Source organism: Astatotilapia calliptera, unplaced genomic scaffold, assembly GCF_900246225.1.
Source record: "Astatotilapia calliptera unplaced genomic scaffold, fAstCal1.2 U_scaffold_5, whole genome shotgun sequence".
NCBI lineage: Eukaryota > Metazoa > Chordata > Actinopteri > Cichliformes > Cichlidae > Astatotilapia > Astatotilapia calliptera.
Genome location: NW_020535789.1, coordinates 217,188 through 278,282, shown reverse-complemented (window position 1 = coordinate 278,282; position 61,095 = coordinate 217,188). Strand labels below are relative to the sequence as shown.

The 61,095-nt window shown below is 38.3% G+C and overlaps 3 protein-coding genes and 1 long non-coding RNA gene across 4 annotated transcripts; 3 read left to right on the top strand and 1 right to left on the bottom strand.

Annotated features, from left to right (window-relative positions):
* The first annotated feature begins 6,268 nt into the window (after positions 1 to 6,268).
* On the top strand, positions 6,269 to 9,272 carry LOC113018209 (uncharacterized). The gene is made up of 6 exons (XM_026161277.1): positions 6,269 to 6,325; positions 6,433 to 6,792; positions 7,222 to 7,360; positions 7,482 to 7,539; positions 8,326 to 8,385; positions 9,111 to 9,272. The coding sequence occupies exons 1-5, from the start codon at positions 6,277 to 6,279 to the stop codon at positions 8,371 to 8,373; spliced, it is 654 nt and encodes a 217-aa protein (XP_026017062.1). The 5' UTR covers positions 6,269 to 6,276; the 3' UTR covers positions 8,374 to 8,385; positions 9,111 to 9,272.
* Positions 9,273 to 21,340: 12,068 nt separating this feature from the next.
* LOC113018200 (uncharacterized) lies at positions 21,341 to 24,118 on the bottom strand. Its single transcript, XM_026161262.1, has 4 exons — positions 23,830 to 24,118; positions 22,685 to 23,005; positions 21,887 to 22,152; positions 21,341 to 21,671 (listed from the first exon to the last, which is right to left on the bottom strand). The coding sequence occupies exons 1-4, from the start codon at positions 23,978 to 23,980 to the stop codon at positions 21,570 to 21,572; spliced, it is 840 nt and encodes a 279-aa protein (XP_026017047.1). The 5' UTR covers positions 23,981 to 24,118; the 3' UTR covers positions 21,341 to 21,569.
* Positions 24,119 to 25,602: 1,484 nt separating this feature from the next.
* Positions 25,603 to 29,437, top strand: LOC113018237 (uncharacterized). Its single transcript, XR_003271730.1, has 3 exons — positions 25,603 to 25,876; positions 27,811 to 27,966; positions 28,384 to 29,437. It is a non-coding gene; the product is annotated as an uncharacterized LOC113018237 (long non-coding RNA).
* Positions 29,438 to 55,295: 25,858 nt separating this feature from the next.
* LOC113018211 (uncharacterized) lies at positions 55,296 to 58,584 on the top strand. The gene is made up of 4 exons (XM_026161280.1): positions 55,296 to 55,335; positions 57,453 to 57,508; positions 57,616 to 57,975; positions 58,235 to 58,584. Exons 1-4 carry the CDS (start codon positions 55,307 to 55,309, stop codon positions 58,414 to 58,416), a joined length of 627 nt encoding a protein of 208 aa, XP_026017065.1. The 5' UTR covers positions 55,296 to 55,306; the 3' UTR covers positions 58,417 to 58,584.
* The last annotated feature ends 2,511 nt before the right edge of the window (positions 58,585 to 61,095 follow it).

Genomic DNA, 61,095 nt, shown 5'->3' with positions numbered 1-61,095 from the left:
ATATCTATGGGACTGATTTGTGCTAATAACGCCCATTGTATGGACTGATAACAGCCGAAGCGGGTGAATAAAGTCACCCAGTCTAGCTGTGCCATACATCACTTCCTCCATAAATGCAATAAACAATACAAAAGTAATAGCCTATAATTAATTTATCTGCTGTATCTGCTGTTTCTCAGGTAGTTGCTTATATTATATAATATATTGTGTTCAGTATACGTCACTACAATGTGATTTTTGTAAATATATAAATATACGGACAACAGGCTCTTCCGCGGAAATCTCTTGTCGTGAATAAACAACATTTAGGGAGCTCTATAGTATTCACTGAGAGGACCCACTACCTCGACGCGAGGGGGGTACCCTGCGTGTCGATAGGTGAAGCAGAGGGAGCCTGACCATGTGTCACACATTTGACGAGTTGGGAGTGAGGACGTGTTGGTCTATCTCTCACAAACATTCTCATATAGTAAGTGAAAAATAATCAGTAGTATATAGAATCATTCCGGCTTTTGATCAGCATCATGATGCATCTGACTGAGGTCGGGGATGGACAAATTTATCGAAGCTCATACTATGAACTCACACCGTCTTCTTCAGCGAGGCTGCAACAAAACAGACTGAGCATTTGCAGAAGTAACATAAAGAAAAGTGTAATGTCTCTAACAAAAAAGTAAAGCCCATTAAATACAGCTCCTCACACACTCACTGATGGCTCACTGTATAACAAGTGGTCCAGCTTCTACAGAGTGCCAGATAAACTACTTACCCACCAAAACTTTCAGGTTTACACCTGGAAACGTCACTGACAGCACTGGTCAAATCCAAAGTTTCTCACTTTCTATTGAAACTAATGAAAGTCTGCACAGTCATTTCTGTTCATGCTGCTTCTTTTCTCTTTATCAAAGACGGAAACCAGGACGGAGACAACTTCCCCTTTTGGTAAACATATTTGGGTTGCGGGTTCTAAGATTACAGAAACACTTGAGCTGCCATGTTAGTGAGTGTTGACTCCCAGGTTTGTCAACACTCACTAGCAGTTGTAAGGTTTCCTACAACTGCTTTGACTGCACAGACTAGTTTGCAAAAACACCTTTGTTTTGTTTTATGTTGTAAGCATTAATTAATGTTGAATTAATGGTGATAATCAAAGATGAGAATTGTTAAAGGTTATACATAGATAATACATCTATATGCATCAGATAATAATTTTACTGCTGGAAAGTTTGAGCTTCACAATAAACACTCTAAAGCTTCATGTGCAACAGTTAAAGCTGGCAAAGTGCAGAAGGTGGTGACCTTCGACTTTAAGGGAAGACATTTCATTTATCAAGAGCTCATGTCAGCTGAGCAGTCTAGGAATTGCTCTGCTCTACTTGTTCATCATCTGTTGATCAGCTTGCCTCTACTTATACTGAGAGCAAACCTTCAGTCTTCACCTGAGCATTGCATGAACTGCTGTACTGAAAACTTTGAGCTGAAAGTCTGCTTCTTTGTTTCTTTCTTCAATTCAAATCGAATCGAATTGTGAATCAGAATCGAATCGATTCTAGAAATCAGTGACAACACCCAGCCCTACAGTGAAAGGTTATGCTCAAGCTAAGGCTTTTCTGCAGGAACACTTTGGAAATTATTGCAGCTGCCTACAAGGAAAAGGCATTGTCATGGGCCCCAGTTAAATCAGAGATTGCCACTTCAGGATTACGGTTTATTTCTTAGAGGACGCTGTAACACTATGAATGAAGTGCAGTACTTATATGATTTGGATACACCAGCTAATATGTTACAATAATTAATAAGTCTTTGCTTAGGCTGCTGCCCCCGCGACCCGGCCTCGGATAAAGTTGATGAAGATGGATGGATGGATGGATGGATGGATGGATAATTAATAAGTTGCTATAAGGGACCAGTGGAGGACTACAACCAGTGAAATAGAGATATTCAATCAAACATTCAGAATCAGTGACAATGTTCAATTTGTAGAGAGACAAGAAAAGATTCTAGCAGATCATATATTTGGAAGTATCCATCCATCTTCAGTCTCAAATAATAGTGTAAAACTAGCTACTTTGAGGTCTAGAACAAAGCAGTTTTTTTGTCATGGTCTGGGTGTGTAGCTGCAAAATTCCACTGGATGTCTGAGCTTCCCTGGTATCTGCCCATGAGCAGGGCCTACAGCCTCCCTCACCTGGAGCTGATGAAGGCAATTTGGCTGGAGATTTAAGGTCCTCGCTGACACTGCTTCCTCGCCAGTTCATCAACAACCCTATTTGCTCCCAGATATTCCACCGCGCTGACAACTCATCCTGGAAATCTGGTTCAACTGCCTGCTTTTTGGAATTATTTCCTTGCCTCACCTGCCTGCCCTCCTGCCCTCACATTACCACAGAACCTTCAATGCTCAGGACAGCCGACACATGCTACCAAACCCACCTGAACCACACCACCTCTCCTTCAACGGTTCTATCTCCCACCTGCACAGTAAGACAAAGAAATTCATAGCCTCCACTCTCTCCAGAAAACCTCACTGACTACCATTTTAACACCGCTCTCCTCTCTTCTAGTGCGTGCTCCTGTTGCTTTCTTGGACCTGTCACTCTGCTTTTCCTACTCTCTACATGCCCCGTTTATCAAGCCTTAAGTCGAGTGCCATAGTAAATGTTATTCTTATCCTGATTAATAAAATGCTGTTAAAACCTTTCCTTAGCCTCTGCTTTGGGTTCTCTGCACGTGGGTTTTGTTTTGGTACTCTCACTATGACAGTGACAGTTTTGGTATTGATGTAACTGCTGTGTATTGGGCACATCAGCAAGGATTGTAGAAAATGTCTCTCATGCAAAGTGTGTCATTTGACACACTTGAAGCATTCATTTGTATGAATGCTTCATATTCATACAAAGGGGTGAAGAAACATAAATTAAGGGAAAAAATACTGTTCAGGAAATACTGTTCCTGAACGTAGTCATGATGAACAACTTGCTTTGGCCAGAGAAAACCAACATTTTATGAAGGTGGTCACAGATTCAATTGTAAAAAGTCACTATCAGGTTGCATTGCCACTGAACAGGAGTCAGCAAAATATGTGAAAGAATCAAAAGATTGTTGAGCAACGTACTCAAAACCTAAAGAGCAGGGTTAAGAAAGATCCTTTATTTCAACAACAGTACACAGACCTTATGAATGAGATAATTTCCAAAGCATTTGCAGAAGTGCCTTTAGAAGAACTCACACATAGTGATGGGAGATCAGGATTTACTCCACACTTTGATGTGTATCACCCTCAGAAGGGTAAGATTTGTGTTGTGTTTGACTGTGAAGCATGATACATAGAATCCTTTGAAAGAGATGATGGTACTTCGAATGGGATTGACAGCCATTACTATGGTAAATTGTGTGGATTACATTTGGAAACAGGAGTTGCATATGGAGTTTCTGGAGACCTGGCTCTCACGACTCTTACCTTCTACAACCTGAACAGGAATGGTACTACTGCCAAGGCAGGGGAGCATGGCAGTTGGGCCATACTGTCGACACCAGAAAACCTGCTCTCCTTACGGGACACAAGGGAGTGAGATTCCACTCCATCCTCCAACCAACAAATTTCATGTGTTCAGATGTTGTATTAACAGTGTCAAAACTATTATTCCTAAATTTTAAAAACCACATTTAAGATCTCACCATTCCCTTTGAAAATCATTAAAACCCATCTTCTAAAGCAGACGACATGTTTTAGGTGAGGAGACTTGCTACCAAGGAGGATCATGTAAGGAGAACAGGAGCTGTCTGATAACTCCTATGTCAAAAATGTGTTCATGATGAAGGGTGGAACATTGGAGATGATGACTTTCTTTGTAGGATTTCCCAGCGAGAGAACAGTAGTTGGAGTGCTCTTAGTCACTACTCACTGAGCTGATGCACCTTATGCTGTTTACAAAGATGTACTAGCATGGTTCACAAACATGCTGGTAGAGGTTAGTTAACCCCCACTTTTAACAGAAACCCTAATACCAAACAGAAAACAGTTTGAAACTATTCATTCATTCATCCACCACAAACGCTCAGACAGAGAGTTTGTGCAAATATTATTGGTCATCGTTGCTGTCATGAAACAGCTGGATGAAGAAAGTCAGTCATCTGCCAACTAAGTAAGAAGAGACAATAGCAGTTTGTATTTGATCTTTCTTATATTTTCTCCATTATAAAAATGGGCCATCCACAGAGTTAAAGTCAGCTCTAACATTTCAGACACAGTCTATGGTATTTGACTCTGTCTGAAAGTTGTTTGGTAAACACTTCTAGCTGCCTTGTCAGAGGACATGACCTATCTTCTCACTTGAATACCGAGAAAGCCCTGGCATGCCAGTGACTGGGACTTCCTGGAATCACTAAGAGGAGGGACGTGCCACAGAGAAGGTGACTGGGTTTCTACGAGTTTTGAATCAAAATGAAAACCCCTCCGTTTCTAGCCTGATGTCTGCCAGTTAAAAGAAGAAATAACAGCAGTAAGTATTTTAACTGTTTTTATGGCTTACTGCATGCATGTGTTGCTTTGCATTTTTAAGTAAACGGTAAATGGTCTGAGTGTTTTTCAAAATAAAATATATGGCTGAATTATCATTAGCTGTGATATTTTTATTTAATAATTGTACCAGATAATGTTAATGTTCAATCCAGACTGTTGGCTTTGTTTGATTTCAGAGAGATAGTCCTACTCCTTTTCTCTTGTCTTTTTACTGTTATTTTATACAAAGCTGAACAAGTGATTATGTCATTTCTGATTTCACTGTAATGTGAGAACTCAGAGGCACATTTTATGAGTTACACTTTATATTTTGCTGTCACCAATGGAGAAAACTTGTGTTTCCCTTTGTCAGTCTCTGCATCCCTGAAATGAAACTTCTGCAGCAGAAAAGTGGCATGAAAAAAAATTTTTTTTACTCCATTAACAAATCACAAGGTTATTATAACAACTGTACCGTCTGAAGACTTTGTTTACAATACAAAACACCAACACATTAGCATGAAGGAACTGACTGGGGAGCAGCACTCTGTTGAGTTGGTCACCATAAACTCTGTAAACACTCAGTGCCCAGAACTAAAAATCTAACTAAATACAAGTTAATGTCCGGTTATTCTTCAAAGACTGTTTTATTCATTGCTCTGTTTAATGATTTGTAAGAAACAAAGGGGTGTCATAGTTTATGGGATGATCTGACCAAGTCCTGATGTGGGGGACCCAAATGAAGACACTTGGAGACAGTTTTATGTTCTTGGAGATAATTTTAAGCATGAAATATACAAAGAACCACAAACAAAACTGTAAAAGGCACAAGAAGCTTTATAACACTGGGGACATGAGATGGAAAGAAAAAAGACAAAGCAACACTGGCACAATATTTACACAGGAGGGAGATTTAGGGGAGTGGAGACAGCTGGGAAACAGAGCATGAATCAATTAAACATGATGAGACAGGGGAAGGCAAACCAACCATATTCCATGAGACAAAGGGCTATCAAAATAAAACAGTAAGCTATTAACACAGAGAGTAAGTAATAGGCTAAACAGACATGGGCCCAAGACAGAGTGGGAAGAGAAAACGATGAAACAGATGAACATATTGACAGGAAGAGAGACAACACATAAACACATAGAGCAAGTAGTACAAACATATTAACTTCAATCAGACAGCCACAGAGACAAAATTCAGACAGACTGGACACGAAGGGAGCCAACATAAATAGAAAGGAACAAAGAACCATAAATAAAAAACTCAGGAAACAGACCATAAATCTTCTTATCATTTTACTTTTAAAGAAATATATAAACTCCAATGTCACGGGTTACATGTATCCCACCTAGTTAACTGTACATAAATGTATACTTCTTCCTCTTCCTCTCGCTATGTACAGAAGCCAGATACATATGCTGACTCTGACTATATGTCTATAGCTGGGAATGTGTCTTTTTATGTGTGTGTAGGCATGTGGATTTGGATGTGTTTGTGTGTGTGTTTCTGTTTGAAAAGAAAAGCCTTCAAACACATACAAAAACATCACTGTTTCCCTCTGGTGGACAAACTCTGTAACTACAACATGTTTCTAAAAGACTTCAAGCCTCCATTGATATTTTTGCAGTTCCTCATTATGTCTGTGCGTAGATGCTGTGATGAGCGAATGAAGTCAGACTGTAGATTTTCCTTCTTCTAGCTGTATTGACTGACCTTTGACCTCATGTGTTTATGACTCTTCACCTCTGTCTCCTCTCACATGGAGAAGATGATCTGCAGGATCCTGCTGCTCATCATCCTCACCTCATGTGTCTCTGGTTAGTTTACAGCTTCACTTTATGAACTCCAAATAAAGCTCAACAACAGATTTGTTCCAGTTCTCAGTGTGTCTGCTCCTCTCTTTCCCTCTCTGTCTCCTCAACAGGATCATTTGTAGTCAATGTGACACAGACCTGCTATCAGGCAGAGGAGAACCACAACATCACACTGGAGTGGACGTTCACCACCAAACCTGACAGATCCACCAACATGCTCAACATCTTTTGTGAACTCTTTATCAGTGATAAACTCTCAGTCCTGTATCATGTTCATGAAGGTGTTGAGGTGTCAGAGTCTCAGAATGAAAAGTTTTCAGGACGAGTCCAGAGTGACAAAGACGCCCTCAGAGAAGGACGAATCAGACTGCAGCTGTGCAGACTCAGGACTGATGACTCGGGTCTGTACCTGTGTGAGGTCAACACTGATTATGGCTTCAGTGTTGGAAGATGTCAACTCAACGTCACTGGTCAGTTATAGAATCCAGATTTTTTTAAGGTATTATTATCACTGTGAGTCTGACAAAATTTCATGGAGTTCAGATCCAGAGAAGGCCATTATTTTTCTGATGATCATTTTCTTTTTGTGTTAGAGAATGTTACAAAACATTTTCTCTGCAAACAATTCGCTTACAAAGTTGATTTACTGTTGTTCTTCCTTTTTGTTCCTGGCTCAAAATTAGTTCCCACGTTAGAGTGTTGTGGTCTCTTTTCTTAAGGTTTTGTTTAGTCTTCCTTCTCCGGCCTTTCACAGTTTATGACTGAAAGTTGTGTTGTATAGCCTGTTACACTATAGCAAGAGAGAGTTTGTGCTCAGAAACTGTTTTATATTTGTTAGTAGTTTAAAAAAAACATAAAGAAAAATGTAAAGTTCAGTTTGAGTTTTGGTCATTTTGCAGGAGCCAAAAATTCAAAGGAAAACTACTGGAAGACAGTTAAAACTGCTTTGGCAGGTGGACAGATTGCAGTTATAATACTTGCTGGTTTGATTGTCGGAATAGGTGAAATAGTTGACCCTAAATTCTTCATTAGCAAAGGGTAAGTTAGTGTTTCCTGTCATTTTTAAAAACAAACTACATTTTTAAAACCCTGTTTTCTGATTTTTGTCATTGTTTTATGTTTATTTTTTTGGTTTACTTTACTTTTGCTTACTCTACAGAGTAAGAGAAGAGACCGCATCAGATGCAGATGAAACAACAGTTCCTCCTCAACTATTGGTGTGAAGTATTTTCTTACACTTTACTGATTACACTGAATAAAACTTGCTGATACTTAAAATTCACTCAAGGAGATCTCCCTCACAATTAGATAACTTTTTCATGTTACTTGTCAAGGAAAATTGTTTTATTTTTATTAAAATGATAGCTTGGTAAAATCAACCAGACCAGTGCACCAATTATCATTCAAGTTCTTCAATCTGATTTTTAAAAGATTTATAAAAGTGTTAAAATAATTTTGGCTTACAGATATGCAAACAAACCATGCTACACATCATGTTTAGTGACTGAGAATGTGATAAGGATTTGTATGAGTTTGGCAAATTGTGTCAAAGTACATGAACAGTGTTAAAGAGTGCTTGATTCAAAAACTAAGTTAAAGACACAGAATTTGGCTTAAAAAACTGGAGTTTATTTTTTCAGCAATTTAGAAAAACTCTAACATCCACTCTTTCGAGTAGTAGACTCCTATACTAAATCCAGCTATATTCCACATGCACAGATCTAGAGGAGAGCTGCTGAAACAGGTGTGACTGGTAAGATAAGTTCTGCGAAGCTACTCAGGTCCCCTTGTATTTATCATGCAAAGACTGATCAAATGATCACTGACTTAGGTTAACTAATGTATATATATATATATATATATATATATATATATATATATATATATATATATATATATATATATATATATTATAATACTATAATAATATAATCAGGTATAATATATAATCAGGTTTTGGATCAGGTTACATTGAGTCTGTGACTTTTCTCTGTTGAAAACAGGCAAACGATGGCTCAGAGGGCTGTGAAGTTACACATTTAGAAGCATAAGGCCTGCTGATGGTGTGTAAAGCCTCTACTTACCTTCTACACTGTTTTGTTACTAATTTATTAATCGGTTTTACATTGTTTGCTGTTGTTTATCAGTGAACACAGATTACAGAGGAGCAAAGAGACACATGTTGCTTCATCGACTTACAGTTGTCACATAACTGTCATTTATATAGTGGTCTTGAACTCGTTAGACATTTTACACAATGATATTTGGCATTTTCATAATGAAATTCATTTATCAGCGTGGGACTGCTGTGTCACCTGAAAAACTCGTTTCATTCATCCTCTAAACCAGTTGTTCTTAACCTTTTTGGAGGTACCGAACCCCACCAGCTTTATATGCGCATTCACTGAACCCCTCTTTAGTGAAAAATAAAATGTGATTTTTTTACTGGTGCACAAAATGAGCCATGCATGTCATGGCGGAGGCTCTGCCGAACCCCTGAGACCGACTCGACCCCTAGGGTTCGATCGAACCCAGGTTAAGAACCACTGCTCTAAACAATGTTCATTTGCACAAATGTTTCAGGGAAACTGATTTCTCTATCAAGGATGAACTAGTATGTTTCCATAGGTTGCCTTTGTATAAATGTATAAATGAAGTGTTTATCATTTTTTGTTCCTTAAGTACAGTATATGATATTAAAGGCAGGTGCTTAACATTAGAAGAAGACAGGAAGTGTGTTTTCCCATGGTTTCTCCAAAGGTTGCTAATCTGTCATCTCCCCATGCAGTAGCCAGGATGTTCTGCAGCAAGAGGGTTTGTGTGTGAAAGAAAGCCGGTGAGGAGAATCTGGATTTACTAATGGATAAACTTCCCTTAAGGCTCTTTTTAAATAGAGGCAGTGAATCATCCCCTACTTGCAAAGCCTGTAAATACTTCTGAGGGCACTGTAAATAAACTCTCTAAACCTGCTTTACTGAGTCCAGCCTGCCTTTTGACCATGACAGATTTTGATCTCATAAGAAAAGAATACAGTCAATGTTTTTACTTTGCTGTTTCCACTTTTGCTCAGTTGTCATCTTAGTTAATTATATGTAAAAAAAAAAAAAAAACCAACAAAAAAAAAACTTCTTTTCAATCATACTTCTTTGCAAAAAAGACATCTGTAAATTCTACCTAAGAAATCTTGCATTAGTCAATTATTTTATTTTGTTATAATAAATTTAATTTAGATATAAACATGTATCCTTCATTCTGTTAGCACTTTAGCTGGGTATGGAAACAGGGTCATTACTCATTTGGTGTCCAGGTGCCAGAATAAATGAATGTCTCTGTCCACACTCTTTATCCTATGTATTAAAATAAAAAATGTCATGGTCAGTGCTGTGTGGCAGGTAGGGTGTAGGACCCAAACACAGAACACTCAGAGGAATAAACTCAAAACGTAGCTTTAATGCTCAACAAACTTTTCATAATAAAGTAAACTTCACGAAAAGCAAACCAAAAACTAAACCAGGACCACACAGAGAAACCAACAGCACAGTAAGAGTACTGCAGGAGATACAGCTAAGAAAACAAAGGGTTTATATGCACATGGGAGTGATCAGGGAAGGGGAGACAGGAGGGGAACACAGCTGGGATTAATTAGACATAACAAGACAAAGGAAGCAAATAGGAATAAGAACTTAAATAGGAAGTATAACACAGAGACCTGACTGACCGGGGAGACAGAGGGAACAAGGAGACAAGACATGCCACGACGAGGAACATGAGAATAAGCAAAATGAGAGACAGGAGAGTCAGTGTAACAAATTGATCAGTCGTCTTATTGTTTCATGTGATACAACGTACATCATCTTTATTGCACAAGGGTGTAACCATCGGTTTCCTTGCTTCTGTCCATTTTCAGTTATTTCACTTTGTGCAAATCAAGCCAACTCTTACAAGTTTATTTTTTATTTTGTCTGAGATCACGGGGTTGGCAGCCTTAGCAGAGAAACTCAGACCTTTAAAACAAAATAACTGATGAGACTCTGACACTCAAATAAAACTGTGCACAGTTTTGTCAGCTGATACAAGTTTTTCTGAGTGTTGGACGTTTACCTCAAAATTAAAAGTGAAAGAAAAAATGAACCATAAACAAAGAAAGACATGAATGAATCATCCTGTGTGCACAATATGTTATTGTGTTTTAAAACTGAAGCCAAACACAGCCGTCTGCTAGAGTCGACGTGTTAAAGAGGATAAAAAGCTACCAACTGAAAGAAGAACAGACAACAGCAGTGTGTATTTCTCTTAAAGAAATTTACTTGTTTTATGTGTAGTGTTTATTTGTGAAGCTGAGTGTGAATGGGACTAATGATTAAACACTTTGTATATTGTGTGAGTTATGAGTTAATGAGTCTTAACAGACATGTTGAACAGTGAGCTGGCGCTTTTTTTTCATTAAAAATATTCAGGCTGTTGTTTGTTCTTCCAGCTGATTATTAAATCAATCAGACAGTGACACAAAGCTTGCAGCTCTCTCTCCAACAAACAAGTAAGTAGACTTTAACCATCCTATATGACTCTTTGTGTTGCTGTACTGCAAAAGATGGAATTACAGAAATTACAAGCAGACACCTTTTACGTATTGCAAGGACTCTTTAAAAGCTGAGCGCCACTCAGCCAATAAAATCACTCTGCCTGTAACTTCATGACTGCAGAATGTCAGAGAAAAGATGAGGAAACAACTGTATCTTTAACTCTTTTTTTTTATGGACTCCTGCGTTCTACCTCTTTACTGTTATTGTCAAGTTACAAGATCTTGCAGCTAACTAAAATTTTCTTTGCATGATGATGTCATTTCTGATATGTTAGAACTCAGAGGCACATCTTATGAGTTACATTTTAGATTTTGCTGTCAGCTTTGAGAAACCTTGTGTTTCTTTCATCAGTCTCTGCATTCCAGATGAGAAGCTTCTTCAGCAGAAAAGCAGCATGACAAAAAAGACAATTTACTCCATAAAAACTAGTTCTTATCACAAGATTATTAAAATACTGGATACCTCAGCATCCTACTACTCCTTAGCATGAAAAAATGAGGTGTTCAGGTGCAGTGGGGCTGTTGGGGACCGTGAACTTTGCAAGAAGTCAGAACCCAGAAGTAAACATGATCATTTCTATGAGTCAAAGGACTATCAAAGAGTTATGTAAGTGTACGTTATCCGATTGTTCAGTCTGACGTCACTAGCCGTGTCTGGGTCTAAACTCCGCTGCACGTCCTTATATCAAACGATCACTATGGCATTTGCTGAGAGTTGAAAAACTGTCTAAAGTCTTTCATCTTTAATAAAATGATCAGCGTTCTGCTCTACCAGGTGTAACAATTGAGTTTAACATCCAGGCATCCATGAAAACGGAATTTATGACATTTAACGGAGTTAGAAGTTAGCAGGAAGTTAGCTCGCTAGCTTCTATCTAAATACAATATAGCATGTCCTGACTGCGGGGTTTTGGAAACAAAGTAAAACGTACAGCTCTGTTATCACTTCCAACATAAATGAAGACAGAAAACTAAACAGCAGTGACGTTTGTAGGGTTACTGAAGTTTGGCTAGCTGGTATATAATGATGTGCTACGTGACCGCTAGCGACACAGCTATGTGCATAATATAAACAAGCTAACTTTTTTTCCACTCGATAAAAGTTAACGTGAGTGTTCTCGGTGGTCAGGAACAAATGTAATCGCATGGCAGGATGCTGTAAAAGGACCAAACTTCAGTCAGGAGAACAACTGAGATAATCCATCCACAATACGAGGTTAGTCATTCATATACTGCTGCATGGGCTGGGCTGTAGTTGCATCCTAAGGTTTTAAAAACTGAGCTTAAATAAATGATTAGCGGTAATAAAAGCCAAGGGAGGTCAACAGTGATCACTGACTGTTTTAGGAGCTTTTTGAGATTAAATAGAAGAAAATACAAAACATTAAACATGTTAACAACACAAAAGCCATATTAAACGCAGACTACGTTAGGCCCGGAAGTAGGATTTGTCATGTCATCACTGAACAACCGGATTACATGAAGGGTTTAGGAGTTTCAGCTCCTTAACCTGTGCCACATTTTTTAGAGGGACCAAAGGCATTGCAAAATGTATTCAAAGGCTATTTCATGGGCAGGTGTGGCAGTCCCTTTTTTATGCCATTATCAATTAAGCAGATAAAAGGCTTGGAGTTGATTTGTGGTGTGGTGCTGGCATTTGGCATGTTTTGCTGTGAAAAGACAACATGGAGATGCAGAAGAAAAAGCCATCGTTAAGTTCTAAAAACAAATAAAACCCATCAAAGAAATTTCTTGATGCATTCTCAATCATCCAGGAAAGTAAATCTCCAAAAAGTTGATTCTGTACATCTGGACGTAGCGTTTTGTGGGAGAAACGTTTCGTCACTCATCCAAGTGACTTTATCAGTCTCAGCTGACTGCAGGTTTCCCCAATCTTATAAACAGAACATTGTACATGACTGAAACCAGCCCACTGAAGGAACAATAGGCTGGGAGGTCAGTTCCTTAATCTTAATTATGCAAATTCTCATGACCATTGATCATTAATTATGATACTGTGGAATAATCAGGTAACATCAAGTTGAACAGTATGGCAAAGCCATGAAGATCCACTTGGAAAAATAAATCTGTTGGACATTTTTCTTGGCCTTCAGACAGCAATTCTGATTGCTACAGTGTCGAAAGGGACAGGCAACCCCCCCCCCCCCCCCCCCCAAAAAAAAAACAAAAAAAAACTGAGATGCAAAACAGATTTTCAATAAGCTCATGAAAAATTGCAGTTTCATGCAAACTGAACTTTAAAAATAAGAAGCACAAAGTTGTTTTTTTTTTTCCAGAGATAGAATTATTAGGAAAGCTTTCTGTCTGTTATAAAATTTGTTCATCTTATCTTCACTTCCCTCTGGTGGTGAAGATGGTATGGTTAAAGAACTTTGATAATCCCCTCTTTTCACTAAATGTCACTGAGAAAGTCACACTGACAGCATGAATCAACAACACTCACTGAGACCTGCAACAACAGACAGAAAATAAGTGACACAAACTCACCTCCATGTTTGTGTCATTTTCAGTCCAAAGTTCCTCCTTGTCTTACTAATGTAGACGACCATGAGGAAAACAGCCATCAGCAAAACACCATCCAAGGACGCACGCACAACCAGAAGCCAGGAGGAGTCAGGACAATGTGTAGAGGACAATGCTTCCCTCTGTAGAGTGAAAGCAGGTGGGTTTGAAGACATTTGTGTTGCTGTTTGTAGTGGGGAGGCAGTTGTGTTTGAAGCTGTGAACAATAAACACAAAACATTTAATAATAAATCAATACTAATGCATCATAACAAGAGTACTGTTATACAGGTAAATACAAACATTTATTAAACACAAAATTCATAATTTTGTTCATAACATAAAATATAAAGCACACTAAAATTGTTTACACCTGCCTGCAGTCACAGTGAGTCTGTGTATCTTGTGGGGAAATGGTAGATGAAATCCATTTCAGCCATCATAATTGAAAAATAAATGCATTCAGAGAGGAGAAAGCACTTTTAAAACACACACTTGTATTGCTTTTTTAAATTTTTTTTGGCGGCGGCGGCGAGGGGGGGGGGGGGGGGTATATAATATGTGCAGTCATTAAAAGAAAACATTAATACATGACAACATCTTCATTTTTTTTAAATTAAAGCATCATAATACGGTTTTGCAGATGAACAGATGATTAAATTTACCTGCACAAAAACAAAATAATACTCTGAGATTGGTCATCCAACCTTTTTTTGAAATGTCAAACCTCTATTTCAATTTAGACAGTTTTAGGACAGTTTAATGATGTCTCAGCCAGTGTATCAGCTGATCTCGGGCAGTAACAACAATCTCACTGTGATTGTCTTTAATCTTATACTTATAGTTATAATTAGTTTACTTTATTTTTATTTTTGGTTCCTGTTTGAGTTGTGATCTTAATAATAATAATAATAATGTCTTTACTATTTTGAAAAGAAACTTACCATGAATAACAAGAACATTTAGACTGTAGTATGAATCTACAGTCTAAATGTAGACAGGGGGTTTCCATAACCACAGCTGTACTCTCCTGTGTCTGACTTGGTCAGCTGTGTGATGGTCACATACAGTCCAAATGTAGATACTGGTCTGTATTCAATGCTGTATCTGCTGCTCTCAGCTTTATCATTAGTTGTGTCATTGAGGATTTCCCCTTCATTCTTACACTCATTCTTACAAAAGAACTTCCTGTGTCCATACACAGTATTGGAACATCCCAATGTGATGTTTTCTCCCTCAGTTTGTGTGCGATAAAAACCAATGTTTCAATCAAGATCTGTGAAATAGAAGAACATTAATTAGTCTGAACTGAAACTGTAAGCTTTTATATCATAATTATATGTCCTGGTTCAAATAAACAAAGTTGTCATCAACTTATGAAAGTACAGTTGTTACATGCTGTATAAAATGTACACCTATATGGTGTATAATGTTAAAGTTACATTTATTAATTAATTAAACAGCTTGATCTAAACATGGTCTATAATGCTAAATTAGAGCTAGTGAGGGCTCTTCATATTTTTTTATTTCAGGGAATTTTCGTACAAACTCACCATTTGAAACTCTGACCTCAAAGTCATAGTATGTATCTGGAACAGAAGATCTTCCTAAAGCACACCTGTACATTCCTGAGTCAGACTTGATCATGTGTGTGAAGGTCGCAGACACAATTCCTCTTCCTGGAGATCCATCTTTATAATTAATGCTGTATCTCCCACTCTGAGCTGTGCTTCCATCTGTTTTAATGAGGATATCTTCTGCTCGCTCACATTTTTCCTTACAGAAGAACTTTGTGCTTCCAGACAAATATAAGCTGCAGTTAAGCGTGCCATTTAATCCTTCAACTGCAGACAAAATATTGTGTTTTGCCTTGACTAGCACAGCTACATCTGTCAGATGAAAAGAAATGATAGCAAAATTAAAAACACAAAAAAGATAGATATTCACAACATAAAATAATGTATGAAAATATGTGTATTTTATGAAATGATTCATAAAGATGACTTCCATTTCTTTTTATTAAAGAGAAACATTAAGATCATCAGTCCCCACCTGATAAGAAGCAGAAGAAAAGAAAATGGAGGATTTTCATTCTGACTTCGATCCTGATGCAGAAAAGTTGTTAAACTTCAGAAGAACAGTGTCTGACTCTTCACTCTGTCTGTGTCTGTCAGATCATCAGAAAACTGAAGTTACTCAGTAAGTTGTTTCCTTTTTATCACTTCCTTCAATTTTTTTAGATGCATTCATCACATGCTAATGAGGATGATGATGTGATAATGAAACGTATGTGTGTACAAAACATCGTATATCTAACATTATGAATCTGCCTTTTTGTAGATCAGTACTGTGAAGTTTCTCTGATGCTCTAAATGTGAATAAAAGAGTTTCAGACCAAGTCTGACTTGAAATCCTGATGGCAGGTGGTTCACATGAAACAGATTTTTCCTTTGTTTTGTAGCCATGTAACCATTTTATAATTAATACAATGTTCTTCTTGTCAGTGAGGGCAGCAGCCAATAGTATACCATAAAAATATAAAATTAAAAATATCTGATCAAATCATTTCATGCAGGAATCTTACAAATAAAATTCATAAGTAACAACAACAACCACTCACCAGCTTGGGAGATGGAAGAAATTACATTGAAGGTAAAAATAAATACTTCTGTTGTCTCCTTCCTGGTAGTTTGGGAGTTGTTTTGGACTTCTGTGAAATTTACCAGTTATTAAAGTAGGAACAAGCTGCCAGTTATGCTTGCTTTTAGACAGTTTGTCAACTCCAGAGAAGCATGCACAAAGCCTCTCTTTAGCCCATCATAGTTGGAGGAGGGAGTGGGTTTGTCTTACTGTCACTAACTCACTGTCAGACTTAGTTTACAGTATTGATATAATTAACCTGGTTAAACAGGCGACCCATATACTGAAGGTTTGAGTTCTCAATGCAGGACATAGATTTCCTGTGTGTCATTTCCCCTCTCACCCTCCCCACCCTCCTGTCTCCTATCTGTATGTACATAACTTAAAAACTTAGATCAAACAGATAAGAAACACTTTACTTGGATTGAGACTGTTTTGTGTGGTTTTTGTAGCTTTTACACATCCTCTGCATTTTTGAAATACTAAATATTCATAACAGTCTCATTTAGATAATCAACAGCAGAGCTAGTTCAAATTTACAATCTTGATTTTGTTATTTTTTATGATAAACCAAAGAAGTCTGTACAAGAAAAAGACACTGGACAGTTTCCACTGCCTAGAAAGCTCCATCCCTGAGAGTGATTTTGTAATTTTTAGTAAAACATAAAGCTGTTGTTTTCAGATTAAGAACTCGAATCTATCAGGACTTCACAGCATACCACATTTACTTCTAAACTACGTCAGAGAAATGATAAGATGCTAACAAGATAGTAATTTGCTCAAGACACCAAACATTTTGGGTTTCACTGACACGTAATCTATGATGTTGTGCAACCACGTATTGTATCTTCATACAAGCTACTTCGTTTACTTGGAAACAGTAAAGCACGGCTGTTAGAGGCTGTAAGAATAGTCTGGTGGAGAGAAAACAGTCAGTGTTTTGCGTCAGTCAGTATGATACAGGAAAAAGTAACCTGAAATGTTTCTTACTCAAAGGTGTGAGTGATGTATGAGTGTTGTGTGGTTAGTTGCTTGTAGTACAGTAATTTCAATCTCAAAGTGACAAAACAATTCTGAAAAAATAAAAAATATTTTACATTAAATTGCAGTTTTGTGTTTTCTGGATTATTCTGTTCTCTGAGGTAATGATGTGATACTAAGTTCTTCAAAATAACATGCTTTTTTTTAATGAACACAGAAGTAGGTTGTCAGATTTGTAACATTAGTTCCACTTTCTGTTTGAGGAATGCAAGAATTTTCCAATTTCTCATTAATACTATAAAACATCACAGTTTGTTTATTGTCAAGGTGCAAATTTATTGCGTGAGTTATCTGAGCTTTTGTTTACAACGTGCTCGTGTAAAATTAACTATTTAAAAGAGAAATATGCAGACTGCATTTCAATTCAGTTTAATTCAATTATATTTATATAGCGCCAAATAATAACAACAGTCACCCCCTTTATATTGTAAGCTAGACCCTACTATAATACATACAGAGAAAACCAGATAATCAAATGAGCCCCATGAGCCAAGATGGGCAGTAATGCGTTACAAGTAACACGTTAGTGTAATCCGATTACTATTTTCAAATAATGAGTAAAGTAAGGGATTACTATTGCAAAAAAGTTAATTACATTACTGTTACTTCCCCGTAAGCACGCTGTGTTACTGCGTTACGAAACTGTGATTTTGTTTGCGAGAGTGTCTGATGACAATGATGTAAGCGAGTGCGATGTACACTTCACATGAAGACCAAAATAGTTCCAAAGGCCAGATCTGAATGAGGGTGGGGGAGGTTCAATTTGCCATGTTGCAATGAGAGCTTAACTTCTGTCTTGCTAGCTTGTGCTGCGCTCAGTCGATCTGCGCTCAACAGTGCAGCCTACACGGAATAGTCGAACGCAGATCCACTGAGCTCTCAACACAGAGCACAGACAGCATCGTCAGAAGAAAAGTTGATAAAATAAATAAAAAATGTTGTATTGTTCAATACATATGCATACCGAACCGAAAGCACTGTATCGAATGGTTCAATATCGATACGAGTATCGTTGCAACGATACTCGTATCGATATTGAACCATTCAATATCGATACCCCTAATATATATATAGGGGTATATATACATTAGTATCGAGCAATACAACATTTTTTATTTATTTTATCAACTTTCCTTCTGACGATGCTGTCTGTGTTGAGCACTCAGTGGATCTGCGCTCGACAGTGCAGCCTAGGCAGAGTAGTCGAACGCAGATTCACTGAGTGCAGGGCAAGCTAGCGAGACAGAAGTTAAGTTCTCGTTGCAACATGGCAAATTGAACCTCCCCCACCCTCATTCAGATCTGGCATTTGGAACTATTTTGGTTTTCATGTGATGTATGACCCTGAAGGTAAGCGCGTCATGGACAAAAGTAAAACAGTATGTTGGATGTGCCACGCAATGCTCAATTACATGGGTGGGAACTACTGCGTTAGCGCAGTTTGCTCGTTAACGTGTTGGCCGTCCAGCCCCACGCACGGGGCGATCCGCGGTAGCTCGTTAACGGAGATTTGCTGTGTTGTGGCGTTAACGTCATTTCAACGAGATTAACGCTGACAGCACTAGTGGGAACACAACGAATATGACTGCACATTTACTCCGACATCATCCTAGTGCAAAGACAAGTGGAAGCAGACAAAAACAACAAGCATGCATGCTACAAACTTTACCCGAGTCATTTAGACAGCCGTTAGCACATGATTCTCCTTATGGGGACCTGATATGTTTAATATACTGCTGAGAATATAGCCCAGAAGAAGCGTATAGTATAGCTTTTATTTTGGAAAGAGCCATTTCTCTGTAATAAACTCTCTTTTCCAAAGATGAGTGATTCCTCAATCAGATATATTTACTTTTTTATTACTTTGTTGTTTCAGCAACATTAAATTTAAAAACTGTACTTTTGAGTTAAAATATATATTTATAATTTTAATAAATGACAAATTAAAAAGGCATGAACATTTTTGTTTGTATCGAAAAAATATCGAACTGTAACACCAAAGTATTGAGCCGAACTGAACCGTGAATTTTGTGTATCGTTGCACCCCTAATATATATATATATATAAAAGCATATATTACAGTAGTGAGCTTGAACTCTGGGTCAAAGATTCAAGTTGCAGTTATTTATATTGCCTATCAGCTTAAATCACTTAAAGACAAGTACCTTTGACAGTGTATATACAGATGTATTATACATGAGAGACAAATATTGTCCGTTTAATATGTTGGCATTACATTACATTTGGCTCAATACTCACATATACATGTAAAAACCAAATGTATGAGCAGTGAAAACTGTTTCTGATAGAATGAAGAGTAGACTGATATATGAAATATTCCTTTATTGGGTAATAAAATCAGACCATGTCATAACTGCTTTAAGTCATACAGAATAGATATCAGAGCCTTAAACAGGCTGACTTCTGCTAAATGGGTCAAACTGGGCAGAAAGTCTACAAACACATAACATCCTTATAGAATATGATGTAACACTATAGATCAACTTACCTCAGAATATATAAAGCATATAAACAATTACAGCAATATGATGCAACAAACACAGCAGTACTACTAATCCAAAATACTCAAAGCTTCATAGAACTGAAACAAACATTTATTTTTAGCTCCATTCTGCTGCTGATACATACTTTAGGTTTCTGAACATTAAACTTGTTGCTGCCTTTCATAGTGTGTAACCTGAAGGCCCTGAGTACTTTCTCCCACACTGAAAACACTGGAATGATACAATTATTTGAACATTACCTAATAAGACTGATTCAGGACAGACAGTTAGTGATTTTAAACTTTCCTAGCAGTCCTTCACAAACAGGGAACAGTCTGTCTATTCTCTCCATCTGTCAGCTGCTGCTGGCTCTTCCTCCTCCTCTTCCTCACACACTGCTGAGTTTGTCCTGGTGGATCATCAGGGGTGCAAAGCCTCACAGATGATGTGCAGCAGTGGGTCCCTCAGTCTGTCCTCACTCTGGAAACTTGCAGTTGTTACACATGGAAATCAAATGTGTGATAAGGTGCAGGATTCAAACACAAGTGTAACTTATAAATACATGTTCATACTTTTATTCCACAATCAGAGAGAAAGAAACAGAGAGAGAGAGCAGGACAGACAGACAGGTGACAGTCTCAGGTGTATACAGTGCTACACAACAGCACAGGAGAAGGAGGATTTAGTGTTTGTGTTATTACGAGTGCTAAACAAGAAGAGTTCCCAGATGGTACAGTGGACACATGTGTGACTCCTGTGATTAAAGCATCTTTCTTTCAGCTTAACGAGTGAACCATCAGCTCGTTCAAACACACGTTAAAGTCTGTTTGGCTCGACACCACCGAGCAGAGGCAGCAATATAATATAGTTAACATTAACGGTGCAGTGGATCCTGCTGGTGCCGTGATATTCAGGACTGCAAACCGACCAGCATCACTGACTTTCAGCTTGTTGTGTTTGTGGATATATGACTGACTTTAATTATCCATAAAATCATCACATTCTCTGTAAGATTAAAGTCAACTATTGAACAGCGTATATTTTACAGTAAAGGCTTTAAAACCAAGTTAGTACAAACATCACTAATGTCACATAACTTTGCCGACATGTGGCCAACAGCAATGTTTTAATGTTCTTCATTATTAAACATTCGCACATAAATAAGTGACATCATATTCACTACTTACTTTTGACAGTTCACTCTTCGGCCGCTCCCTTCTGCCATACTTTGTGGCAAAATTATCCACACCCACCGGTGCGCTATGGATTGTGGGATATATGGGACCACGAAGCGTGCACCGGACCACGCTTGATATTTGGGGAAATCGACTGTGCATTTGGAGTATGCATTTGAAGTACACTTCGAATTGGGACAGCCGACGTCGCGTGGCGGTGACGTAATCGCACTCAAAATACGTACTTCAAGTGTGCGGTCTCTGAATTGGGACACAGCCTCATTATTGTAGAGCACTCTGTATATTTCTAATTCATTTAAGGAAACATCACATTATTTTGCAGATGTTTATTTTTTTTGTATAAGTGATTAAAAGAAAACATGGCTGTGCAACTTAATACGTATGACAATATCTTCATTTTTCTTTGATTGTATATACCTTGTAAGAAAAGCTAGTAGTTTCAAACACATTGCATAAGTAAGCACATAAATTTCTAAATCACAGAGTACACAAATACATAAAGTAAAACCAAATGTGCACAACCTCTCCAAGTTAAAAGTTACAATGTTGCTTGATTACATGATTAGGCAGCCAAGCTTTGAACTTCCTCCAAAGTCTCCTTATTAATTATGCTGATACAGATATAGAACAACAGAACAACAATAAAACATAGTGAAGCAGATTGTATCATCAAATCTCAGAAACATGCTCAAAAACATCAAAACTAAACAGATATGAGAGAGAAGACAACCAAATTTTAAATCATGGGAATTTTTTACTTTTTAGATTTTGGTCTTTAATAATGCAGGTTTGGTCCCGCTGCGTTTGGGCTCTTTATGTTCTGAGGTTGGGTCCAAGCTGTCATGCGCAGCAAATAACTGAAACTAAAACAAACAAATAAAGCAAACAACATAAAACATGAGAAGTACAACAGATTTTCAACAACCATATTACCACATTACCATTTCATGGACATTGAAGTTTAAAAATAAGAAGCACAAAGTGGTTTTTTTTTTCAGAGACAGGAAAAAAAATGCTGCAACATTCAAAATATCAAAAGAAGTTCACCATATGAGTGACACAAGTGACACAAACTCACCTCCATGTTTGTGTCATTTTCTCTGGTGTTCAGTCCAAAGTTCCTCCTTGTCTTATTAATGTAGCAGAGCATGAGGAAAACAGCCATCAGCAAAACACCATCCAAGGACGCACGCACAACCAGAAGCCAGGAGGAGTCAGGACAATGTGTAGAGACTCTTGCAGTGACACTTTCACTCTGTGTTGCTTTCGTCTGTAGAGTGAAAGCAGGTGGGTTTGAAGCCATTTGTATTGCTGTTTGTAGTGGGGAGGCAGTTGTGTTTAAAGCTGTGAATGATATACAAAAACAATTAATAAAAAATCAATAGTAATACACACTAATACACCATAATAATAATACTGTCATACAGGTAAATACAAACATGTATCAAACACAAAAGAAAATGAATTTTGGAGATATGTGCAGTGATTAAAAGAAAACATGGCTGTGAAACTTAATACGTATGACAATATCTTCATTTTTTTTTAAATTAAAGCATCATAAGAGATATGGTTTTGCAGTTGAACAGATGATTAAATTTACCTGCACAAAAACAAAATAATACTCTGAGATTGGTCATCCAACCTTTTTTTAAATGTCAAACCTCTATTTCAATTTAGACAGTTTTAGGACAGTTTAATGATGTCTCAGCCAGTGTATCAGCTGATCTCGGGCAGTAACAACAATCTCACTGTGATTGTCTTTAATCTTATACTTATAGTTATAATTAGTTTACTTTGTTTTTGTTTTTGGTTCCTGTTTAAGTTGTGATCTTAATAATAATAATAATGTCTTTACTATTTTGAAAAAAAAACTTACCATGAATAACAAGAACATTTACACTGCTGTATGAATCTGGAGACAGAGGGTTTCCATAACCACAGCTGTACTCTCCTGTGTCTGACTTGGTCAGCTGTGTGATGGTCGCATACAGTCCAAATGTAGATACTGGTCTGTATTCAATGCTGTATCTGCCACTCACAGATTTATCATTGCTTGTGTCAATGAGGATCTCCCCTTCATTCTTACACTGATTCTTGCAAAAAAACTTCCTCTGTCCGTACACAGTATTAGAACATCCCAATGTGATGTTGTCTCCCTCAGTTTGTGTGCGATAAAAACCAACCCTTTTGCCCAGATCTGTGAAATACAAGAACATTCAGTTGGATTGGAGTAAGAACTGAAACTGTAAGCTATTATATCATAATTATATTTCCTGGTTAAAATAAACAAAGTTATCTTTTCATATTAGATCAGAAAACAACACATGCTTACCTGATCCTCTCAGAATCAACACTTTTTGTTGTACAGTATTTAATGAAGCCACGCAAAATGTTACCTTCATACTATGAAGTTGAAGGGCAGATATACGGACCCTTGAAGTTATTTTTTTCTTTCATTTGGCTTATTTTGTGAAGCATTTTTCAGGACTTGCAGCTAGAAGATCCTGGTATCAAAACTTATAATAAAAGGTGACTAACTTGTTTTTAGCATGAGACTTTTGGAAGATATTCATCTTTTTTGAGGTTTCTCAAATGACACAAAATTGGCTTCTGTTACTTATAAATAATACATTAATAGAATCTTTCTATTAAAATCATGATACAAGCCATCATACTTACACTCAAAATCAGTCAAATATGTGAACAAGAGACAGATTTGGCTTTAGACTGTGATAGTTTAATTTGTTGTAAAACTGTGTTGGTTTTAGCAGAGCTGAAATTTGACTCCAAAATCATTTTATATTGTTTTGGCTTTACACTGAGGTGCTAGAATTTCAATTCAACTGATGACACTACAGTTTTTACATGCTGTGTAAAATGTACACCTACATAGTATATCACATTAAAGTTACATTTATTGATTAATTAAACACCTTGATATAAACATGCTCTGTATTGCTAAATACGAGTTAGTGGGGTCCTTTACATTTTTTATTTCAGGGAATTTTTGTAAAAACTCACCATTTGAAACTCTGACCTCAAAGTCATAGTTTGTATCTGGAACAGAAGATCTTCCTAAAGAACACCTGTACAGTCCTGAGTCAGACTTGATCATGCGTGTGAAGGTCACAGACACAATTCCTCTTCCTGGAGATCCATCTATATACTTCATGCTGTATCTCCCACTCTGAGCTGTGCTTCCATCTGTTTTAATGAGGATATCTTCTGCTCGCTCACATTTTTCCTTACAGAAGAACTTTGTGCTTCCAGATAAAGTTAAGTAGCAGACAAATGATGCATTTCCTCCTTCAGCTGCAGACCAAATATTGTGTTTTGCCTCGACTTGCACAGCTGCACCTGTCAGATGAAAAAAAAACTATAAATATCACAAGATGAAAATATGTGTATTTTATGAAATGATTCATAAAGATGACTTCCATTTCTTTTTATTAAAGAGAAACATTAAGATCATCAGCCCTCACCTGATAAGAAGCAGAAGAAGAGAAAATGGAGGATTTTCATTCTGACTTTGATCCTGATGCAGAAAAATTGTTAAACTTCAGAAGAACAGCATCTGACACTTAACTCCGTCTGTGTTTGTCAGATCATCAGAAAACTGAAGTTTCTCAATAAGTTGTTTCCTTTTTATCACTTCCTTCAATTTTTTTAGATGCATTCATCACATGCTAATGAGGATGATGATGTGATAATGAAACGTATGTGTGTACAAAACATCGTATATCTAACATTATGAATCTGCCTGTTTGCAGATCAGTAGTGTGAAGCTTCTCTGATGTTCTAAATGTGAATAAAAGAGTTTCAGACTAAATTTGACTTTGAAATGCTGACGACAGGTGGTTCAGGCTCTTAGAGAAACACATGAAACAGATTTTTTCTTTGTTTTGCAGCCATGTAACCATTTTATAATTAATGCAATGTTCTTGTTGTGAACAGTAAAATGAAATGCAAAAAACATAGGAGTAAGGAAGAATATTAATGTATTTATTTATAAATCACCATGTTCTTTTGATTTTGCATTTTGAAATTATTCAATATCAAATAATTAAAATTAATGGCACAGTGCGCCAAATGGTGCCAAGTGTAAAATGAATTTAAAGAATTTCTTGAATGTGAATCAGTTTGTAATGTCTAACAAGGAAAACACATATCATGTGTGTCATTGTGTTGGGAAGGTTACTTTTAAAATGTATTCCACTACAGATTACAGAATACATGCCACAAAGTGTATTTTGTAACGTATTCCGTTATGTTACTCAATGAGAGTAACATATTTTACAACTACATGAATGTACTATTGCTGTGTGATTTATTACGTTTACTGGAGGTTATTCGCAATACCAATACCAACTAGATGGCTGCAGTGGTTATTATTATATTTGCATGCTTCTGTCTCCAATTTCTGGTTGGTGACAACTCGTACTTTTCGAATCTCCTTTCTCCCAGTCCATTCTCCCTGCAGCACGGACTACACTGTCCATGATGCTACATTCATTAGGGCTATGCCTGTAACTCTCTGCCTGTTGCTTTGATATTAAAAAAGTTTTTGAATAATAACTTTAAAAAATATTTCTTCACATCATTATGCGGCCGCAAGTAGGGGTGACATGGGGCGCAAGATTGAGACATAGACATTAGAGCCTCTTAATGCGTGTTTTGCTTGGGTTTCCACCGGCATGGAATTACCAAAAATAGAGAGGGCATAACCTAATATATGAAACAGGAAAAAAACAAAGTCTAATCCATTTATTTCAACCAAAGTACACTGAAAAAAATGCAATAGGGTGGTTGTTGAATTTGCATAGAATTACTTCATATATCCAGCATGACTAATTTAAATTTCACATCTAAACATATTTTTGTCTTTTAATTTTCACATATTCTTTAAGAATATTGATTCTTTTAGAACAAATCATGTTGAAAAGAAACAAGTTAGTCGTGTTTTATCCTCAAGCTCCGCCCCCTGGAAAGGAAAAATCGGCTGCGCTGTCCGCCATTTTTGTCTCTCGCTTTGGAAAATCTACTACCATCTGGAGTTTTACACTTGAAGGTAAATAAGATTTTAAAGCTAACACACCAGTGAGAACGAGTGTAGACCCTTTATATATGTGGACTTTTACTGGGTGTTGTTATTTTACAGGTATGTGGGCTGTTTATCGAAAACCATGAGAGGCCAATGTTAGCTAGCTCCAGTTAGCTAATGGTAACCGAAATTATGCGATAAGCAAATTAGTAATTAACATATATAATGTGAGTTAATATTGTTTCTATATTCTTTCAGTCTAAATTAACAGACTATTACAAACTTGCATCGGTGTCTGTAGTAAGTGGTGGTACCTGCAGTGTCTTAACCATTAAACAAGCTAATGTAGGGCCGGGATATGACTAGTTTGTTGAAACATGTCTGCTGCCAATTTGACTGCTCACACACGGTAACATTACCAGCACATAGCCACAGCCGCTATAAACATGCTGAAAGGTCAATCTAGCTTCTGTAGTCAGCAGCTGGAAGACTCAACACAGACCCAAGATTCAGTGTAACGGTTATCTAAATGTTGTGTGTCCTGTTTGTAAGCCCAGAAAAAGAAATTAAATAAAATGACGACCTTGAGCTTCAAGCTAATGTAAGCGTAATGCTATAGCATAAAGCGACTAATGCAATGATGAGGTTGTTAAATTAGTAAAAATACAGTAAATATATCCAACATGAATCATTTATATTTTTGGTCTAAACATAATTAAGTCTCACGCCTTTCACTTGTTTTAGAAGGATGTTCAGTCTTTTAAAACCAGTCATATCAAAATAACAGGAAATAGTTATGTTTTCTGTTGAAACTCCAACCCCCAGGGTGTGTTTTGCGAGGGAAAATTCACTGTGGCGGTCCGCCATTTTTTGTCTTCGCTTCGTTTACGTTTGGTGCTGAGCTTTACTTTGTCAAGGTAAACTGAAAACTACATGTTTGAGAGGAAACGAAGAGAACATCCATTAGATGGGGAAGTTTTTCTCATGAATTGCTGTTGAGCAACATAATGGAAAAAACAAGTCATTCCTTAAGTTAACTAACGATAATGCTAGCTTAAGCTGCGGGACAATATTATGTGCATTAGCTTTTTTTCAGTGTGTGCCCAGTCACATCCACTTGTTTTTTCTCAGTGAATACAGACTAACAAACTTGTGTCCATTTAGTTAACTGGTTGTACCTAAAATGTTTTAGTTATACAGTTAAATAAGCTAGTTTGCCATGGGGTGGGCTCTGTGTGTGTTGGGGGGGGGGGGGGGGGGGTGTCTTCACTAAAGTCGGTTTATTTAGGGCATGACACCTATGCAGTACTCATTAGGAGAGGAAGTGCATGACGTGGGGCTTTATTTCATGTTCTGGGGCAGTGAATGTAATCTACTGATAACATGTTAAAGACACACAAAAACCCAACAAATTATTTTAACTGATTTATAGAGAGACTGAGAGGAGGGCTTAAAGAGATAAAAATAATGACAGTATAAATATGTTAAATTTATTTTTTCTGTATCGATATATGGTGCTTATCCCTGCTGAAGGGCAGATTGGTGTTGCTTCAGAACAATTCTCTAGCGCTGTTATGTAGAGGTGTTACTGTTAAGGTTTTAATAACATTATTTTATTTACTAGTGAAGATTTGCATATGTTATCTCACATTCTGTAAGGTAAATTTTCTGGAAAGGTCAAATTAACTAATTTAACTAAGTATTAATGAAAGACCTTGATGTGTATATGACAATAATAGATGTAGTTTCTGGGTCATTTGGCAGAACTGCAAAATGGCCAGAAGGAGGCAACTGCTGTGGTTGCAAACAGGCTTTGGGTGGTTTGGAAGTAAGGGCAACTATGGAACTGCTCAGCAACATGGGACCCATAGCTAATAAATAGTAATATAACTTTGTGTGGATGTAACCTTGTGAGATTTGAGATTTTGACAGCATTTTTATGTGACAACTTCTCTTTTTAGATAAATGCAGAGTTTAAGCGCATTACCACCATGCCACTGCAGTCCAGATTACTCTCGCAGATAGATGTGCTATCTGACAAACTAATAAAGGTCTTCAAAAGGTGAGGAGGACAAATAGGAAGAAGACTTCAGAACATTCTGGAGCCCACGGCCCAGGTAAGAAAAAAATTAATTTGTGTATACACTTTAGGGAAAATAATAATTTTAACAAAATGCTGCTTGTCACTCTATGCCAGGAGTATGTTGAAAATCACCTGGGATTTTCACAATTTACCATGGGTGCGTTTTTTTTTCTTTTTCTTTTACCTGCATTTTTCTATGTGTGGAGTTGATAGTTGAACACCTCTCTGTGCTCTGACAGTATTCTGCTTCTTTGCATGGAGATTTCACTTCATTACCTTTTTAAGCATTCTGAGGACTCAAATCACATGCTGTAATGAATCCATTTTTGTTCACCTAATGTGTTAATGTTAACATTTTTTGGAATAGTGACACAGATTAAAATAAGATTTGGTATAATGTTCTTTGACCAGTGTTCTGTTTAATTAAATTTTGGAATTCTGCATTTTCTAGGCCACAGATGAAGCCATTATCCAACGATCTAATAAGGAAACAACCATGGGAATTTACATCATAAAGTCAAGAGATGCCAATGGCAGCCCTGAGGACATCGGGATAGTCCTTGAAGGCCAGAGAGTCTGGCAGGATTTGGATAACTATACCCTAGCAGCTGCAATGCTGTTTGGACTAATGTACACTTTGAACCTCACCTACCCACTGGAAAAGTATACCTTCGAGGTATTATAGAAACTGGTTATGGAGCTCAAAAGGAACAGCCTTTCAAAGAAGGCCCAGGTTCTCAGGACCAGACTGTACGATTGAACAGTTTTCCAGTTATGATGTGGGAACAACATGTTTACCTCTTCGAATATGTACCATCCTTTCTTTTAAGCCAGCACTGGTAAAGTTGCAGTACATAGTGAAACTTATTTTTCTGGCACTTTTCAACTTGGGGCCTTTATTACTGCAGTTTTCACTTTTCAAGCCATGGTTTTGTTTTGTTTTTTAAATTCAAACTTTGAATGTCCATTTTTCTCAATGGAAATGGCGCCTTGCACCAATTTCACCAATTTGCAATTTTTTTCCCAAGGTGCACCACTACAAACAGATTGCATCGTGTAGTATTAGTGATTGTGATGTTTAGTGATAGAAGCAAGCCAATACTAATCAGTTTAGGTCTCTTGGTTGTGTGCCTGTGGGTTATAATGTTATTTTAAGTCTCTTCTTTGTGTCATTTTAATAATTACACCCCTGTTGCCATATTACCTTATGGTTCTTACATTTAAAAAAACTATTTTTTTACATAAGTGCGATGTCACAAGGCCCCACAATGTTGAATTCAGGTTCCAGCAGATAACTTTGAGGAATGTTGTGGAATGTTTTTCAAGAGATGCATTGTACAAATATGACTCATGTATATTTTGGAAGCCTGAATTGAAAGTCCATTTTTACAACTGTGTAGTATTTTCAAAAATACAGGTCATTGTTCAAAAATGTTTTGCTTATTTCTTTGATTGAGAGAAAGTGTACAGTACATACAGTAAGATCAGCCTTAATTTAGTTTTATTTATTGAACACTCAATTATATATTAGATTATATATTATATATTAGAAATTTGTTATAAAATAAAATAAGCTTACCATAAAATAATCTTGTCAATATAACACATAGTAGTCCAATACAATTAACACAAAAAGTTCATGTCTGATAAACAAGTGGTTTCTATAAATATTTGACCGGAATGAAAAACATAACAACAACATAAAAAAGTCATGTTCGTGTTACCAGAAAAATGTGTGCAGGTATAACATAAAAAACTAAGGTTAACCAAACATAACTTAATTTCGTGCAACCGCTTACAATAATTTTTTTATGTTTATACCACTGATTATTTTTTTCAGTGTAACTGTATTCTAAAAATCACCTTTTTAAACAGTAACTGTAACAGAATACAGTTACTCATATTTTGTATTTTAAATACGTGGTACATGTATTCTTTTACTCCTAAACACTGTCTGTCAGTGAGGGCAGCAGCCAATAGTATACCATAAAAATATAAAATAAAAAATATCTGATCAAATCATTTAATGTAGGATTCTTACAAAACAGGTTCATAAGTAACAACAACAACAACCACTCACCAGCTTGGAAGATGGAACAAATTACAGTGGAGGTAAAAATAAATACTTCTGTTGTCTCCTTCCTGGTAGTTTGGGAGTTGTTTTGGACTTCTGTGAAATTTACCAGTTATTAAAGTAGGAACAAGCTGCCAGTTATGCTTGCTTTTAGACAGTTTGTCAACTCCAGAGAAGCATGCACAAAGCCTCTCTTTAGCCCATCATAGTTGGAGGAGGGAGTGGGTTTGTCTTACTGTCACTAACTCACTGTCAGACTTAGTTTACAGTATTGATATAATTAACCTGGTTAAACAGGCGACCCATATACTGAAGGTTTGAGTTCTCAATGCAGGACATAGATTTCAATCCACCTTAGACCATTTCCTGTGTGTCATTTCCCCTCTCACCCTCCCCACCCTCCTGTCTCCTATCTGTATGTACATAACTTAAAAACTTAGATCAAACAGATAAGAAACACTTTACTTGGATTGAGACTGTTTTGTGTGGTTTTTGTAGCTTTTACACATCCTCTGCATTTTTGAAATACTAAATATTCATAACAGTCTCATTTAGATAATCAACAGCAGAGCTAGTTCAAATTTACAATCTTGATTTTGTTATTTTTTATGATAAACCAAAGAAGTCTGTACAAGAAAAAGACACTGGACAGTTTCCACTGCCTAGAAAGCTCCATCCCTGAGAGTGATTTTGTAATTTTTAGTAAAACATAAAGCTGTTGTTTGCAGATTAAGAACTCGAATCTATCAGGACTTCACAGCATACCATTTATTTCTAAATGCTAACAAGATAGTAATTTGCCCAAGACACCAAACATTTTGGGTTGCACTCACATGCAATCTATGATGTTGTGCAACCACGTATTTTATCTTCATACAAGCTGCTTTGTTTACTTGGGAACAGGAAATTAAGTAAGCACGGCTGTTAGAGGCTGTAAGAAAAGTCTGGTGGAGAGAAAACAGTCAGTGTTTTGCGTCAGTTAGTGTGTTACAGGAAAAAATAACCTGAAATGCTTCTTACTCAAAGGTGTGAGTGATGTATGAGTGTTGTGTGGTTAGTTGCTTGTAGTACAGTAATTTCATTCTCAAAGTGAAAAAAACAATTCTGAAAAAAAAATATATATATATATTACGTTGAGATTGACTTGAGTACCCATGGCAGAGCAAAAAGATCTCCAGACCTGAAAGGTGAACTGGGGTCCTTTGTCTGATGTGATTTCTGCAGGGATTCCATGGAGCCGGAAAACATGATCAACCATTAGCTTAGCAGTTTCTGTGGCGGTGGGAAGTTTGTCCAGAGAAATGAAGTGCGCGGCTTACCTTTGCCATACCTTCTCGCAGGGCGAGAAGGTATGGCAAAAGCAGGAAGCACCGGAGCCAGTTCAAGATGTTTCTCATCCTGACTGTATTGCCGGGAGAGGGCGTCGGCCTTTTATTTTCTTAGAGCCTGGACGGAAAGAGATCGAGAATCTGAATCGATCAAAAAACAAGGACCACCTGGCTTGGCAGGCATTCAGTCACTTTGCTGTCCTAAGGTAGGTAAGGTTCTTGTGATTGGTGAAGATAGTGAATGGGTGCTCCACTCCCTCTAATAGGTGGCGCCATTGTTCCAGAGCAAGTTTGATGGCTACCTGACTGTAGTTCCTTATGAAACGCCAATAGAAGAAAGCGTTGTAGCTGCTTGCAAGTCGTGTGTGTGAGCCATTCCTGAACTGCCCGGATCTTGGCTGTATCCGTCTTCACCTGCCCTCCAGCTAGAACTTATCCCAGTAATGTGACAGATTGTGCATGAAAGTCGCACTTCTCGGCCTTAACGTACAGTCTATTTTCCAACAGGCGATGTAGCACGGCCCAAACATGGACCTTGTGTTCCTGGAGGTTCCTGGAAAAGATTAGAATGTCATCTAGGTAGACGTAGACAAAGCGGTTCAGAAAGTCCCAAGCTTTGGAACACGGCTGGAGCGTTGGTTAACCCAAAGGGCATGACCAGGTATTCAAAATGGCCTAGCGGGGTGTTTAAAGCTGTTTTCCATTCATCACCCTCCCTGATGCGGACCAAATGGTAAGCATTGCGGAGATCTAGTTTAGTGAAAATAGTGGCCCCCTGCAGGGGCTCCAATGCAGCACTGATGAGTGGCAGGGGGTATTTATTTTTGACGGTGATAGTGTTGAGACCTCTGAAGTCAATACATGGACGGAGGCTCTTGTCCTTCTTAGCCACAAAAAGAATCCTGCGCCTACAGCAGAGGATGAAGGCCGGAAAATCCCTGCCGTCAGAGAATGATGAATGTATTTCTCCATTGCCTCTCTTTCAGGCTTGGAAATGGTGAACAGACGGCTGGAGGGAAGTGGAGCGCCAGGTACGTGGCCAAGAAGAACAAGAACGTGCTGCTCCTCACCACCGCTCCGACCCCAAACCCCGGCCTAGCCGCCGCAGTAGCGACGGCGGCGGAAAACCTCCCTTGGTGCTGCATTACAACCGCACCAAGGGAGGCGTCGACAACCTGGACAAGGTCGTGAGCACATACAGCTGCAGGAGAAAGACCTGCAGGTGGCCAGTGGCCCTTTTCCACAACATGGTCAACGTGGCAGCCTACAATGCATTCGTGCTGTGGTGGGAAATTCACCCCGACTGGATGGCGGGCAAGCTCAACAAACGACGGCTCTTCCTCAAGCGACTGGGCAAAGCGCTCGTGCGCCCCATGCTCGAAGCCAGGGCGTTAGCGCGAGGATGGGGAGGAGGAGGAGGCCGAGTCGCGGGCCAAGGTACTGCCACCGAGGCCGACGATGCCGATGCTCGTACTACTCGCACCGCCGACGCTACGCCACACGACTCCTCTCTGGTCAAGAGGTGAAGGTGCCGCGTGTGTCCCAGGAGCAAAGACGTAAAGACCAAGATCCTGTGCCACGAGTGCCGAGTGCACATGTGCACCAACTGCGCCGTCACGTACTGTCCCAACTGCGCCGCTTCACGCACCTCCGCTTCACGCACCGCCGCTCCACAGATGCCGCCGACGTCGTAATAACACAAGTGCCCCTCGGGGGTCCTAGCGACCCCCACCGTAATCATCATCATAACACAAGCGCCCCTCGGGGGTCCTAGCGACCCCGCCACCCTAATCATCATCATAACACAAGCGCCCCCTCGGGGGTCCTAGTGACCCCCCACCCTAATCATCATAACACACACGCCCCTTGGGGGTCCTAGCGACCCCCCACCCTAATCATCATAACACACACGCCCTGAGGGGGTCCTAGCGACCCCCCACCCTAATCATCATAACACACACGCCCCTTGGGGGTCCTAGCGACCCCCCACCCTAATCATCATAACACACACGCCCCGAGGGGGTCCTAGCGACCCCCCACCCTAATCATCATAACACACACGCCCCGAGGGGGTCCTAGCGACCCCCCACCCTAATCATCATAACACATATGCCCCTCGGGGGTCCTAGCAACCCCCCCACCCTATCATCATCATAACACATATGCCCCTTGGGGGTCCTAGCGACCCCCACCCTAATCATAATAACACACACACCGCTCGGGGGGTCACCACGACCCACGCCCCGAGAACAGGCGGACGCACAAGGGTTAATTAATTTATTATTAACAATAATATAAAATTATGCACAAAAGGAATTACTAACGTAAAAAGTGGTTTTATTTATATATCCTTATATATAAATATATGCGGTGGCCCGAGAGACAAAACACGTACAAACTCCAAAACACATTTCTAGCGTTAACTGAACTTCCAAAACAGAGCTACCTAGATCACTTAAATTACAGAATTGAAAGTATATGTGTATTGTTTGTGTATTTATATACAAGCACTCATATATATTCAAATAATTTTAAAAAAGTTCATTTACCTGTTACTACCACACACCAAATCCGGTCGTTGGTACTTGCTGGCTTGTGTAGCCACTAGGTAACAAAAGCTCAACACCGCGCCGAGCATCCTGGAGCACTTCTGTTGTCTTTTGTACGTGTTTTGAGTTTTTATGTGCTTCTGAGTTTTTACGTGTTTTGGAGTTTGTACGTGTTAAGTCTAATTGTTGAATGTTGTCATTGTGTTTCTTAAATTTGTAAGGTCTGAGTTCAATCTATAGGATCAGGACATTCCTTTGTCTCTGCCCACCTCTCCAGCCACTCTGTGCTGGGGGAGGATTATTGTAGACACGTCCCTTGTGAAGATTCTGTTTGATGTTTGGTAAGCTTCCTGCCCTTTGTATGGCTTCACAGTTTTGTGCATGGTGAACCAATACAGGAATTGAACCATATATTGGGTGTGGGGGAGATTACAATTTTATGACTAATGATGTTGTTAGAAACAGTTGGAAGTCATGCACACAGAGAGACACACATTCTCACACACTCAAACACATTATTATTATTATTATATCTAGAAAGGCTGCTCAGCTCCACCTATCTCTATAAGTTATGAAGGCATTAGACAACCATGAAGTCAGACCAGTTGGTCTTTGTGCCTTTTCTTGAGTGCAGTGATGAATATGTTTACTGAAATGTTGTGTAACACGTCAAACCAAATTCTCCACACAACTTCTTAACAGACTGTATTGAGACCAGAAGGAGGTAATGTTTTTGATATGACACTTTTAATGTTACAAATAATTGTTATTCTTTTAAATCAACACTGCCTTGTTCTATGATTGGGGTATATTTTTACCAATATTTATAAGGACACAAAAGCAGACACACATGAATGGTTTTGATGAAAACTTTGATTGCACAGCAAATAAAGAAATTGATTTTGCAAAGTTCACTTAGTGAAAAAGTCCAAACTAAATCTTCTCTTAATGGTTTGCAGATAACATCTTGCAGACTTAACTCACACAAACGCTCTCTAGCTGGAAAGGCAACTTGCAAAAAATCTAAACAGTAATAAGTGAAAGCCCGAGTGACACTCTTGACTATAACCGTCTGGTGAAATATGATGAGGAGAGGTCCAGGATGCTCACATAACAATCAAAGAGTGGATACATTGCCCAGACTTTGAACTTTATGCTTTCAGACTTAGATTTTAGGCCTATTTTATGCTACTATTAATATGATCTGCCCATCATTAGTTCTTCTGCCCTCTCCCCACTGGGTAGGTCAGGTCACAACCTGATTCACCCCCTGCTGTGTGCCCATTGTGAAGAGGAAGCCCGTGACTACCAGGAGTATCAGGAGGTGGTTGGAGGAGGCCTTAGTGGAACTACAAGGCTGTTTTCAGGTGAAAGTGAATATAAAGAGGAGAGTTGAGCCACTGACTCATGGCAAACCTATGAATCAGTCATGATTCTCATATAAAGCCATGGTGGGCGTTATCAGAATCAGTTTTATGAAATTTGAATGTAATATAATTCTTGGGTGATCATTTCTGTTGGACCCAACATTATGTCTGTACTTGTAGATACATTTGAGGAACCAAAAAGAAGCCTTAAAAGGTATCTGAGTGAACTAAATGAAATACTTCAGACGGCAGATCAATCAAAAAAGAGAATCAAAGTAAGACTGTCTTATTCCCTGTCTTACATACAAATTTTTATATAAATAATATATACATAGAGTGATATCACAAACATGAATGGTTCAAACATGTGGAATCATTCAAATATCATGTAACTTATTTTTTTTACTTTAAGTTTAAAAATAAATTAAAAAATGAAGTCAATACAATTTGTCATTTTGTCTTTCCATAACTGTCTACCTGAAATTTCTTTTGCTAAGAGTTTTTTTTTGTACATTAGTGCACTTAATAGATTCCTGAAATATTGTACTTTTTTTTTAATTTACAAAAAAAAAAATGTTAACATAACACAAAAGAAAAAATACAAAACAGCTCAATATCACTGTTTGTTTACTTTTCGACCAAATTCCTACACAATTACACAGATTCTGAAGATGAACAACCTACAAAAAGTAGGTTCCCCTCGGCCCCTCAAGTGAAAGTTCCAGGTGTAGTATACTGTGATGTTCAATGCGTGTGTGTATTTCTGTGTGCGATAAACATATACCATTGTAGATAAGTTTAATGTAATCTTTTATTTTCTAAACAATTTTTAAACAGCCAAAAAACACTCTGCAGTCTGCCCCCCATCCCACTACTAGCAATCATCCTGATGCCCCAGGCAGCTACCAGCTCCCTTCCAGCCTAACACACCAACCTCTAAAACTCTGCAACCTCTGCAGCAAATAGAGTCTGCATTCAACCGCTTCCATACCGAAGGTATGCTTTTAAAAAAGGAGTTTCATCACAATTTCCTTGTAATTATAACATCAAAACACTAATTTATATTCTCAACAACCATCTTATTTTTTTTCTTTTCAGATCCCAGACAAATTCCTTGCCAGCAAATTCCTTAAATCTTGTGTTTTGACATTTTACACAGGATTTCATATATGCAGAGAAAAATGTGACTTAAACATAAAACAGGATACAAATGTAATGTGTGCTGTAAAAGTGGTTCAAATTACCTCCTCACAAGGGCTTTGTACATTAGACCACAAGGTGGCAAACCTTGTGGTCTAATATAGAAATTACTGTCTGACTTATTTAAAAAGACTACATAGAAATTGTGACTTTTACATACTGGGGGGGGAATACAGTAAAATAACCTGCCCAGAATATACTTTATTAGCACACATCTAAAGTCCTGACTGACAGTGAGGATGATGGCATTCATGAGTGTGATAAAGTGGCTAAGACTGAATTCATTTACGATTTGTCACTTGTATATATTGTTATTATGTTTTCTGTTATCTTATAGTCAATCAGTGTTTTAATGTAGACACTGCACATCTAACCTTGCCTCTGCATACTATCCCGGGTTTGTTTGTGGTAGCATTGTTTATATTCATTACATCTGTGTAAATATTGTTAAAGCAAAATGTCACTTCATCATTAGTTGATTTGAATCTTTCATTTATTTATGTAGTTTGGTTATACTTATCATTGTGTGTTCCTTTGTGCAGGTCCTATATGTGAAACAGGTATATGGGAAGGGCTGCCCCAGGACTTCCTGTTCTTATAGGTTATGATGTCATTGATCAAGTCAATTGGGTGTAACCAAATGAAGGGGTGTTTCTTTTGTGTAAAATTGTTTATTTCCGTTAAAATAACCTAATGAGTCCGATTTTGTGAAGAGATTGACTTTTCAAACCATCTGCCGGTGGATCACTGACTTCCTGACGGACAGGAAGCAGCATGTGAGGCTGGGAAAGAATGTCTCGGACTCCCGGACCATCAGCACCGGCTCCCCTCAGGGCTGTGTTTTTTCTCCTCTGCTCTTCTCCCTGTACACCAACTGCTGCACCTCCACCCACCAGTCTGTCAAGCTAATCAAGTTTGCAGATGACACCACCGTTATTGGGCTCATCTCGGACAGGGAATGGGTCTGCCTACAGGAGGGAGGTTGAACGTCTGGTGTCCTGGTGCAGCCACAACAACCTGGTGCTGAATGCCCAGAAGACAGTGGAGATTATTGTGGACTTCAGGAAGCACACAGCTCCACTCCCCCCCCATCATCCTGACTGACACCCCCATCACCTCTGTGGACTCATTCCGCTTCCTGGGTACCACCATCACCCAGGACCTGAAGTGGGAGCCCACCATCACCTCCGTCATTAAGAAAGCCCAGCAGGGGATGTACTTCCTGAGGCAGCTGAAGAAATTCAACCTGCCAACACAGACGATGATGCAATTCTACACTGCAATCATCGAGTCCATCCTCACCTCCTCCATCACCGTGTGGTACGCTGGAGCCACTATCAGGGACAAACAGAGACTGCAGCGTGTTGTGCGCTCTGCTGAGAAGGTGATTGGCTGCAGACTCCCATCTCTGCAGGACCTGTACACCTCCAGGACACTGGGGCATGCAGCTCGGATCTCAGCTGACCCTTCTCACCCTGGACACAGTCTGTTTGACCTGCTCCCCTCAGGCAGGAGGCTCCGGTCCATTCGCACCAGAACCTCTCGCCATAAGAACAGTTTCTTCCCCTCTGCTGTTGGACACATGAACAATAACCGTATGACTGTCCCCACCACTAACACATGACCCTACGCTGTGTTCACTGCATCATTCCATGTTTGGCACTGATCACCACCTGCACTCTCATTTTTATTTTCATGTCTATTTAAGCTTAATTTATAACAGTATTTATAACAGTGTGTTTGCACTGAAGCACCGCAGCAATTTCCTAATGTTGTAAACCCGCTCAACATTTGGCAATAAAACCCTTTCTGATTCTGATTCTGATTCTGATTTAGTTGGGGTAATGAGTTTAAGTGGAAAAATGATTTTATCCCTGTTTCTTTGCCTAGACTGTGTTATTTACTCTAACCTGTTTTCTCAAAGATAGAGGTTAATGAGGTTCAGATGTGAATGGAATTCGGTGTAAGATTTTGACTGCAAGGTCTTATGTTTGGTGAAACAATTGTTGAAAGGTGACGCCAGAAAATAAAGAACACTTAAAAGAAACTTGAACAGTCTGCAGATGCTGTCTTCCTTTCCTTTCCATGCTGCTTTTGTTATGCTACGTCACATTGAGGAGGTAAAACTTATTACTTTCATGTGTGGAGAAAAAAGAAATAAACCTGTCAGGAGAAACTAGAGCAAGAGCTGTCTGTCTGTATGTACAGTGGGGCAAAAAAGTATTTAGTCAGCCACCGATTGTGCAAGTTCCCCCACCTAAAATGATGACAGAGGTCAGTAATTTGCACCAGAGGTACACTTCAACTGTGAGAGACAGAATGTGAAAAAAAAAAGAAAAAAAAAAAAAGAAAAATCCATGAATCCACATGGTAGGATTTGTAAGGAATTTATTCGTAAATCAGGGTGGAAAATAAGTATTTGGTCAATAACAAAAATACAACTCAATACTTTGTAACATAACCTTTGTTGGCAATAACAGAGGTCAAATGTTTACTATAGGTCTTTACCAGGTTTGCACACACAGTAGCTGGTATTTTGGCCCATTCCTCCATGCAGATCTTCTCGAGAGCAGTGATGTTTTGGGGCTGTCGCCGAGCAACACGGACTTTCAACTCCCACCACAGATTTTCTATGGGGTTGAGGTCTGGAGACTGGCTAGGCCACTCCAGGACTTTCAAATGCTTCTTACGGAGCCACTCCTTTGTTGCCCGGTCGGTGTGTTTTGGATCATTGTCATGTTGGAAGACCCAGCCTCATTTCATCTTCAAGGTTCTCACTGATGGAAGGAGGTTTTGGCTCAAAATCTCACGATACATGGCCCCATTCATTCTGTCCTTAACACGGATCAGTCGTCCTGTCCCTTTGGCAGAAAAACAGCCCCATAGCATGATGTTTCCACCCCCATGCTTCACAGTAGGTATGGTGTTCTTGGGATGCAACTCAGTATTCTTCTTCCTCCAAACACGACGAGTTGAGTTTATACCAAAAAGTTCTACTTTGGTTTCATCTGACCACATGACATTCTCCCAATCCTCTGCTGTATCATCCATGTGCTCTCTGGCAAACTTCAGACGGGCCTGGACATGCACTGGCTTCAGCAGCGGAACACGTCTGGCACTGCGGGATTTGATTCCCTGCCGTTGTAGTGTGTTACTGATGGTGACCTTTGTTACTTTGGTCCCAGCTCTCTGCAGGTCATTCACCAGGTCCCCCAGTGTGGTTCTGGGATCTTTGCTCACCGTTCTCATGATCATTTTGACCCCACGGGATGAGATCTTGCGTGGAGCCCCAGATCGAGGGAGATTATCAGTGGTCTTGTATGTCTTCCATTTTCTGATGATTGCTCCCACAGTTGATTTTTTCACACCAAGCTGCTTGCCTATTGTAGATTCACTCTTCCCAGTCTGGTGCAGGTCTACAATACTTTTCCTGGTGTCCTTCGACAGCTCTTTGGTCTTGGCCATGGCGGAGTTTGGAGTCTGACTGTTTGAGGCTGTGGACAGGTGTCTTTTATACAGATGATGAGTTCAAACAGGTGCCATTCATACAGGTAACGAGTGGGGGACAGAAAAGCTTCTTACAGAAGACGTTACAGGTCTGTGAGAGCCAGAGATTTTCCTTGTTTGAGGTGACCAAATACTTATTTTTCACCCTGATTTACGAATAAATTCTTTACAAATCCTACCATGTGAATTCATGGATTTTTTTTCACATTCTGTCTCTCACAGTTGAAGTGTACCTCTGGTGCAAATTACTGACCTCTGTCATCATTTTAGGTGGGGGAACTTGCACAATCGGTGGCTGACTAAATACTTTTTTGCCCCACTGTATTTCCTGAGTCTGTCTGTATTGGAGCCTCACTTTCCTGTTCTTAGTTTACAGAAGCGGCACCTGGTGTCGTCTTCTGCTGCTGTAGCCCATCTGTAAATCCTATAGATGGTTGTGTTGGATGTCAAAATTGGCCTTCCCATGCTTAACTGTGAGGTTGTAGAATCACGTGGATTCCTCCTAGCCAATCAGCAAAGAACTGATTGTGACAAATAGCATTTATTATGCCTACATGAGGCACAGTTTATGATTCTAATGTTAGAGATCCTGCAACGGGCGTTTGGGCTGTGCAGAGGTCTCTCTCTTCCGGAAGATGATTGAATAAAAGAAATCGAAATGTTTTAACACACTATGAGTCGGTTTTCTCCGTTCTATCATGGGGACAAAAGAATCAGGGTTAATACCAATCAGCAGTGGTAGAAAATTTCTGTCTTCAGCGTTCTTCCAAAATCTGGGAAATTGAGTCTTGCCCCTACCTGCTCCCACACCTGTTGCCATAATACTGAAACCAGACACTAGTTCAATAGTTGTTCTAAACAATGAGACTGGTGTTGTTCTGGAAATTATAGACATTAGCTTCATAAAAATGGTAGTGCTATATGTGATTATACACCCTGTTTACCTAAAACTGGCAAAAGTGATGATACATTTATAACATTACAGATTTATTTGAAATTTTGTTCAAATTTAGACATATACCACATGTATGTAGTGAGTCATCCTTGTTTTATATCTAAAAACAAAATACTACCACAGTGGTAGTAAACAATATATTGGATATTACCACCATATAGCAATCCTGAAAGAAATGTCACATACTTGCTTAAATTTTGAGTCAACAAATGGTGAAATATATGATTTTGTTTAATGATCTTATAGCAGTTTTATTTTGATTTTCATTTAATTACATACATTGCTTTCTTCTACTGCTAAATTTGTTTATTAATTCAATGTTTTTGTTTGAATATATAATAAAATTACATTTAAGAAAAAAACAAAAACAAATGGGTACCACTAGCAGTTGTAATGCTATTCTTTACATAATTTTTTCTTTTCAGTAGATTTGATATTTATTGGTGCTTTTGTCTTTCACAGCTGGCTTCAAACATGTACTCTCTTTTATTTTTGAGCATCTACTCAACTCTTTCATAGAAGCCAGCCCACAAAGTACATTGCCATAGAATAGTACATTCTATATTTGGATGTATATACATGTTCAATTCAGTGAATGAGCCTAAATCTTTGAAGGCAAATATAAATGTTAAGTCACAGTATCTTATTTGAGATTATTACCACCTTACAGAGTTGCCAGCAAGCTCATTTTGTTCATCTGGACATTGCAGTTTCAGTCTTGGAACTCAAGAAGTCACATGCATGAGTGAAGCACTTCTCCCACTGAAGACACAATGGCCCAATCTACAGAATCATCTTTCTGGGACTTGGATGATCAGCATGCATCAGGAAACCTCCATTAAGCATTATGAAGAAGATGTCTCTGACTAGACTTTGATGTGTGTGTTAAATTTGTGGGAAGTGACAGTGTCAGTCAAGAAAATATTAATAAGAAGTATTCATTTATTCATTTAAGGTTATACATGCTTTCACCTACATTTTTATATACACAATTTTTAATGTTTATTCTAAAAGCGGGGGGGGGGGGGGGGGGGGCAGCTATGTTCACTTCACTGACCTTCATTTGTAAGATAAAAATTAAACATTGCGAAAAAAAAAAGTCAAAAACAAACAAACAAACAAAAAGTTTTGATGCATGCTCAATCAGCCAGGTAAGTCCCAAATGGTTGATTCTGTTTATCTGGACATAATGCAATAGAGAAAAGCTTTACCTTTCATTTTTATATAATTTAAAACAGATGTTTAACAGATTCATGGCTGTAAATCATGAATCTGTTAAACCTTGATAGAAATTAGGACTAACAGCATCACAGTTCTTCCACAGTTCTTCCACATCTCATCCACTTTTACAAAAAATCACCCAAAAAACACAGACAATAAGAGCCACGGCACTTGCTGCGGGTATCCCAATTAGCAGTAACACTGCAGCAGAAAAGGTGATGCTTCTCCGTCTCTCTGGTCGAGGAGTCAAAAGACGTTGATCAGCTGCTATTTCAAAAGACCCAAACACACTTTTTGACAATCATTTACTGCCATTGAAAACACATCATACTGTATGTTTCGGTTATAAATGACAATCAAGAAAATAATGTGCTTCTGAACAGTGAAATCATATTTAAATAACAAAAAAGAAAATAGACTCGTCTTAATAACATACCTGTGACGTTGAGGTGACAGCTCTTATATCCATAACCATGATCAGTGTTCACCTCACACAGGCACAGACCCGAGTCCTCAGTCCTGAGTCTGGACAGTTGAAGTCTGATTCGTCCTTCACCCAGGGCGTCTTTGTCACTAGACAGTCTTCCTGTAAAGTCATTGTCCCTAGAATCTGTGACCTCTACACCACGATCCACATGATACAAGGTTTTGTTCGGGGTTAAAATTTCTTGGATTACAAGGTCCGGTAATATTTCATGCAATTTGTGAGACAAGCTACAAAGGATAAAAAGACTTTTGCTTGATCTGTCAGGTTTGGTGGTGAACGTCCACTCCAGTGTGATGTTGTGGTTCTCCTCTGCCTGATAGCAGTTCTGTGTCACATTGACTACAAATGATCCTGTTGAGGAGACAGAGAGGGAAAGAGCAGGAGCAGACACACTGAGAAACTGCATTTACTGAGGTTTCATGAGGCTCCCAGCCAACAGAGGATGTATTCTTAAAACAAAAAGTAATAAATAGACCTTTCAAAAAAAAGGAGGTGAGGTCATGAGGTGATCATACTTTTAAAGTTGCAGTTACTAAACTTTGGAAAATACATCGTCAGCCAACTGTGAAGATGAATTTATAGTTGATTTGAGAAACTTGGTCTCAAAGGCATTTTTTTTAAATGCTGTGTACTTGTTTGGTTATTTTGCTTATGTGGCATTTAAAGTTGACCATTTGTGGACCTTACAAGACAAATAAAATTGTTAACGTTTTAATAAACACAATTCCAGCACCAGTTTTATTTAGGATGCCTCAAAGTGCTAAAATTGCCAAAATAAATCATTATAAATAAATGATTAATATGAAATGGTCTTAATGTTCCAATAAATACACCAAAAATAAATGCAGCTGTTAATTACCTTGTTCTTCTTGCTTAATTGTACCAATTTTTGTGCTAATCTTTAGTTTCCAAATGTGTTTAGCGGTTACATATGTTTGATCTGCACCTCAGGAAATAGCAGTGCATTGAAACGCAGCAAATGGAGACCTTTATAAATAAATTAGTGGACAGTTGAAGTACTTATTAATGAAGTGTAAAGCATGCTGCTTAATTGCTGTTTTCATAATCAGTTCAATAATTATTTAACACCTATATTGTTTTGTATTACTTCAGGAATTGTATGCAATTGATGTGCATTTAATAGCAATATAATTTATTAACAGTTACATTTTTTAATTCGACAACTTGCTCTGACAGTCAAATTTTCTCTTGGAATTGAAGCTGTAAACTAACCAGAGACACATGAGGTGAGAATGGTGAGCAGCAGGATCCTGCAGATCATCTTCTCCCTGTGAGAGGAGACAGAGCAAAACAAGTAAAGAAAAGGAGATGAGGTGGACGGTATGAGAGCATGACAAAACTTGTAAATGTAAATAAAAGATCTATGATTTTACATCTAAAACAATATTGATTAAGAAATTAAGGCTGTATTTAATAGCAGTTTGTATCACGAGATGGTGCAGAATGATGTGGTGTTAAAAAAAATGTTTTAACCAGGTATTCAAAAACAGAATCACACACCTCAAAATATTTTGTACAATGTCAGTCTTAATTTTACAGTTTTAAACTATTTTTCCTTTTCTTCATTTTTTTAATCGTTGGTGTAAATATAAAAGTTTTTAGTGACGACAGTAGCATGAATTGTATGCAAATAATGAGCTAATGAGCTGCAATAATGCCTTTAGGTTTCATGTTGGAGTCGAAGCTGACTGGATGCTGCAGTGCTTAGAATAAATCGATCAATCTGTCTATGTAAAATGGTTCGAGTCAGGTTGATTTGATCGGTTAAATGTGCTCTAAACTCATGAATGCAGCTGAAGCACATTAGACACTGATGTGATCTTAATGCATCCTCACATCCATTACATTAATCCGATTGCTGTCCACCACTGATGATGATTGGAGTTGGCAATTTCTTTCTAAGGAAAGCCAGTGTGACTTCATCTTGTACTGGACCAGCACGCCTACCTGTGGCTTTAGTTCAAAGAACAGACAAGAACGATTCTACAGTTGATGCAACTTCTAGTCTTTTTTCAAAGAAATCCATAAAGCAAATTTCTTATTTTACAATCTGCAACTTTTTTTCCTTTAATGGGGATGTGCAAATAAATACAAATAAAACTGAAATTGGATTAAACAGACCAGCTGGTCCTTCAAATTTAAAAACTGTGTCTCTGGCTCAGTTTCAATAGGGCTGTGGAAGCCTTCGGTATAAAACATAACATTTATCAATAGTATACAAAGAGTACAAAGCTGTAGAGCTTCAATAAAATACATAGTTCAGTCATCTTCACTAAAGAATATGACTAAACATCTCATGGAAATTAAACATTATTGTGGCTTAAAGCTGCAGCACAGTGATGGAGCTGTTGGCTTTAAACTTCTGTCTGAGGTGCTACTCATAACAAAAAAATAAAAATAAAAAAAACCTACAAAAAACCTAAACCAACCAAACAAATAAAAAACATATACTTACAGCAAGAAGATACTGTCTTCGTCTGCCTCTTTGCTGCCGCTGCAACCACAAGTACTTCCCACACAAACAACTGGTGTCCAGTTTAAAACTCACTGAGAGCTCCAGAGACACAGTGGGCAGAGTCAGCTACCAGCACAGCCTAATGATGTCATATATATATATATATATATATATATATATATATATATATATATATATACATAGGCTTACTGTGGATTAATTTTATTTAATCACTATTAAATATTTTTCATTTTTATGTTAATCTATGTTAATCGCATTTCATTTTGCACAAGCAAACAGACTTCAGAAAAAAGGGAAAATATGTGCACTTAACATGTTTACTGAACACCTTGCACGTTCTTGTTAACAAAAAACTCTGTATAAAGATTTATCCACTCTCTCTGTCACTCTTGGGGAGCACTTCAAGTCCTTGAAACGAGGAACCAAAGCTATGTAAAGTGCATGCTCTCAATGATATTAATAGGTCTGCAGTTTGTTGCAATCCACTTGGCATTGTGTCAGTCAATATGTCCAAGGTAGACTTACTGAGTCCCCGATGCACCATGAGTTGTTTGTCACAAGCTGGGTGACGCGTTAGCGAAAGTGCTAGCAGCATCCCCGGCTAACGTATATTTTGTCTCAATGTGATATTTTAAGCTGGAAGTGCTTTGGTGAAAAGAAAATTCCTTCATGCACAATGTGTGTAACACTTTATGTCAGTCACTGTTCTGTCTTGTTATTTTTTTTAATACTCAAATTTCCCATCAAGAGGGCCAAAGCATGTTTATCATCTTCCAGATTGAGTTGATTGGTTCAGCTGCCCGCCACTACCAGATCAACTGCCCCTTTGCGCGGGTGCAAAGGTAACTACTAGAGATGGACCGATCGGATATTACGTATCGGTATCGGTCCGATACTGACCTAAATTACTGGATCGGATATCGGAGAAAAATAAAAAATGTAATCCGATCCATTAAATATCACGAAAGCACCTCACAAAACTTGCAACACACCGTAACTCACCTCAGAACGTTAGCACGTCGCAGCAGTATGCATCACGTGATAGAGCGGCTGTGGCATGCAGGACCTGTGGTGGTCTGGATAGCATGTGGAGCTTCGCTAGCAACCTGGCATTTCATCTCCGACAAAGTTATCCCGAGAGAAGTAAAGCAAGTGTGTAAGTTCATCTCTGAATGCTTGTAAAGCATTCCTGCATTAAGCTTAACAACTGATATATGGAGCGACTGCCTCTTCTTGCTGCTACTTCAATCATGAAACTGCTTAATGATCAGCTGATCGGCTTTTCTGTCGCGAGTCCGTCTCTCTTGTTTGTTTTTGGCCCACTTTGCATCAGAAATTAGGAAACCAGCGGCTGAACAACAGCAGAACGTTTAAGCTTGATAAGCTGTTGTTAGAATTTATTTAATATTACTTTCTACACCAGGATCTTTTTTTACGCAGCTGACGGCTGTAACTGAGCAGGGGCGGATCTAGCAAAGTTTAGCCAGGGGGGCCGATAGGGTATTAACAGGGAAAAGGGGGCACAAAGACATACTTTTCTTTCTTATTCTCATTTTAAATGTCTGGATGTTATTAAATAATTATCTGAATCTTACACCCAAAGTTTTAATCTGATGTAAAATGTATAGAAGTTAATTACTGTATATAGTAACTGTTAAGTCTAATATATATACCCTAGTAAGCTATAGTACATTTTCCTTTGGGAAGTGTTAGATTATAATATTATTTTATGCCATGTTATACCCCTAACTAAAGATTGTGAATTATTATGTAGTTCTCCTGAATTAGAAGAAGCTGATAACTATGGCATTCGTTAAACTGATTTGCATTACATTAGACTGCTGATTTATTGTGGATGAATGATATTGTTTTATGATGTTATAAGAAATACTGTTTGCAGAAAGTCATCGCCTTATTTGTCTGATTAGAAGAGAACAGAGCATGCTGGAGTTTTCTGCCCCAACTCAGCAGGAGCAGATAAACGGGGAGCCAAGGTCGTAGCTTAGGCACCGTGTGAGAGAAAAGCATGTGAATGTTTAGGCTTTTATGATAAGGTGGGAGAACCAGAGGCTATAAGAGTTTGAGCAGTGCTCCACCATTTTGAGATCTGAGGCTGTCTGCATACAGTGTCCATCTCCCACGCGTGTGACTATTAAAATCATCGTTTGACTTAACCCGGCCGGACCAGTGTTGTTATTGTGGTTTTTCTCTTGTCTCCATCCCCAATATTTTGAACCTTAACAGAAGGTACCATCTGTGCAGTCTGCAATTTTGTTGAAGAAAGATGTTGAATCTATTTAATATTTCTTGAAAAATAATTGATTTCTGTGCATTTTTTTCCACACTGCATCAAATTAAGGTTGATTACGTCGATTAAGCATCATGAGGTGGAGGGTGGGTGGTTCCCTATTTTTTATTTATTTATTTTTGTTGTTGCTGGGAGTTGGAACCCTGTTAGTTAGGTTGCTTAATATTTACGCTAAGTACTCTTTAAAATACCAGAATAGGGAGGATGGTGTAGGTTTAAGTTTATTAGATTGATCAGTATTGCTGAACTATGAAATTTTTTTTTTTTTTGCATACAGGTATAACAGAATAGCCTGAGTGTAGTTGTTGTTTTAAACTTGAGTATGAACTTATACAAAATGCAGCAAGATATTTAAAAAAACAGTTTTGTTGATTAAAAAACACTATATCGGATTCATATCGGTATCGGCAGATATCCAAATTTATGATATCGGTATCGGACATAAAAAAGTGGTATCGTGCCATCTCTAGTAATTACTAGGACAAACTGCCTGAAATGCACTGACAGAAACATTTCAGGGATTTGGAGTCAATCTGCACTCCAGATGCGTTAATATCGTTAAATTTTTTGTCGTGATAATCGTGATGACGGCTTAATCTGCGTTAACGTGTTCATTTTGACAGCACTAATATATATGTGGCTTGCAAAAGTATTCGCCCCCCTTGAACTTTTCCACATTTTGTCACATTACGGCCACAAACATGAATCAATTTTATTGGAATTCCACATGAAGCATGAAAGACCAATACAAAGTGGTGTACACGTGAGAAGTGGAACGAAAATCATACATGATTCCAAACATTTTTTACAAACAAATAACTGAAAAGTGGGGTTTGCATAATTAATCAGCCCCCTGAGTCAATACTTGCCAGAACCATTATGGTTGTGGGCAGTCTGAGGTACACCTGTGCACTACTCATGATGTCAGATCAGCATCCTGATGTGGCACACCTGTGAGGTGGGATGGATTATCTCAATATAGCAGATGTGCCCACTACCACACATTTGGACTGATTTGTGACCACTTTTTGGGAGGGATGGTTATATTGTGTATCTGGAATGAATTTTAGGTCTCTACGTCCATCCCATGGGGAATGGGAGCAGTAACAAAGGTGTTGCGTTTATATTTTTGTTGAGTGTATATGGCTGCCTACCGGACCCCCACTTCCTCACAATTCATACCAGGGAGTAAGATAACATCCTGCATTCTTTTAAGTGCTGGAATACCATTAAGTACTTTGCCTGCATTAACCCCACCCCTCCTGAGCCACTCTCCAGTCCCCTGTGCAACTGCAGCCAGTTCAATAAACATTTGAAAACTGCCATCAGTGTATCATCTCTGTCCATGGAGACTGGCCTCTGTGTAAATTATGAAGAAACCTCTGATGAAACAGTCAGTAATAGGAAACTGTGGAGATTTACTAACAGACTGTAAAGAACATTCATGTTTGCACACTATGTCAGTTAAAGTTCACTCATACGTTTCCTCCGCTTCCTAACGTCAGTGACTCAGTTTATACATAGTTTATGGCTGCTCTATTAGTTAACAGCAATCACCAACAATAGCTTTCCATTAGTTTAGCTACATTGTAATGAAAAAAGGAAAAACATTCCATAAAAAGACAAACATTAGTATGTTTTTTGTTTGTTTGTTTCTGCATTTATTTTTTAATTTTTTTGACAGAAGTTTCTGTCAGTGTTAAATGGTTATATTTCAGTGTGTTTAAAAACATTTAAAACACATAAGAAATTCCTTATGTTAAAGTAAAAGTCTTACTGAAGGTTTATACTAAAGGTTTCACAGATTTATTTTTTTTTATTTTTTTTTATTATGGGTGGATGGAGGTTTTTTTTAATTATCTGTAGCTACTATACATGCAGCTATTAAAATGTGCCATTTGGTTAGAGAGTTGTTGGAACTCATGCAGGATAGTAAACATTTACATAAATATTCAATAACGTGTGGTAGCTATTTCCTAAAATAATTTAGCAAATCAATGTATTATTTATTAATTGATTTGCTCAAATGCAAAAAAAAAAAAAAAAGATTATGGATTATTAAACAGATGGTGTTTAAAAATTGGTTGTTGGTGTTGTTTACCTTGAAAAATATGTGCCTTAAATAGTTTTTTTTTAAAAAAAAGAGGTTGTAGTGTAATGGAAGCGAACTATTTAACTCATTCAGTCATAGCACCAAACAGTTATGGTTCCCAAACCTGTTAGTTAAAGGAATAGTCTAGCTTCATTTGTTTTTGTATCAATTCAGTAGCAAAGCTTGTCAGACCACATTCTTAAAAATCCCACACTCTATTATTAGACTTAAAGGCTTAATAAGGGTGTTAGTAATACTATTATTTTTGTTCTTTCCACACCCACAGAAAACCAGTATGGAATCATCAGACCTGTCACAGCCCAGCAGACCAGCCTGAAGATTACTCAGCTTTCAACAAGGCTTTGCTGTTGTTTTGCTTTCTCTCTCTCTCTCTCGCCTGGGGGAACTCTTTATGGGTTCCTGCCTCCTGCGTCTCATTATCCTGCCACTACTTATGTGGAAGAAGCGAGGCTACTCATCGCTGGATTGTTGTGTGAATCGTGTCAGTGTAGCCCCGGCTCTGAGATTGTTCATAGCTCTTGTGGGGTTTTTCCTTCGTTCTAATCTGCATTCTCTTTGCACGTAGACTCCCTGGTCCTGTTTCTGTTTACTTGTGGGGATTTTTTTGTGACGAGTGGAGAGTGACTGGCGGAGTGCAGTGTGTGGCAGAAGAGGAGTGAGAGTGATTTTCCCCGTTTCCTTCCCTTGGATTCCTTGGAACTAATTTTTTTAGTTCCAAGTACCGTATTTCCCGGACTACAAAGCGCACCTGAATATTAGCCGCACAAGCTAAAATCAGGGGAAAATCCTATTTTGTACATACATTAGCCGCACCTGACTAAAGGCCGCAGGTGTTTCAATGTTGACTCATCATATGTAAGAGAATATGCACAAAGGGAATTGTCAGGAAAGAGATGGCTGTTTGGAGACACACCCCTTTTATTAATATTTTGAAAAACAAGTTATGGGTACATATTTGCACATGTAGTACATAACAGTAACCTACAGCACACCAGAACAATAGATTCAGCCTACCTTTTAGGCTCAGGTGCAGTGACACGGCTTTAACAAGAAGAAAAGTCAGTCATTCACCACCATCTTTCTCTTCTTCCTGCCCACTAAAACCACCAAAGTCCTCTTCTCCAGTGTCGGATACGAACAGGCTCAGGATGGCTTCGTCATCCACTCTCCGCTTCTCTCCTTCGTTGTCACTTTCAAAACCAAAGAAATCCTCGTTGTCAGAGTCGAACACCCTCAGAAGGGCCGTGGCGGTGTCCTCCTCTCCATCATGCAGCAGTCCAGCCCTTAGAAATCCGTTGGTGATCGTGGATGTTTTCACACTTTTCCACGCTGTCAGAATCCACCGGTGGAGTTGGGCATAACTTGCTTTTCGCAAGTTTATCGCCGCTCATCATCCACGCCTCCCGCTGAACGCGTAGCGCTACTTTGAAGTTTGTTTTTCGCGCTACTTCGTACGGCACTACGTTGCCTGGCGGACGGACACGTGACCAACATACCACTCTTGAACCCCGATCCTTCCGCCAGGCAACGTAGTGCCGTACAACAGCAGAACAAACAAAACAAATCGTCTTACGATATCACAACAATCATGGACAATCCATAGAAAAGCCGCACCTGACTAAAAGCCGCAGGGTTCAAAGCTGGTGCAAATGGTAAATGGCCTGTATTTGTATAGCGCTTTACTAGTCCCTAAAGACCCCAAAGCGCTTTACACATCCAGTCATCCACCCATTCACACACTTAATATAAATCATCAGAAGTGTAAAAAAAATGCCATGAGTGGTTTTACATCTTAGATCACAAAATACAGCTGCAGCTAGATCATAATATAACAGTGTTTATATCGACTGGGACTTTGTAGAGCTGAGTTTCTACATCTGATGACGTAGAAACTTTTGTCGCTGGACTGTGAAGAAATGTGTAGCTTATTTGAGAGTTTAGAAATGTGTTAGGTAGGATGTAGAATTATTGTAGAGACACTGGCACTGCCCTGGATGCAATAAAGGCCTGAGTGTGTCATGAATTTAGGAGTAGATTTTTAGGAGATCCTCTCCCACTTGAACTGCGAAAGTAAGACAAAGAGAAGTTAATGCTGAGTGGAAATTCCCCAAGGGAGACCTGGATGGGGGTCTCAGTGTTTGTAATATATTAACTCTGTTTTCTCTGTTGTTTAGAGGAATTTGGTGTAGCTTGGGTGAGGAGATTACTTTTATGACTGGCAGGAAGTCACGTACACAGAGACACACACACACAGTGCTTAACAAACAAAGGAGTGCAAGATTTGCAGAGGGACACCGGCCTTGCACATCTCCCCTTCTAGAAGATGCATGCTTAAATGAAGATGAATTAAGATGAATAAAGGTTTTTGTGAAAATGACTGAGTCTCTGGATGCCCGAGGAATAAAAGAACCGGGGTGAAACTGATTTCGTAACAACTGTAGATGGCAACAGAGTTGCTATCAGGTCACAGTAGGGGCTGATCCTTTTCTCCACTTTCTGTGTTTGTACTTTGTCTATCTCTCTGCTGAAGAAACTCCTGAGCCTTTCACAAGTCTTCCTCATCACTGCTCACAGCTTTAGGACCTCTTTCATATAAAACTTTGATCTTTACCCGGATTTAGGATTTAGAACTTTAAAATCTTTAGAAAAAAACATTTCAAGTCTGGACAGTTGAAGTCTGATTCGTCCTTCTTTGAGGGCGTCTTTGTCACTCTGGGCTCGTCCTGAAAACTTTTCATCCTGAGACTCTGACACCTCAACACCTTCATGAACATGATACAGGACTGAGAGTTTATCCTCAGTTATCAGGTTACAGATGATGAAGATGTAGGTCCAGGATCTGTCAGGTTTGGTGGTGAACGTCCACTCCAATGTGATGTTGTGGTTCTCCTCTGCCTGATAGCAGGTCTGTGTCACATTGACTACAAATGATCCTGTTGAGGAGACAGAGAGGGAAAGAGAGGAGCAGACACACTGAGAACTGGAACAAATCTGTTGTTGAGCTTTATTTGGAGTTCATAAAGTGAAGCTGTAAACTAACCAGAGACACATGAGGTGAGGATGATGAGCAGCAGGATCCTGCAGATCATCTTCTCCCTGTGAGAGGAGACAGAGGTGAAGAGTCATCAACACATGAGGTCAAAGGTCAGTCAGTACAGCTAGAAGAAGGAAAATCTACAGGTCTGTGTCACATTGACTACAAATGATCCTGTGGGCTGAGCAGTTGATGAAAAATGACACACAGGACACACTAAATTCTCTGAAAGTCTGAATTTAAACAGATATATGATTTAGTAGAAAGAAATTGTATTGAGTACATTGTGATTCATAAAGTTTTAAAGAGGAAAACATCTGAATTTAAAAGGGTTTATGTTAAATCGTCTTCTGACAATATGTTAAACTGTCCAAAAACTGTCCAAATATGAATTGAAGGTTAATCATTTTTGACTGAATCTTCAAATGTGATGGAAGTTCTATGTTAAGAGAAATGATGTGACTAAAATGAAATAACCTTAGGTTTAGTTTAAAGTGGGTGAAAGGTCAGACATGGAGAGAACAATATTGTGTGGCTAGATATCGGTGGATTATATGTGAACACAGCGATTGATTGTTTTAGGTGAAGAGGAGGAGTAGGCCATTAACAGAGAATAAATTGGAGTGCCTGGAGACATACTTGGTCAGTTCCTGGGAGTCCTGTGATATGAGTGTTCAAAAGACTGGATATCAGAAGTTCACTGCTGGAAATCCCAGTAGTGACACCAAAGGGATCAAACCAATTGGCATTGTGGACTTGGATTTGCCTCTTTCTCTGCTCATCTTCACCTTTGCCATGTTGGATTATAATTCTGAGAAGAATTTGCACTTCATTTGTTTTAGTTTTATCTTTAACTTTAGCTTTTAACAATTTACTTGCAGACACAAAGCAACAGCTAAAGATAAAATACCTGCTGTTGCTATCTCATTTTTTTTTTATCCCATTACGTTCTGCAGAGCTGCAGGAAAACCCAAAGGCGTAAATGGTGAACTAATGATGGGCAAAGCAAGGTTTCATAAAACACTGAAACATTCAAAGCATTTGTATCAAGACTTTGAAACAATCTGAAACCCTTGCCACAGTGACACCTGCTGACCATTTTGGCTATGACTGCATCTTGATGATGCTGTTCTGTGAAGCAGTGACATAGACAAGCGTATGGGTCTGTTTTCGCAACTTCAGATTTTTAGGTGTTCGTGTCATCAGGTTTGTTCTACACACTGTTAATCAAAGCTCGAAGCTGGCATAGCATTAGGTTTTATTTTGATTTTATTTAAAATATATCTGTTTAAAGAACTAAATTCCTTCTTCATGAAAAGGTAACATTTATCACATTTTCAAGAACTAACTCTGACCAATTGTAACAGTCCACTATATCCAGGCAAACCAGTGCATTTATCTCTGTTTTCTCGGTGCATCTCATCTATATGACAGCAATCATTCAAAATAGGTATATATATATATATATATATATATATATATATATATATATATTATTCATAAAGCTATAAAACATCTGATTACTTGATTGCACTTTTGATTTCAGTGTTTAAGGCCTTAGATAATCCATATTGGTCTTTACAATCCAAAGGAACAATAATAATGAGAGATGGAGTATTGTTTTCTTTTACACATGCGCATGTCATAAATAGAGGTAATAGGATCAAAAAGATTAATTTGGTTTTTACAAATATCTCTAGTCGTGGAAGTTTTAAAATAAACTGTTAACACTTAATGAGCGTCTTTTGATTTGGTTTAATCACATGAGAGAGCGCTCTGGTCAAACACCAAAGTGATCTCTAACGATGGCTGCCTCATATCTTATATACACTCACAGAAACACAGAAACAAATAAAATTCTGCAGCACATCATGTAGTTCTATACCTCGAAGTTCAATTCATCCTTGAAACCTTTCCTTCAAAGTGAGAGAGACCCCTTTGTTTTTCACTTAGCCATCACCTAGAGATTTACCTCTCAGATCCTCCCTCCTTTGCCTCCCTGAAAAAGGAAGGAGTCTCACCATCTGTTTAACGTCTCTGACAGCCAGAAATATCAAATATGAAAGGGTTTATAATCATTAAGCCATTAGTACCAGAACAGGACATCAGTCCACTTGTTCTTATTGTTTAATTATGAAGAATTATCATATAAAAATAAAAAACTAAAGTTGTGTCTTAATTGATGCTATTTGAACACATATCTTGTCATTCAATATCTATATTTCAATAAAAACATTCGAAAATCAAACTTTCCCTCATTCACAGTACAGCTACACAGTACACACTGCAAATTTTGGTATTGAGCCAATTCCAAGTAAATACAGATATCAGTACCAATAATTTGAAGTTATTCAAGCAGCTATTTGGGGGAGAGTAGTGTGCCATGACTTGGAAGATGAATTCTCAATTTGCAAATTCTGGACACATTTTAATCGCCACTATATCACTGTGATTGTTACTTTCCACATTAATCAGTTAACACAACAAAACACACCTTTCAGCTTTTCATGTGTTTTGAAACTGGGGTTTTGGAGACCTGAAATGTAAAATTTTCAGTCTCTAAAACACAGAAAAATGTTTGGACGTTTTTCATAGTGCATGTTTTAGGTTTATTTTTCCAAAGAAATAATTAACGATCGATCCAATAGTGTAGATAACCTGCTGTCAGTTTGGTATTTTGTCCTAATCCGCTTGCTGTACCTCCGTGTAGGTCTGTATATGTTTTGAGTGGTGTATGTGCATTCGGTTATTGAATCCAAGCATGTAAGTTCTGTGCTGCTCTGCTGGTTAATAAAACCACGTTAACTGAATCTACTGCTTCATCATTATCATACTGGTGTACATAGAACAAATAGCATTACTAGTATTGGTTTGGATCAATCTGCCCACTTCTACTGGCAGCCACCTGGCTTCTCCTTGTCTCCTCTACACCCAACAAAGAGGCAGCTAGTTGTTTGTACTTCTGAGCATTTATGTGAGAATCATGAGCTGCAGTCTTTTTGAAAAGTGTGAGCTATTTTTAATTAAGATGTATTTGTGTTGCGCTAAGACATTTTTATACATAGTTGTTGTAAATGTTCCTTGTAAATTATATTGAGCACTGCAGCAGTTCAGTAGGAGTGAGAAGCCCTCTTTTTTGAAACCCTTTATCTCATGTTTTTTTGGTAGAAGTTTAGGTTAGAAAATTGTCTTTTGTTTGCTTTTACTTTCTGATAGGGAAGAATAGTCTTTGGGTCTGCCTTAAATGAGTCTTTTTTAGTTTCCTTTCTAAGTATATTTTGCTGCATGTGCATGTGCTCTGGGAGGGAGGGTGTAAGCTGCTGATGTGGAAAGAACTTGATTAGGAACCACCATGTTTTTATATAAAACTGAGCTCAGGAAGCACATGTATTGTTTACTGACAGATGGCTGACTTTTGTTGAATTCCGGTGTTGCTGCCTAAAGACACCTTCAAAAAAACATGTGTGCCTAGTCTTTGCTGTCTTCGGCCTTTGCCACTTAGCTTGTACAGTTAATCGCAAATGCTCAAGTAATACCAAAACATATGTATGTCACCCTGGGCCCTAACTGAAACAGAAGGTGGTGTAGTCCTTTTCAAAGACTCCCCTTAATCTGTAACTATCCAAAATACCTCATCATTTTTGACTACCCAACTGTATTTATTTCATTTTTTATGTTATTTTCTGTGTTTATAATCATTTCTTGACCTAAGAAATTGTGAGTTAAAACTGGATTATTGTCATCCTGATCTACTCTGATCAGTCAAGCCCATATATATTTAAATACTGACACAAGGTTTGTTTTTTTCCATGTTTATTGAAAGATATTACAATTATAGTTAAATAATGGCCTTTAATTTGAGGGTATCCACATTCGAATTGGATGAAGGGTTTAGTAGTTTCAGCTCCTTAACATGTGCCACACTTTTTTTTTTTTACGAGGGACCTAAAGTAATTGGACATTGATTAAAAGGGTATTTCATGGGCAGGTGTGTGCAGTTCCTTCCTTATGTCATTATCAATTAAGCAAATAAAATGGCTGGAGTTGACCTGAGGTGTGGTGGTTGCATTTGGAAGTTTGCTGTGAACAGACAATTTGGAGTTCTCCATGCAGGTGAAACAAGATCTCCTTAAGCTGTGAAAACAGAAAAAAAAAACCCACCCGAGAAATTTCTGCAAGATCAGGAGCGGTAAAATCTAAGTACTGGAAGTACTGGAAGCTCAATTGCTAACAGGTGTGGACTTCCTGTAGGAATGCACCGACTCTGCCCAGAAGTGGACCCACTGGCTCTAGGGAAAAAACTCTGCACTCACCCTAACAATGACAGTTTCTTGGATCTAAATGATTATTAATAATTTTACACTTTTAGAAAATCTGGTACAGATTTTCTAAAAGTTAGGAAACTCTGCTTAGTTTGAAAACTCTGCTTACATCAAGGTCACGTCTTTTTTGTTGAAAATAATGTTTGACTCTGTTTTGAATAAATATTACCCAATATTTAAACCCAAACAATTTTCCCTAAACATATCATATTTGATTGAAAGTGAAAATGAAAGGGTAATAGTCAGAAAGAGAAGAATGTTGGAACTCACAGGAAAGATAAGAAGCTGATCACATCTTGACAGGCTGACTTCTCTATGAAGTCTTCATCCTCCCTGTGAGTTTTCTTTATTTTATCAATATTCATTTATTTATTAATTTCTTACACAGCATATTGTCATGTAGTGTAGGTCGGTTAGTGTAATAATCAGGATCATGAACAGGATCAGATGTTGTAATGAGTAAATGAAGTCAGACTGTAGATTTTTCTTCTTCTAGCTGTACTGACTGACCTTTGACCTCATGTGTTGATGACTCTTCACCTCTGTCTCCTCTCACAGGGAGAAGATGATCTGCAGGATCCTGCTGCTCATCATCTTCACCTCATGTGTCTCTGGTTAGTTTACAGCTTCACTTTATGAACTCCAAATAAAGCTCAACAACAGATTTGTTCCAGTTCTCAGTGTGTCTGCTCCTCTCTTTCCCTCTCTGTCTCCTCAACAGGATCATTTGTCATCAATGTGACACAGACCTGCTATCAGGCAGAGGAGAACCACAACATCACACTGGAGTGGACGTTCACCACCAAACCTGACAGATCCACCAAAACTCTCAACATCCTCTGTGAACTCTTCATCAGTGATAAAGTCTCAGTCCTGTATCATGTTCATGAAGGTGTTGAGGTGTCAGAGTCTCAGGATGAAAAGTTTTCAGGACGAGTCCAGAGTGACAAAGACGCCCTCAGAGAAGGACGAATCAGACTTCAACTGTCCAGACTCAGGACTGATGACTCGGGTCTGTACCTGTGTGAGGTCAACACTGATTATGGCTTCGGTGTTGGAAGATGTCGACTCAACGTAACTGGTAAGTTTATCATGATTAATATTAATATTATTATTACCATTATTTATTTACTAATTTATTTCTATATCACTGAGAGACTTGAATGAGTCTCTCAGTGAAACTCAACGTCACTGGTGAGATGATTCAGGAGAGCAATTTAAACATGTCTAGTTTGGCACTTCTTTGGACGAATAAGATCCTTCTTAGAGATGTGAGTTATTTAATGTGGTATTAGTGTAACATTTATTTATAAGTGACTCAGATGTTTGTGTCTCTACAGCAGTGAGGGATTTTCTTGAATCTGCGAGAAAACCTAAGGCATCAAACACAGAGAGTCGAGGTGGGATCGGCCTCTACTGTGGACTGACAGCAGCTCTGCTGCTCTGCTGCTTTTCATTTATTTACTGTCTAAATAACAGGATTTCTACACAGAGTCGAGGGTTGGATGTCGGAAAACTTTGAGCTTATCAGATGAATAAGTGGAAACAGTTTGATCAACAATGTAAATGAAACTGTTAGAGGATTTGGTGGAAAGAGAATAATGAGCCACAATCTAGAGCTGATCCACAAAACAGTGTAGGAAACTCCTCTTCATGTTTATATTCTTCATTACTTCAACAGTAAACTTTTATCACACTGTCACTTATGGGAAAGGTAAGTGTTCTGCTTATTTGTTTTATTATCTCTTAAAAACTGTCAGACTGCAGTTGTGAGTTCAGGGTGTTTAGGATTCATTTTTTTTTAACTTTTGCACGCTGAACTTTAATGTTTTTAATTATCATCCTGCAAACAATAATAAACTTTATCCATATGTTTGTATATATATATCTTTTATGCCTATACAACATAGTGATTTTTTAACTAATATAGATTTATACAGCTAAAATGAATTATAGTTGTATAAATTATAATAGATTTATAACGTTAAATATTGTGTCACGGTGTTTATCATTCTGTATAGAATTATATGAACATTCAGAAAATAATCAAAAGCAGAAATATGGTTTGTTTCCACCATAAACCAACAGGTGGCACTTCTTTGTCTTTTCTCTCTTTTAGAGTGTTGGATTTAAGGTAGAAAATTGAGCAGCTTCAGGTTTTTGAGCTGTCAGCATGTTTATATGTCAGTGAGTTTCTTTGTTTTCTTGTGTTTACCTTTGTCGCCTTCATGTGGACATGTAATTGAATCAGCCAGTGGGGACGTTGAATTGTTGACCGATCAGTGGAACTACTGATGATGGACAAATTGCAGAAGTTTTCACTGAAAGCATCTCACCAATACAGAGACTGAGACACAAAAGCACAAGTGTGACTGACTTTACCACTTTTTCGAAGTAAAAGAAAATGGCTTGGGATAAAATAGAAAATGCTTCTTGTTGATGATAGAGAGCTCACAATATTCTGGATTTGAGTATAAAAATTCATTTTAGTTGTAACAATTTTTTTTTAGTATATGCTGATTTTTTTTCTTCTGTTTGTTTATGATTAACTGATTCTGATACTGTGACATGATGGAGTAGGAAGCTGGGACTATTTTGCAGAAGGCTGAAATCAGTGAGGCCAATATAAAGACATACAGGTGAGGTCTGTGAAATGTGAGCAGTGAACATTGAGCATAACTTTGTTCTGTCACTTCAAAAATAAAATAAACATTTGGCTCACTTTGAGGGAAAACAACATCTTTAATATGTTTCAGTCATTTTAGGTTCAGCAGAATCAGTGAGAGAGAGATTTGTCATGGACTGAAGAGACATGTCCCCACCAATGTCCACCGATTATTGAATTGTCCCCACCAATAATTAGATCTCTTCGAGTAAAGAAAAATGAAAAAAAAAAAAAAAAAACCCATCTGTCAACGTCTCATTCACCCAGTGGTGCAGAAAGAGTTCAATTACGTTCTCTACTGGAGTCCTACGTCATGTGACAAATATGGCCAATGTGATTGGCTGTGCCTTTCAGGGAGCTCTGTTTAATTTTAGCAGCAGCAAGCCTGCGCTGTGAGGAGGACGGCAGCAAAAAGGAAGAACCTGAATATAAGAAAGTGTTTTTCAAAGAAACCTGTTAGTCACTTAAACTCAAGTTTACTCATAAAATGTGTCCGTCATAATAATGTTACAGGCTATGCTAGGCTTTGGCCCACATCAGTCTAAAATTGTATGTAACCATGAATAACGTGTTTTGGAAACTAACTGCACAACAGGCAGCACTATTAGTTCTCTCAGTCTCAGAGCAGCATTTCTAATTTTGATTGAAACTGTCAGAGAAAATGGCAGCCTCGAGCAAGCCAGGACATCAGTTTACAGAGGCTGTTAAAATTATATGTCTAACGTTAAAATGTTGGTGACACAATAATTTAATCCTAATGGTACTGACATATTCATAGGGTTAATTTCTGAGACAAAATATCATGAGGTAGTCATGATTTTGCAAATATTCCATCTTGTAGTGCAGTTTGCACAAATTGTTTTAAAAATACACTCACCCTACAAACATTACTGATGAGTGACTCATCAGTAATGTTTGTATAGTGTGCCTAAGATGTTGCATCATTTTGCTGAGAGATCTTTTACTTTGTGGCATAGCTGGACTGGCCATACCGGGCATCTGCCCGGTGGGCCGCTGGCGATTTTTTGTTTTTATGGGCCGATGGATTTTTTTTATTTTTAGGAAGGGTATATATAATGAAAGGTGTTGGATTGGCCAATTGGTCATGATTGACTCTGGGCTGGACCAATTACAGCCGAGGAGGCCGAATGCACCCGCCCCCTTGTTTAGCAATTACGTGATTTTTCGCGCATTGCATGCCGGGAACTCGTGGCAAAACAATCCAAGTACCGGCATCAAATGCAAGCATTTGCAGCACCGCAAAACGTTCATTCTCCGGTTCCAATACCTTCTTGTTTTTTCTTTGCCGCACAAAAAAGGAATGTACATAACAAAAGGAGAACAATGCCGGTCCGTACAAAGACAGACTCGACGAAAAGACAAAGAAAAGATACGAGGAAAAAATCAAAGGAGTGAAAGGGTTATACCCGTACGAGCACACAGAGTGGACAAAAGACGTCAGCGTGCTGCCCAACTTTCACCACGCTCAGATTTATAATTATATGGTTCTTGGAGTGAGTGCATACACTCGTGAAG

Bases quoted from the DNA above. Each gene is read 5' to 3' on its own strand.
- LOC113018209 (XM_026161277.1), top strand. From the start codon at position 6,277: ATGATCTGCAGGATCCTGCTGCTCATCATCCTCACCTCATGTGTCTCT. The intron at 6,793-7,221 runs GTCAGTTATAGA...GTCATTTTGCAG, and splicing joins ATGTCAACTCAACGTCACTG to GAGCCAAAAATTCAAAGGAA. The intron at 7,361-7,481 runs GTAAGTTAGTGT...CTTACTCTACAG, and splicing joins AAATTCTTCATTAGCAAAGG to AGTAAGAGAAGAGACCGCAT.
- LOC113018211 (XM_026161280.1), top strand. From the start codon at position 55,307: ATGTGCATTCGGTTATTGAATCCAAGCAT. The intron at 55,336-57,452 runs GTAAGTTCTGTG...CTCCTCTCACAG, and splicing joins CGGTTATTGAATCCAAGCAT to GGAGAAGATGATCTGCAGGA. The intron at 57,509-57,615 runs GTTAGTTTACAG...TCTCCTCAACAG, and splicing joins CTTCACCTCATGTGTCTCTG to GATCATTTGTCATCAATGTG.
- LOC113018200 (XM_026161262.1), bottom strand. From the start codon at position 23,980: ATGAAGTATATAGATGGATCTCCAGGAAGAGGAATTGTGTCTGTGACC. The intron at 22,153-22,684 runs GTAAGTTTTTTT...TATCATTCACAG, and splicing joins AAATGTTCTTGTTATTCATG to CTTTAAACACAACTGCCTCC. The intron at 21,672-21,886 runs GTGAGTTTGTGT...TGTTTGTTTTAG, and splicing joins AAAATGACACAAACATGGAG to TTTCAGTTATTTGCTGCGCA.